Source organism: Xenopus laevis, chromosome 3S (assembly GCF_017654675.1).
Source record: "Xenopus laevis strain J_2021 chromosome 3S, Xenopus_laevis_v10.1, whole genome shotgun sequence".
In the NCBI taxonomy this organism is placed as follows: domain Eukaryota; kingdom Metazoa; phylum Chordata; class Amphibia; order Anura; family Pipidae; genus Xenopus; species Xenopus laevis.
In genome coordinates, this window is record NC_054376.1 from 101,304,503 (window position 1) to 101,376,591 (window position 72,089).

General features: G+C 39.0%; 1 protein-coding gene across 2 annotated transcripts; it reads right to left on the minus strand.

Moving 5' to 3' along the window:
• Positions 1-8,211: 8,211 nt before the first annotated feature.
• grk6.S (G protein-coupled receptor kinase 6 S homeolog) lies at positions 8,212-45,612 on the minus strand. Of its 2 annotated transcripts, NM_001094044.1 has the most exon segments (16): positions 8,212-9,537; positions 14,375-14,509; positions 14,603-14,740; positions 14,918-15,055; positions 17,474-17,682; positions 17,769-17,858; positions 18,793-18,830; positions 19,349-19,539; positions 25,075-25,215; positions 30,745-30,808; positions 30,889-30,981; positions 32,090-32,190; positions 39,664-39,741; positions 39,854-39,966; positions 41,715-41,810; positions 45,495-45,612. In NM_001094044.1, coding segments are annotated over 16 exon segments (1,728 nt in total). In that variant the 5' UTR covers positions 45,547-45,612; the 3' UTR covers positions 8,212-9,486.
• Positions 45,613-72,089: the final 26,477 nt, after the last annotated feature.

Consider the following 72,089-nt stretch of genomic DNA (forward strand, 5'->3'; position numbering starts at 1 on the left):
TTAAAAATTAAATATAAAAAAATCTGTTAAAAAATGAATTTCAGTGCAGAATTCTGCTGCAGCAGCACTATTAACTGATGTGTTTTGAAAAAAAAAACATTTTTTCCCATGACAGTATCCCTTTAAATGTGCCAGGGACACCAGGTGCTTCAGGCCTATGCACGGAGGAATTATTCTCCATTCCCTTGCCTTACACACTAAAGTAAATGATGCATTGAATAATTCTGTTATAACTGTACTATCTGTATTTATGCAGGGGTCACATGCAGTGTTCTGAGCTCCTCTCTGGGAGACCCATTACCGAGTGTTTCCCCCCAGCAGTGCCAGTTTCTGCACTATACATTGCATTTCCCATTCATATAGGAGGCAGCTGCCGGCTTCAAGGTCTGACAGCTGCTCTCTGCCAGTATTCTCCCAGAAAGGGCTAAAGCTGTGAAAATGCTGTCACAGATACCAGTGTACCAATCTGTTTGGCTAAACGTATAATCAAAGGCATCAACTAAATGTCTGTCCTTCTGGGCAAAAAGTTCAATTTTGTTTAGTGTAAAATGGAAAAAATGTTTAAATCCAAGAAGCGTAGCAGCGCATATGCACATATATAATATACCCCCCAATGATTCTCTAGATTTGATGGTTTCTGTAAGTCTCTTTCAGTATCAGATGCTCAGGGACACACATACCAGATGGCACATATAGGCACAAATATTACCCTGCAAAATATTTAATAAGCATGAAGTGTCCATAACATCACAGCTTGACACTGAGGTGCTATTCAACTCCAGCTAATAAAGTGAAAGGGTGAAGGTCCGCGCTTGCTGAATAACCAAGGATTCAAGCTGCACCAATCAAAAACGTCCACGTGTCCACGTATCCACATACAGGTAAAACAAGGGTAGGTGTGCTATTCAGAATGTCAGAAATACCTAAAAAGGTAAAAACTCGATAGTGTATTATCCTTTGTGTAAAGGGTAATGTGCTTATGTGTGAACTACTCACAGGTAATTAGTAGATTGTCTCGCACTCCTTAATAATGTTGGCATCCACGTCCTGTTGTAGTAGGTCTCGTTGGTGGTATACCTAATGGGAAGAATCTCAAATAGTGCAGAATTGTGCTTACCGGACAGTAATTAGGGATGTAGCGAACTGTTCTGCGGCGAACTTGTTCGCGCGAACATCGGCTGTTCGCGTCCGCGCAAATTCGCGAACGTCGCGCGACGTTCGCCAATAGGCGTTCGCGTCAAAATCGTTCGACCATTCGATCGCTAAAATCGAACGATTTTCGTTCGATTCGAACGAAAATCGTTCGATCGAACGATTAAAAATCCTACGATCGTTCGAATCGAACGATTTTCGGATGTTCGAAGTTCGCGAACAGTTCGCGAACTGTTCGCATTTTTTGCCGGTGTTCGCGAACGGCGTTCGCGAACACATACTCGGCGGTTCGCTACATCCCTAACAGTAATGTTAGAGTGCGCCTTGAAGCACAGTGCTTGTGGTCCGGTGGTGCAGTCCTCCTGGAGTAATATGCCGAACGGGTCGGCGATAATTCCCCGATCTTGACAGTTGTTTTAGAGAGGGGGAGTACAGTTGCGGGCGCCTGTTCTGATGGTTGCTTTCGGCGTAATACTTCCGGAAGTCGGCTCTCTCCTCGTGTCGGACGCTAGTAGTTGTAGCGTTTACTTCTGCTATTGAATTCTTAGGCAATTGTCATTCAGATACAATAGTTTAGTGAATAGATTTAAATACGGACTGATTGAGCCCAACGCGTTTCGTATCTAAGAATACTTCCTCAGGGGCAATTACCCACACAACCTTTCGACACAATTTATCCAATTTACATAATTGGTGTAATTAAAAAGACAACTGACATAAAATACTTTTACAAAAAAGGTTGGTCACATAAAAACGAATAAGAAATAGATCAATTAATATATAAGAACAGAATCGGTCATTTATAAGACAAATTCGTCATTTAAAAAACATTTAAGATCAATTTCTATGTTCAGTCCTCTTGGTGTCAGAGTTTTCAATTTGTGGATCCAGAAAGTTTCTTCCTTGGATATTAAATTAATTATATCGCTACCACGCCAGTGGGCCTTTTTTTGGGTTATTCCTACAAAAGTTAACAAGGAAGGGTCTGAGTTGTGATTTGAAATGATACACTGTGTGTTAGAACTCCTTTTTTGATACTATAAATGTGTTCCCTTATTCTTGTTTTAAGTTTTCTGCCAGTCCTTCCTATATACTGTAATTTGCATGGGCACTCAAGTAGATAAATCACATTCATACTGTTACAATTAATGAAGCAAATGTTTCATTCGTTACATTTGATCTAAATTTGAAAATCTTTTTCTCATTATTTTTACAAGTTTTACAAGCTTTGCAATCTTTGCAAGTGAAGAATCCGTTGGTTTCTTGTGGAAGAAATGTTTTGATATATTTTTGTTGTTTGACTGGTATGCAACTTGGTGCTAAAATTTGTTTGAGAGTTTGGGTTTTTTTTGTATATTATTCGTGGATTATCTGATAAGTGTTCAAATAAATCTTTGTCTTTTCTTAGTATATGCCAATGTACTCAAATTATTTCTTACTCAGAATTCCTGTTTTATTAGCATCTTCTAGTAACTTATTAAGCTGTCCTTTGTATTCATTGGTAGGATTAGTTCTTAATTTTTTATATGTGGTGTCATCTGATAATTGTCCTTTGATTTCTTGAATATAATACTCCTTGGTCATAATTACAATGCCTCCACCCTTATCAGCTGGTTTGATCATGATCGTGTTGTCATTTTTTAATTGTTTAAGTGCATGACGTTCCCCCGCCGTACGGTTTGGTTTATTGGGTTTGTTAGGTTTCATGGTATCGAGTTCATCCACTACAAGATCTCTGAAAGTGTTAATGAAATGACTATTGGAATGAGTGGGATTAAATGTGGATTTGGGTTTGAGTGAGGTGTGTGAAAATATCTGAGTGGAATCAATTGGTGTCTCTTGTTTTTAGACTGAGTTTTCTAATGTACTTATGGATGTCAATATATGTCTGGAACTTATCGAAATTGTTGGTGGGAGCAAATTTTAATCCTTTTGCAGTACTTTAATTAGATACAGTTCTAAAATTTTACTGGTGAGGTTGTAGATCCCTAAAAGGGGATCCCCTTTTTAATTCTGTCTATTGATTCTCTATTTGTTCGATCTCTTTCCGCCTCTATTTCCTCGTTTTCTAAACGTTTTCCTTTTCTTGTGTGGTGTACAGATTATTAATGGTCCCCCTATACGATGGTATGGTCTTTTCTCTTAGTCTCTGTTTCGTTTCTCCTGAAAATCCCATTCATAATGATGTGTTTCTTTATGGTATTTTGAACAGGGAGATTTATAGGGTTGATTAGGTGTTTTTCGGTCGTACATATTTTTAGGAAAATGCTTATTAGGATATGTTGAAAATTCGTTAAGGTTGGAATAACATTAGATGACATTATAGACAAATAGCAGGGGACCTTTTTACCCATAAAGTGGATCACCGTACCAGAGGCCACCCCTTTAGACTAGAAGAAAAGAACTTTCATTTGAAGTAACGTAGGGGGTTCTTCACAGTCAGGGAGAGGTGTGTGTATGGATGCTGCGTTTTCATTTGGAGGGGTTGGACTTCATGGACTTTGTCTTTTTTCAACCCGATTTAACTATGTAGCTATGTAAGTTGAATAGCAAGGGACCTAGTACAGAGCCCTGCGGTACTCCACTAACAACACTGGTCCAATTAAAAAATATTCCATTTACCACCACTCTTTGTAGTCTATCTTTTAGCCAGTTCTCTATCCAGGTACAAATACTATGTTCCAGGCCAACATTCCTTAATTTAACCAGTAACCTTTTGTGTGGCACTGTATCAAATGCTTTAGCAAAGTCTAAGTAAATCACATCCACTGCCATCCCAGAATCAAAGTCTGGCAAGATCTATTACACATAAAACCATGCTGGCACAAACTCATAGTATTATGATTTGCAATGCAGTTCAGTATCTTATCCTTTATTAACCCTTCGAAAAGCTTTCCTACCACTGATGTCAGACTAACTTGCCTATAGTTTTGATGCTGAGAACATAGTAAAGCAATTTATCCTAAAAGGAAAAAACACAAAGCACAACATACAGTATGCTAGGTAGCTAAAAGTATCATGACACCCTTCTAAAATCCATTATAGTGGTTATTCAGTGCTTTGTGTTACTTTGTGCAAACAGTTTGGGAAAAGGCTTTTCCTGTGGCACTACAATAATGCCCCCCACTCCAACACAGAGAGATTGTGAAAAGTAAGAAAACATCACTCCTGCATCTTGTGGCCCCTGGTGCTGCATAGCTTGTGTTTTAATTCCATGTAAGCAAGGGAGCATTTGGGGGGATGGCCCATCGCCTCTTTGCAGGATAGTATATTCAGGGCAAGGTACAACTGTATGAGCACAAAGAGCTGAGCAACAAGGAACAAATATGGGGCAAATGGCAAGTACTGTAAATGCTTCTCAGAATTTTTTAGGGATTCTGTAAGAATCTCTTAAAATAAGCTATTTTGTAATATTTGTATTATTATGCTAAAATGCATTTCACAGTCTCACCTTTGTTCCTCCTGAAATTAGTAGGGGTGCACCAATATTTTAGAATTTGGCTGAATCCTGAATGCTTCACAAAAGGTTTGGACCAATACCGAACACAATCTAAATCTTAATTTGCATATACAAATTAGGCAACAGACAAGCAAAAGAAAACCACATACACAGCGGGCAGTTAAAAAAATTTTTCCTTCCTTGCTGTGACGAAAATCACATGATTTTTTAGCATTCCGTTCGACCAGGCACTTGGATTCTGCTGAAAAGGCAGAATCCAGAACCGCATCTTGGTTTCGGTGCATCCCTAGAAATTAGCGTGGCCAGCAGGTATACACCTGAGCCCCCCTGTAGTAGTGCTGTAGTTACGCCCCTGTATGTAGTGTTGCCTACATGTCACTTGCAAACAAACATTATACTACTGAATTCATGCACTTACTGTACAATAAGTTCCAGTGGGGGAGCCCAGTAAGTGGGGTAGTGGTGAAGGCAACCGCCTTTAATGCACAATGTCTTGAATTTTATTCCATCTAAGATGCTCGGGGTCTGTTCTAGTTCTTGAAAAGTGTGCCCTAAATAACAAAGCCTTGGTTTAGCCATTCTTGAACTGACAAATTTGGTGGTGGTTCATGAAGAATCCAAGTTCACTGTAATTAAAAGACAAATGTGGGAATAAGATGGAACTCTCAACCTCCCCAGCCAAACACTACACCACTAAGCTGCAAATGTGGTGCCTTCACCAATACCTTGTTGCTGGGCTCCCTTGTATTAGAGATTTATTGGATCTTTCAAGAGCAGTAATTCAATGATTTAGTGGCTAATTTAAGTGTTCAAATCCAGCTTTTCCCCACATCTGTCCTTTTGGGATTGTTTGGTTACAATAACCCTTGTGCTCAACAAAGGAGCCACCAAATTTTCCAATTCAAAACTGAAAGCAAAATAGAACATTTACTTCATGCATGAAGGGAATCTAACTACTGCATACAAATGGGGAAACAATGCTGTTACAAATACAGCATTCAACATGGCTACCATAGTTTACACTCCCATATATCAGGAATAAATATATTAATTATTCACATTGTAACCACTTTTTGATATCTGCGGGATTCTTAAAAAATTACAGATATAATGAACTAAAAGATAAGGGCACATTTATTTAATGCAAATACTAAGTGTTGGTTACAAAAAGACCACACATTTTTTACCCATATTGCAGAGTTCTTTCCAGAATCTCAGCCCCACAAATTAGCACCCATATTGGTAAATCTCATCCTAGCTTAAGCACCATTTCACATAATGTGTGTATATAGTGTTCGATTCATTAGGTGCAAACAGTTGTAAGTCACGAAGCAGGATGTGATTTTAATTTTAGACTTTGCCCTTTTTAGTGCAAGTAATAACAAATCACATATATATATATATATTTGCTAACTGCAACAATAGGCAAATTATATGTTCGGCACCAGCCCTGTTCATTGCACATGCACCTTTTGGGTGGCAGGTTACAGGACAGAAAGTTTCTCCATATATTTGTATCTCATGCAATCCATTTTTCTGAAGGTCTGAACAATTTATAGCACACACTGTATGTGGGGGTATAATGTGTGAGTATACATTTCATTAAAGTCTTGCACACTTTAAAATTTTACGATTTCTGCCCTTGCAGCTAGCAAAGACCATTCATCCATTGAGAGATGCCGAATTTGAAGTCTCAGGAGAGAGCTATGCCTACACCATTGGTACAGTGCCCTCTCCTGGCAACTTTTGTTATAGTTAGAAGCTACCAGGGAATTTAATTTTAAATGTTTCAGAGACAGTTAAGGGTTCCAATAACCCTTTAGAAGGACTAAGCATAAGCGCTAGATACTACTTCTATGTATAAGGAGTCCACTCAGGCCTCTGCATTGGCAGACAGGCCTAAAACTAGTTACACACGTTCAGATCCATAAACAGATTGTTTTGGAAGTGGATTGTGTAGCCCCAGCAAATTTCATATCTGTATGTGCATATGGATTCAAAAAACAACTGCAATAACTGTATATCAGTCAGAACATACAATGGGTCATTTACTGGTGCTGCATATTCAAGTACGAAGAACAGAGGGGATGAAAAAAAAAAACTTTGTGACATTCGACGCATGCGCAGTAGATCCGTACCGGTAACTGTTCCTACTGCGCATGCGCCAGAAGACGCCGGTCAAAGCAGGAAGAAGACGCGCGTTGGAGAAGATGGCGACTGTGAACTCCGTGGACAGGACCTGCGCAGAGGGGTGAGTAACAAGTTAGGGGCATTTGCCCAGGGGGACATGTAGGCCAGGGGGGGGCAACACAGGGGAGGGGTTTTGCGCCCAGGGAGTTTCCTTCTCCTTTAAAGGAACAGTTGAGTGTAAAAATAAAAACTGGGTAAATAGATAGGCTGTGCAAAATAAAAAATGTTTTGAATATAACTACTAGCAAAAATGGAATGTATAGAGGCTGGAGAGACTGGATGTCTAACAGAATAGCCAGAACACTACTTCCTGCTTTGCAGCTCTCTAACTCTGCGTTAGTCAGTGACTTGAAGGGGGGCCACATGGTAAATAACCGTTTAGTGAGTTTGCAATTGATCCTCAGCATTCAGCTCAGATTCAAAAGCAACAGGTATGGCCCATGTGCCCCCCCTCAAGTCACCGATTGGTTACTGCCTGGTAACCAATCAGTGGAAAACAAGATAGCTGCAAAGCAGGAATTAGTGTTCTGGCTATTATGTTAGACATCAGGGTTGCCACCTTTCCCGCACCCCCCCAGTAAAGACCAGTAGGGGTGGGGCTGTGATGTATAGGGGGGTGGCCGTGATGCGGAGGGCCGGGCCATGATGCGGCGATCGATGTGTCAATTATGGGGAATCCTGCCTGGTTTTCCTTATTTGGAAAACCGGGCAGGAGGTTTTGACCTGGGCAACCCTATTTTGCACAGCCTATTTACCCAGTTTTTATTTTTACACTGAACAAATTCCTTTAAAACCCTGCCCCAATCCATCCAAACCCTGCCCTCTCGCAATCCCTTCAAGACCCACATACCACACTTTTACATTTCTTGGGTCCCCCATCAGCCATTGGGCCCCTGACCACAGTAAATCATAATGGCAGCACTGGGAGACAACAATGTCCTGACTACCTCCTGCCCATTGACATTCAGCGCTAACAAGTACTGAATACACCAAAGCAGCATTTGGGTGCAATATAAAAAGAGGCAAAAGATGGACATTCTTTTGGCCTGTTTTTCCCCCACTTTGCTCCATAATCATAAGAGCTTCAAACGGAGTAGGGACAGCATTTATGAGTGACTTCAAGGCTCATGATCAGGTTTTGCCTAGTTTAATCCTGATGTGGAGTTTCCCAAACAAGATACCAATAAAACAATCACATTGCACAGGATTAAAACCAACATATATGTTTTTACAGAGCAGAAGACAATTATGTGTTGTCATACCAATAGCAAAACCCTTTGCACTGAAATATAAATGTAACACACTCGCTTACATTCAAAATTAAATAACCAGCAGTAGAGGAAAAATGTAGAATTGCATTGAAACCATAAATGTGAAGATTACTGGCACTCAGGAAAGTTAAAAAAAAGTGGTATTTTCAACATTTATTAGCAAGTATGATTTTGATGAAGCACATAGTAGGATGAACACATTTAGCATACATGTCATTGAGTTAGATATGTCTTTATATGTGACTCCTCTACAGATGGGGCTTTTAAGACCAATGATTAAAAAAAATTAAAATTAAAACACACGGTTTTACTTTATACACGAAATCCAATTGTTTTGTTAAAGGGGTGGTTTACCCTTACGTTGTCTTTTAATATGATGCACAGAGTAATAATCTTCAATTGGTCATTTTTATTATTTGAATGATTTAGCTTTATGATATGCAGCTCTCCAGGGTGGAATGTCAGCAGCTATCTGGTTGCTAGGGTCCAATTTACTGTAGCAACTGGGCAGTGCTGTGAATGAGAGACTAATGAGATGAATAGAAGAAAGCCTGCGTAGATAGGAAAGTGATAAAAATATAAATGCTGTGAAATTCTAGCACCTTGGCTGCCAGGGACCCTCATTTTGAAAGAGGCAGAAGAGGAACTATATATATAAAACATACTGAAAAGTTGCTAGGAATAGGGCTGTAAGTGAACGTAAAGGCTAACCACCCCTTTCAGATCTAACCAACTCATTCCTATAGTTTAGACTGGGGCCTTATGCCAAGATGCACTGCTGCAATAAATTAAAATGCATGAAATGTTGGCATGTTGAAATGCAAAAGCACAAACTGTCTGTCCCTGGAAATAAATTACTAGTTCTCTGGAGCATTTCACATAGGATTTTTGAAATTTAAAAACATATTCATTTAACTTTATATATTATTGCAATAAAAAAAAAAAATACACAATAAACAGGTGCCTGAAATGAACATAAAAAGGAGGTGGTTCTGTAAGGGAGGAGGGTCCTTAAGCTACATATTTTATATATAAAAACAAAATTTGTTTCATAAACAAAATAAAAACATCTCTTAGTTTATAGGTAAAAAGAAAGAAATAAACATTCTCCCTAGGGATTTCCACAGACGTGTCCTTCCTGAGAGGCCAATGAAGTCCTTTGACCTGTGGCAGCGAGGGAAGGCCATACTTTACCTGTGGGACAAGGCACTGGAAATATATATTCCTACATTGAAAAACGTGACTTTATACATTACTACTGAATCCTTAACTCCTCTGCTGGGAGAAATTCCAGTGACCCGTTGCTGTGAGCAGCAGCCCCCTATGAGCAGGGAAGATATATGGCTGTAAATGTGCAAAACATGTAAACGGATCCATCTTAGTTCGCAGTTCAATTCTGAGGCCCCACTGGGGCTATAAGCGCGTCGGCTCCTCTTCAATATCGCTGCAATTGCCACAGCAGTCCTGGATGAAAGAAAAGGCGGAAAGTGATAATGAGTAAGAAAGAAGGGGAAACGGATCACACGGGTTACCATAACTGATAATCAACAACAATTAGAGCTGGGAACATTAGAAACCATGAGCGAGCAGTGACAGGTCTATTCACAGTAAAGGTCAGTGAGAGGGGATGTGCTGGTGCCTCCACTAGATGCCCCCACACAAGTCTCTAGCTCATTCTGCTCAGGACCCAAGCAACACTTTATTATAATTATCATGGAGAAAAGTTTCGCAGGAACAGCTTTCCTGTGGCAAAAAGCATCTCTATTCCACGTGGGAGAAGCAAAGTCTGCTGCAGGGAACGGCAAGGTGACTGATGGTGTTTGTGTAGGACATGTCAGTAAACCCTAAAGTAAAAAAAACTCTACCCCCCTACCCTACATAGACCTCCATCCCACCTCTCCCCCAGCCTAGCTGCTACCCCGGGCAAATGCCCCAAAGTCTTTACTTAATCCTCGGTGCAGATGGTGTCCAGCGGAGTTCACAGCAGCGATCTTCTTCACTTCGGTCTCCTTCAGGAAGTAAGTTCCGTATCGGCGCATGTGCATGTGCGGCGCATGTTCAGTTGAAGCAATCTTTCGCTTTGTGACAACTGCGAATGCGTCGAAAGTCATGTCAATTGCCAAAGTGAAGAAAGAAGTCCCGAAGATTACTGATGCGCCAAAGATGGCGCCTGTGAACTCCGCTGGACAGAATCTGCACCAAGGGGTAAGTAAAGACTTAGGGGCATGTACCCGGGGTAGCAGCTAGGCTGGGGGGGAGGAGGGTAGTTTTTTTTTCACTTTAAGGTTTACTTCTTCTTTAAAGGGATACTGTCATGGGAAAACATGTTATTTTCAAAGCGCATCAGTTAATAGTGCTGCTCCAGCAGAATTCTGCACTGAAATCCATTTCTCAAAAGAATAAAACTGATTTTTTTATATTCAATTTTGAAATCTAACATGGGGCTAGACATATTGTCAGTTTCCCAGCTGCCCCCACTCATGTGACTTGTGGTCTGATAAACTTCAGTCACTCTTTACTGCTGTACTGCAAGTTGGAGCCATATCATCCACCATCCCTCCCCCTCCCCCCAGCAGCCTAACAAAAGAACAATGGGAAGGTAACCAGATAACAGCTCCCGAACACAAGATAACAGCTGCCTGGTAGATCTAAGAACAGCACTCAATAGTAAAATCCAGGTCCCACTGCGACACATTCAGTTACATTGAGTAGGAGAAACAACAGCTTGCCAGAAAGCAGTTCCATCCTAAAGTGATGGCTCTTTCTGAAAGAACATGACCAGGCAAAATGACCTGAGATGGCGCCTACACACCAATATTACAACTAAAAAAAATACACTTGCTGGTTCAGGAATGAAATTTTATGTTGTAGAGTGAATTATTTGCAGTGTAAACAGTGTAATTTAGAAATAAAAAACGAAATCATAAATATCATGACAGAATCCCTTTAACGTTCTAGTTATCAGAACATAATTGTGTTCTTATGAAAGCCATTATAGCATGGTGAGATAGAAAAAGACACAAAAATACAGGCCATAGTAAGTAAGCTTTCACCCTCGCATCTCCCCCTGACTGCCCTTCAGGCTAAGTATTCCCATCCAATGTTTTGGGTCCCCTTAGAGACCACAGTTTTATTCCTACTGATTATTTTTTCCATATACTATTTGGAACTACTTTTAGCTATGCTTTTTTAAAGCAAGTGTTAAAATATTAATAGCTTCTATCTTTTCTCGGTGGATCACTCACTAAGAGCAGCAGAGAAAACTCTCCAGTGATTTGAAAACAGCATTGCAGCAAAGGCTCCAGACATCAATGCAAGTAGCCTCTAGTCTGGGCTCAGCCTCTCAACATCAGTCTTGCTTCATATCACCTCTACAGGCCAATCGGCGTTTCATATGAAAGTTGACTATTATATCCTGGGTTACCCATTGTTTTCCCTCCGATTTAAACATAGCAGATCAATAAACAGCCTTAAGGGCATGTATTTGAAATCTTGTTGATTTTTGAGCATTCGATCGCAATGCAGGAGTTAACTGATCCAAGCCTCCATTATGGGCCCATACACTGAATGCATAGGGTAGAATGAAATTAAATACAATACACTGAATGCATAGGGTAGAATGGAATTAAATAACCTGTGTGTGTGTGTGTGTGTGTAAGAGCCCTTAAGTGTTTGTATGCTTTAAAGACCTTATAAAACCAAAATATTTTAATCTGTTCCCAGTCAAATACATTAAAAAGGCCCCCTGACATTCAAAATGCAGCTTCTATTGAACAAGCTGCATTGGCTCTGCTCCCATGCCTTTCTTAATCTTTCCAGTTCCATACTGTTCTTTTTAAATAACCAAAAGGAAAATGCTACATACACTGAAAAGGCTTTGTAGAAAAAAAATCTGATATTATGTAAGAGCAAAAAAGCAGAGAGACACATTTTAATTTACTAATATGATGAAAATCTGCAGTTATCACTGCACCTGCACATAAGGGTTCCTCTCACGATGATGCCAGCCCCACCCAGGAGGAAGCCGAACATACACAAAGCCAAACTCAGTCATTAAGATGCCAAATTTAGGCAGATGTAGAGAAATATGAAGCATTATTCTTTCACACTCTTAAAACGGATTGGTCCCCAAAATTACCCTTTCAAAAAGCAAAGAAATGCGTCAAATTCCTAGGTATCAAAATTCCTAAGCAGCACAGGGAACTATACAAACTAAATAGGAGACATAAAATAGATTCATTGCAAAGGGAATGTCAGACCTGGGAAAAACTTCAACTAAACATTCTTTGGTTGAATACATCTTTTAAAAATGGTTTTCTTTCCCAAACTGCTGTATGTTTTACAAATGTTGCCATATTTGATCAGGCCCAAAGATTTCAAATTATTAAATCATACATAACGGACCTTCATTTGGAATAAAAGACATCCTAAAATTAGTGCACTCAAACTACAACACCACAAATTGGAGGGAGGCCTTAATCTACCTAATATTAAAGAATACAACAAAACAAATTTACTGGCCCCCTCATTCAGTCTATCTACCTCGTTAGATAACGCCACTTCTCCTAGTGGCCTACAAAACCCTATTTTGTATTCCTGGCAGATTCAAGGCCATAGCAACATTAGGAACCTACTAGGAACTGACATTTCTTTCCTCCCTCAAGCTACTCTAGCCTCCAAATTCCCATTTGTCACACAAAACTTATTTATTCTCCTCCAAATTCATCACTTTGGAATTCACATACTTAGGGACCTTTTGGAGACGGACAAAACAAACCCCGTTAACCTTCTGTGGAAAGACAACACCTAAGTGAAATCTACCTCCCAATTATCCCATCTACTTAGGATCTCAAGCTTTAAGGAGAGTGATGACAAAACTTTAGCTAAATGGACAAGTTTGCCTTCACACATAACAACATGACATACTCCAGCTCCACCGTCACTCTATGCAACTCCTCAACTCAAGCAAATACCAAGAAATGGTGCTCCAGATTTTACCCAACTCATACTTAACCCCAGTGAAACAGAAGAAATTGGGTAACCTTCCTATTAGCAACTACTTACGCTGCCACACTCCAGATGCTTAACTTAGAGCACTGTCTTTGGACTTGCAACATTTCTGGATATAAATTAGCTCCCTCTGGATCCACTTAACTGGGAAACCGCTACAACCATCCTTTAAATGGGCCCTCTTTAGTAAACTACTTTATCCCAATCCACTCACTAAATCAGAAAGAGCACTAGCAGAACTCTTAGGAAACAATCCGCTTATTATGGAAACAAAGACAAACATGCTAACTCTCCTGCAAGATGAAACCCACCACAGACTGAACCCTCCAGTAGTCACCAAGTCACTAGAATGAACCCTCCAGTAGTTGTCAAGTCACTAGAATGAACCCTCCAGTAGTTGTCAAGTCACTAGAATGAACCCTCCAGTAGTTGTCAAGTCACTAGAATGAACCCTCCAGTAGTTGTCAAGTCACTAGAATGAACCCTCCAGTAGTCGTCAAGTCACTCGATTTTCAAGTCCCTAGGATGCTGTCAACGTAATATCTCCTGATCACAGAAATGGGTTGAGTCCAATATGAGTCACTCTTTGATTCATTTATTTTAAAGGTTTTCTCTGGTTACTTTCTTATATTTACTGGTAGGGTTCCTTGTCTTTCTTAGCACTACCCAGTTTTTATTTTTACACTGAACTGTTCCTTTAAGATGGGACTACAGAAAACAAATCTTTGCAAACCCAGCGTTCCAGTAATACAAAAATCTATGCATTTAAAGTGGCAAAAAATAGACCACCGCCATCCGCTGCTTTGTATCATTGGAAATTTGGATTTGCACAAACCTAATGCAGTAAATTACTAGGCTAAACAGTTCAAACTATTTCCCAGGCATCCCCTTCCTGAGGTTGACATTCACAGCCACATTTATTAAAACACCAGCAAAAAATTGATGTGAAAAGATGTAATTATCAAGTGCCCTTGCTCCCAACAGCACTATACTCTTTAGCTTGCACCTATTTTATGGTGTAGAGCTTAGTCTGCACCATCCTTTTCCACAGGTGTACCTAGGAGCCTTAAAGGGCATGTAAAGGCAAAAAGATAAAATCCCATTTTTACTTTCTTTAATGAAAAAGAAACCTATCTCCAATATACTTGTATGTGATCTCTGTATTTACTGTATACATCAATTTATTGTACAACGCTGCTGAATATTTTGCCATTTTATGAATACATGTAAATAATTATGGGCCTTGACTGGCCCAGGGATTCTTTTAGATGAACCACTATGTTTTTGTTACCTGTCTGCTGAAGAAACATTGAAGTAGTCCCTTTTTGGGTTGTGGGGATGGCAATCCCCTCCAATCCAGGTCAGGTGGTACACTTCCATCTGTAGGTAGTGCGCTTAGATCCCAAAAGCAGTCTGTCTCCACAATCTAAATAAGTCATATATATACACAGATGTATATTCACTGTATACTGACCAAGCAATGATTTTCCCCCCCCTCCCATCAATGTATCTTACACACCTCATTCTGCCAAGGGATGCAGATGTTGCCTGTGGCACATTTGTGATAGAAGTCATTGTCTGTCTGCTCCAGATCAATCCCCTTTACTGTAGAGAACTGCTCTATATCCAAGACATCCTTACAGTAAATAGCTTGAGGCTGAAAATATATTACAAATATATTACAAATATGACTTTCAGCTGTCCACTCTATATAACAGTTGACTACACAAATATGAATGAGTTTGCCTATACCCTCCTTGTGAAATAAAATCTGTGCAAACATTAGACTTGCAGTGTTATTTGTACTGAGAGACGTGGTAAGCAATTATCTTACATCAGGCTTAAAGGGTGGCTCCAGTATACCAGCTTCAAGCCGCTTGAAGTTTATTTGCTTAAACAGGGGATGCTCCTTCACCTCCTGGGCACCTCTTCCTTGGCACCCTAAGCGTTCTTTGGGGTCTTTCAAAAGTAACTATAGAAAGAAGCAAAAACAAACTCATTTAACTACATTAAATGGAAAAAAAAAGCTACTGTTTGCATATAGCCTTGAACTCTGCTGCAATCAAAAATTGGAAAAATTGCAAGCTTGGCTAAGAAGAAGGGCCACACTTTTGTATTACTTTTATTTAGAGTACGTATTGTAACAGCCCCAACCCTTAGATTGTAAGCTCTCAGTTCAGCCTTCCGAACTCATGCTTAGATTTATACTTGGTCCATCTATGTGAGCTTTATAAATTAAAAACTCTGTGATTGATAGTCCCTGAGACATATGGCCATTAGAGGAGCAATTGCTGGCTGTTCACTTGGGGGATCCCCCATTAATAACGTGACAGATTTTATTAATGGAATGTGTTGTGCCGTATATATAGAATCATATGTACTCCTTTGGAGACTCCCTGAATATAAAAGTAAGTACAGTAGAACCCCCATTTTACATTTTTCCAGGAACCTGAAAAAAAATGGTGTAAAATCCAGGAAAATTTAAAATCAGGTAAACTTATGATGCATAATATATAGGTCGAACCACAAAAGAACAATGTAAAATGAGGGAAAACTTAAAATCTACTGTAGTGATGCGTGGGTTGGGATTTCCCTGACCCGCACCCAACGATAACCCACCCTCCCTTGGCCCGTGCCCGACCACATCAGACTTTTGGGTGGCTTTATAGACCCGCACCGCAGATAACATCACAAAAGGGGCAGGGCGAGCAAGCACAGCATCTATAAAAGACGAAGCCGGAAGCCGACATTTGATGGTGGCGGGCAGGGAGAGCAGGAGAAGAGCTCAATGCACACCCGTGAGGAAGAGTGCGAGGTCGGGCCGAACTCGCCCAATCTGCAGGTATCAGGCCGGCCCGCACATCACTATTGTACTGTATTGCTTATTTAATCATATAATAAAATCAATCATCTTTTTAGTCCAGACAGTTTTTATGTTTGGATAACTTCTAAATATAGAAGTAACGTGGAAGCAGCTTTATGATCAGGGGGGACAATGGCATCAACAGAGCCTGGGCATCCTGATAAAACACAAAGAAAAATGGATGGTGCAAAATACAGATAAAATGTTGCAAAAGAACCAGTTTCAGTCTGCTACAAAAGAGATAAAAAAAAATCTTGGGAGACAGTTGTCAGCAGAACAATATTATAAAACATGAGGGCAAAGTTACACTGGCGTTATACAAGAAATGAAAGGTTAATGTCCTGCAAAGGGCTAATCATTGGCCATTAAAGAAAATCTTGAAATTCCATCCACACAAAAACATTTAAACCAGAACGTGTCATGAGAGAATATTTTGTCTTATGACAAACCCCGTAGCAGGAAATTACAGACCTCCAGTTTTCTCCTGTCTAAACTTCTATTCATTTGCTCTCAGTGCTCATCTGACAATACAATACTCTCTATTTATTGCCATTGTGTATCGGAGATGGAACACATTCATGCCAACAAAAACTTGCAGATAAAAAGAAAACAGCAATTACTGACACAAAGTATTTAGGTAGCAGGTAACTCTCCATTAAAATGCCATGAAATATACCGAGGAGATCAAAAGCGTCATCTGATTATGATCATTTTGTCTATAACTGTTACACTGTATATGAACTGAAGCCGTAAACCGACAGCTAGAAACTGCCAACTAGACTACTCAAGGATGATGAACAGGGATGAGTGAGTACAGTACATGCTCTCTGCTTTGCCTGTGCCTCACTGCTTCTTTTTTTTTCAAAACCACAGGAAATCTCAATGCTGGCAGTTACGGAGATGGACAATGTTCTGTGATGCTTACTATGAGGAGCATGTGTAGGTGTCTAGGTACACACATGAAGAGGGGAAAGGTTTGTTTGAGGGTTTTTGCATAGAGGGTCTGTCTGTCACCAGTCTGTGTGTGTCAAACAGGGCACTTTTCATTCAATAAATAACATGGTAATGGATGATCAGGGCTATGCTATTCTGCTGCCTGGCAGCTACAAACAAAATCACTCTGCATTCTATTGGTCTTACTCCAAAACTGCAGATGGGTAGCTTCCTTGGATCCATTACATTTTTTGCTGTGGAACAGCACAAGTGCTTAAAGGAGAATTCAACCTGTGGGGAAAAAACCCTGTACCCCCCCACCCCAGGTAGACCCCCCTCTCTCCAGACTAACCCCCCCCCCCGGGGAGATGCCCCATACTCCATACTTACCCTTCGGAGTATCCTGGTAAAAAATCCCAGACATAAATGTGGCATTTTTAGCATAATTCTTTGTTCAGTTCTTTACCATACCAGCCAAACTTTCTGACAACACTTTCATTTCACTTTTATGTTTTCCTGAACTTACAAATACTCCTATTTTCTATAACAATAGTTTTATTTTAGATTTCAGTAAACACCAAATAATATACCCACCATTTTGCATAAAGATTGGGCATCAGGAGAAAACTTGGCAGAATACTCTTCTTGACCTTCCTTTACAAGCCTCTCCACCTCTTCACGTTTAATCTTTCTTTTTCTTTGCTGGAATGGAGATTGGCCCGCAATCATCTCGTATAGCAGACAACCAAGAGCCCACCAATCTGGGCTGAAAGTGTATCTCTCATTTCTCACCACTTCTGGAGCTGGACAAGGAAAAGGAATATATATATATATATATTAGTGGTCACTCTCATTATTATTATTTTGGTCCATATTTAGGAACACTCACCCATATAGCCAACAGTCCCTACTCTTCCCTTAATAGTTTGATCTTCTGGAATATGTACTGCAAGTCCAAGATCTGAGATCCTTATATGCCCTGTTGGATATGCCAAGAGAATTTTAATATCAGTTTACGTGACAAAATGGACCAATAACCTGTTTAAGAAAATGGTGTACAGTGTCTCACACACACACATACAAAAGAGTACTCCATACAGTTATTCTCTCTCTAACCCCTAATAAACAGTTATGAGCATGATGTAAGGTCTTCTATGGAATGCCACAACCCACTGTACTACACTGCCCCTGCATTGCTAAAGGATAATTTATTTGCAAACCTTAATGTATGTAAAATTAATTATTATTATTTATAATTTTTTTCAGTTTCAGAGCTATGCAAGTTTTTACTAATAGCCAATATAATGCTTTAACTACCAATATAATGAATTTCATAACAGCACCACCTGCTGGTCATTTCCTGTACAATCTGATATACCGTCAGATATATATATATAAAAATAAATTAACCTGATTCACCATTGCCCAGAGGGGACCTCTGTACAGGGAAAGTCTAAAAGCATGAGTACACTATTTTTATAAGACTTTGTTACACAAAATTTCTGCCAATTCAAAAGTGCACCCATGCTTTCAGGCTACTGCCATCTATATTAAACAGAGTAGGGAAGATTTTGAATATTTTGTCTCCTTACCCGGAGAGCAACATAACACCTGTGCAACAAAATGCTTGGCATTGCCCTGTGTACCACTGCTCTAATGATCTAAGGAAGGTTGTATCAATGAGGCTGAGCCATTGGAATGCTTAAACCTGCCAGCTGAGCCTTATTACCTTCACAAACTCTTGGGGGGCGGGTAAGCACAAGAAAATACATGATAGATTAACTTCTTACCATTTCCAGTGTGCAAATAAAAAGGAAAGATAAAAAATAAGAATATAGTGGTTTAAAAAAAACAAACAAACAAACCTAATAATTCTTAAGAAGTGTTACTTATGCACAGATGTGAATACATACCATCATCATCGAGCAAAATGTTTTCTGGTTTGAGATCTCTGTTAATAAAGGAAATAAAAAGAAAAAAAAAACTTATTATATACTCCAAGGAACCAAATCCCTTCAAACAATTTGGTCCCCTGGGAGGCCTCCCTCACTCCTCATGATGCAGTGGACTAATGAACCCCAATAACACCCTGCTCCCCTCTACCTCATAATGAAAGGCAGATAAGCTCAGCAGGATTAGGGTCGCTATTTCAGCCTGCTTGACTTTCTTGTCCTGGTTTTCTGGCAAAGGACCATGCACAGTTAAAGTCAAGGGTAGATCAGCTTCAACTGTGCAGAGACATGGCAGGTACCAAACATGCTATGCTACTCTGCGCTTTATCATAAATATTTGGAGGAGTCTGGCCTTATTTAGATGTGTGACTGGTGCAGTTTAAGAGGTGAAAGGCAGGTCTTTATAGCTAGGCAAGATTATATAAAGAGGTTTCTCCTCTTTTATGGCATAGTGCTCAATCGGGAAAGCCCCAAGTCTCCGGAGAGAAACCAATGTTTATTGATGATCACTACAAACCTGTAAACTATCCTTTCTTGATGAAGGTGCTCCAGACCGCAACAGATTTCTGCTGCATAGAATATAGCTCTCCCCTCTTCGAATCCAGCATCTCCCATGTGGTAAATGTGGAATTTCAGATCTCCTCCATTCATCAGGGTTAGTACCAGACAGAGAGCATCTTTAGTTTCATAGGCATATGCCAAACTAACCTGCCATGGTGAAAAGAAAGCAAAAGTCTTCTAGCTGCACAAACCTTCTTATGAATAGCTTCCTGAAAACTAAGCGCTTGCAGTGCTCATCGGTGAGCATTAAACTCACACAAGTGACCTTTGTATGAGATAATACAGGCCAACTAACCCTTCAGCATAGCATCAAGCTCTTCATTCAGTACTGAGACCAATAAATCACTTTACTTCCAGACAAAGCAAACGGTTATTGCCATATTCCCAACATTCCTGAACTATGCTGCAGCTTCAAGTTAAAGTTAAAGTAGAAGGAAAGGCTAAAATTAAGTAAGCTTTATTAGAAAGGTCTATACAAATACATCAGTAAACCCTCAAAGTAGTGCTGCTCTGAGTCCTCTGTCAAAAGAAACACAGCATTTCTTTCCTTCTATTGTGTGTACAAATGGGCTTCTGTATCATACTTCCTGTTTTCATCTTAAACCTCCAGGGCAGGGCTTGAACATGCTCAGTTTTCTCCTCCCCCTCCCCTCCCTGCTGTAATCTGAGCCCAGAGCTTTGACTGAGCAGGGGAACTCAGGCCGGATGTGATGTCACACCAAGTGAATATGGCAGCTGCTATTCTAAACAGAGAGCTTCTACAGCGGTTTATTCAGGTATGGTAAAGCATTCTACTGAATAAGGGTTAGTTCACACGAGGAGATTCGTGGGAGATTTTGTCGCCTGGCGACTAATCACCTCATCTTCTGAGCGGCAATCTCCCCGAACTGCCTCAGCGTGTTTTCCCATAGGCTATAATGTAAAGTCGCCTGCGCTAATGCACACGCGGCCAAGCGTTTTCCATAGTCGCCCGAAGTCAGGCAACAGGAAATATGTCAAATAGTTTATGTTATATTGGATATTGCTTAGCAAAAACCTAAAATGGATGTCGTGTGTGTTTACATAAATACATACATATATACATGGACAAACACAAGAAGTCCTCTGCACATTATCAATATATGAGACATTTTGTGCCTTAAGCTTAAACAAAACATAGATTGTTTGTCCATATATTGCAAAATATTTAAACTAGCCAACTATGTCAAAGTCATCCCAGGTCTGTCCAAATATACAGTATATATATGTGGCTAGGTGACTGTATGAAAGAGCTTTCTGCTAGGTACACAAACTGGAATACTATTTAGTTGTTCACAAAACTGATTAAGGATATAGCAGATCCACCAGCTACTCCTACTCGCCCAGCCTCTCAAATCTTTAGTTTCATGTGCCTGCTGATACCAATTTACACTCCAGTGTAAAGGTTAATTTTTACGAGAAGGGGGAAAAAAAACAACAAAGAAATGGACAATACTTTGGCCATCTAGGAAATCATGATATGTTGCTTATTATAAACCCACTGCCATGCAAAACATGGCATACTGAATATGTGTAGAAGCTGAGAGTAAAACATTTCGTAGAGAGTGGTTTCTCTAGTGAAGGCATATAGCTAGTAAAATTGTGTAATATGTGCAGGTCCTTACATAACTAACTGACAGTTCTTTTTTTACTTTATGTAAGTTTATAAGACTTGCCCCTTTTCTTCCCATACACTACAATGGACAGAAAATTCTCCAAGCCCACTGAAACGTATAATTTTGGGCCAAGATAGATTACACACTTTTATAAATACTACACCCAGATCATTTTAACACCATGTTACCCAAATTGTATAGCTTTATAAATATGCCCCTTATAGCACTGCCGTATTTATTGTTCTGAAATGTGTATTTCGCAATATTTTATCAATAATCACCTAGTTAAGAATTTTGACCATATCAGGAGATAAAGGGAGACTATGGGCCAGGACCCTAACATGGGTTATTAAAATAAGGTACATAATTAGTTCTAACCTGTTTCTAAAATTGTATTTTCTTTTTATGTTGGAAACCACATTTTACACGTTAACTAATATGGAAAAGGAAATGCGAGTGAAGGGGTATTTTCTGCATGTAAGATATTTAAGACAGGATATTTCATATCCTGTTCTTAAAATCCAAGTCTAATTATGAAAAAGTTACATATGTGAAAACATTGTACAAGAACAGAGTTTTGGTTATTTGGAATTTTATTAATCTAAATAGAAGAAAAAAAATAGAGATCCTGAGGGGAAAAAACCCCCTTCAAATCCCAGAATTCGCATACAGACAAAGGATGCTGTAGTTCTGTAGCTGGAGGCAAACCCTCTGTATAATGATTTTCTACATTTATCTAAACTGTGGTAAAAGAATACCTGAACCTCTCTCCAGTCTAAAGCTACATGATCAACCCTTAAAGGGATACTGTCATCGGAAAAAAAAAAATGTCAAAATGAATCAGTTAATAGTGCTGCTCCAGCAGAATTCTGCACTGAAATCCATTTCTCAATTATTTTATATTCAATAGCAGATAGATAGCAGCTCCCAAACACAAGATAACAGCTGCCTGGTAGATCTAAGAACAACACTCAATAGTAAAAACCCATGTCCCACTGAGACACATTCAGTTACATTGAGAAGGAAAAACAGCAGCCTGCCAAAAAGCAGAATTCTGCACTGAAATCCATTTCTCAAAAGAGCAAACAGATTTTTTTATATTCAATTTTGAAATCTGACATGGGGCTAGATATATTGTCAATTTCCCAGCTGCCCCAAGTCATGTGACTTGTGCTCTGATAAACTTCAATCACTCTTTACTGCTGTATTGCAAGTTGGATTGATATCACCCCTCTCTCCCTTTCCCCCCCAGCAGCCAAACAAAAGAACAATGAGAAGGTAACCAGATAACAGCTCCCTAACACAAGATAAAAGCTGCCTGGTAGATCTAAGAACAACACTCAATAGTAAAAACCCATGTCCCACTGAGACACATTCAGTTACATTGAGAAGGAAAAACAGCAGCCTGTCAGAAAGCATTTCTCTCCTAAAGTGCAGACACAAATCACATGACATGGGGCAGCTGGGAAACTGACAAAATGTCTAGCCCCATGTCAGATTTCAAAATTGAATATAAAAAAAAATCTGTTTGCTCTTTTGAGAAATGGATTTCAGTGCAGAATTATGCTGGAGCAGCACTATTAAGCTATTCATTTTGAAAAAAATTTTCATCCCATGACAGTTTCCCTTTAAGGTGCCACCAACGACAGAACCGAGGGTGCTTATGTTTCATGTTTCCAGGTTCCGTTTTAATCTGCACCTGGCTGCATGTTTGCTGACACACAGAGGCTTAATTCTTAAAAGCTGGATTTTAGTGGTTTTAAAGGTTTTTGAAACCACAATTAAAACTCACAAAAATGATCATTGAATTTATTAAAAATTCTGATTAGAGTTTTTCAGACATTTTGTAGCGAAAAAGTTTGACAAGCACTCCATTCACCTGTTGAATTAAAAGAAGTAAATATTTATTTTTAACATATTAAGAGCATCCTTTCCCTGACGTGTAGATACAAAACGCGTCAGGGAATGGATGCTTTTAATATGTTGAAAATAAATATTTACTTCTTTTAATCCAACGGGTAGAATGGAGAGCTCGTCAAACATTTTACGGGCTTGGGGAGATGCACCCAGGCCACCCGTTTGATCTGGTGAGTTCCTTCTGATAAATTACCCTCGATACTGTTTTAGGTATTTGTGAACCCAGGAGCGGGACACGGGGTTTTCAAACCCGGGTTACCACCTTTTTCGGGTGAGCTGTCTTAATGTGAATGCTGTAATTGGCCGCTAGAGATGCAATAGGCACCACACAGCAAAGCTTTTTGTATAATATTTTTTAGTGCCCTAATTAGCGGCGTTCACTTTTTGTTAATTTTAAGTGAACGGAACCGAATTTAGCACTATCATTTTTGTATTTAAAACCATTTTGTAGCGAAAAAAAAATCTGAAAACATCTAAAATTCTGATTTATATATCGGTTTATAAAGAGTCCTATAGGATCAGTGCTCCTCCCATTGACTTCTACAGCACCTTGACAGCTTTTACTTGGCCAAGTTTGGCATGAAAGGGTTTCGTTTTTTTTCCACATATTAAATCTCAATTTTTTAGAGCTTTTTAGAAATACAGGAAAAACCACAATTTTTTGGATTCCTAGAATAGAAATCACAATTCGATTGCTAGTAAATGGGCCCCATGGTGTTGCATGACTGAAAGGGTTAAATGAATAACCCTAAACTCTGGTAATAAGCAAGGCTTAAGTCCGGAGAAGTGCAGCTGCTGAGGTTTAACATTACTATTCAAACAAAGATTGTGCAAAGTAGTCTAATAGTGTGTCTGCCGAGACTAAATACAACTTCACCAGTGGAACTGAAATTATTCAGCATTCATTCTCATTCTGCTATACCAGTAATATGAATCAAAGGATTTATAGCCAAAAAACTGCACACAGCCTCTAGTGTGTGGGATGTGCCTAGCAAGGACTGGCTGACTATGTGGAGTACTACATAGAAGCCTTTGGTCAGGCTTCTTTTTTTGCAAAAGCGCTAGATTTTGTAGGATGCTGCAAAATCTGATTGTCCATAATGTAAAAATCAGATTAAACAATGTTGGGTGGTTTCTTGTTTTCACACATTTGGCACGTTTGAATCTCCTTTGGGTGATTTGGTTTCCTCCAGCAGCTTAAAGGGAAAACACGTTTTTTTCAAAATGCAACAGTTAATAATGCTTCTCCAGCAGAATTCTGCACTGAAATCCATTTTTCAAAAGAGCAAACAGATTTTGTTATATTCAATTTTGAAATCTGACACGGAGCTAGACATATTGTCAATTTCCCAGCTGCCCCAGTCATGTGACTTGTGCTCTGATAAACTTCAATCACTCTTTACTGCTGTACAGCAAGTTGGAGTGATATCACCCCCTCCCTCCCCCCCACTCCCAACAGCCAAACAAAAGAACAATGGGAAGGTAACGAGATAGCAGCTCCCTAACACAAGATAACAGCTCCCTGGAAGATCTAAGAATAACACTCAATAGTAAAAGCCAAGTCCCACTGAGACTGATTCAGTTTCATTAAGTAAAAATAACAGCCTGACAGAAAGTAGTTCCATCCTAAAGTGCAGGCACAAGTCACATGACTGGGTCAGCTGGGAAACTGATAATATGTCTAGCCCCGTGTCAGATTTCAAAATTGAATATAAAAAAAAAATCTGTTTGCTCTTTTGAGAAATGGATTTTAGTGAAGAAGTCTGCTGGAGCAGAACTATTAATGGTTGCGTTTTGGAAAAAACATGTTTTCCCATGACAGTATTTAATAACATTCTGGTAGGTTACTTTGACTTAGGCAATATTGACCCTATTCTGTGGTAGGCAGAATGGATTCAAAGTTCCAATTGGGAATAGGTCAGTTTGAAATACCGAACCCTGTCTGTCATGTCAGAATAATATAATTACCGTAAGATGTAATTATCATGGAGTGAAGATATGTGCAACATTACTTTCAGTGGTTCCCTTCACATGCTGCTCGACTACATCTTCGGCATTAATATACGATGCCCCCCAATCACCCACATATGGAATATTTATCCATTTATCCTGCAGGTGGAGCTGTACTTACTACAAACCTGCTGTTGACTCTCTCTAAGATCTGCTTCTCATTTAGAGCCATCGATTCCCCTTTCCTTTTCTTGATGCGCTTCTTCTCCAGTTTCTTGCAAGCATACATCTTCCCTGTGGCTCTCACTTGGCAAGCGCATACCTGAAATTACAGCAATTCTTTGTTGGAATAAAAACTAAAATTATTTGCCCAGTGTACACAGAGTTTAGTGTGCCCAACAAATCAAAATAATGATAATATGCTCTTTCCCAAACGCCAAAGATTCATGACTGTTAAAGGGGAAGTCCACTATTAAATTATCTATCAGTGTGTTTTATTGGGACTCCTTCTAAGCAACTTTTTAAAATGATATATCTAATAGAAGTAATTCAAAAAATTACTATTATCTATTACTATTAAAAATTATTATATTTTAAAATGATCTTCGTCTTTAATTGTTATTAGTCTTTCTATTCCAACTATTTCCCACCTGTCAATGACTATGGCAACTAAATTACAGTTAGACTGCATGACTTATGTTTTATTATTCTTATTTGTACTGCTTATCCTTATGTTGAATCCTTACTCCTAGCTGCTGCCTGGTTGTGGGGGTTACACGTCCCTATAATGCATTAAAGATACCCTGTCATGGGAAAACATGCTGCTCCACCAGAATTCTGCACTGAAATCCATATTTCAAAAGAGCAAACAGATTTTGTTATATTCAATTTTGAAATCTGACATGGGGCTAGACATATTGTCAATTTCCCAGCTGCCCCAGTCATGTGACTTGTGCTCTGATGAATTTCAATCACTCTTTACTGCTGTACTGCAAGTTGGAGTGATATCACCCCCTCCCTTTTCCCCCCCAGCAACCTAACAACAGAACAATGGGAAGGTAACGAGATAGCAGCTCCCTAACACAAGATAACAGCTGCCTGGTAGATCTAAGAACATAGTAAAAGCTCAGTCCCACTGAGACTGATTCAGTTACATTAAGTAGGAGAAATAACAGCCTGCCAGAAAGTAATTCCATCCTAAAGTGCAGGCACAAGTCACATAACTGGGGCAGCTGGGAAACTGACAAAATGTCTAGCCCCATGTCAGATTTCAAAATTGAATATAAAAAAAAATCTGTTTACTCTTTTGAGAAATCGATTTCAGTGCAAATTCTGCTGGAGCAGCACTATTAAGTGATGTGTTTTGGAAAAAACATGTTTTTCCATGACAGTATCCCTTTAAGCAGAGATGTAGGGACACCTATTTTTCTGCAGATTTTAGGTTGATAAAGCGACTGCTTGCAATCTGCACATTCACATTCACCTTTTTTCCCTCAGCAAGACACGCTAGTGAACACGCAATAACGAAATCTATGTGCTGGTTGTGTCACCCTGCTAGGGCTGCTTTTAGAAATACACAATCATCCAGGAAAGTTAAACAATAATATGCCGCAGTTCAGCTTTATTTTGCTTTTCCATTCACGGGGCTTGAGATTTTAATATAGAAAAGCCTCTGAAATAAATCAGACGAGTTTTCAGCTTCTACATTTTTGGCCTATGTTTACAGATCACTGACCATAAAAGGAAGAATGCAATTAGGCTCTTAAAAGATCAGGCAGAAAAGGTCAGTGAAATCTCTAAGGAGCAGAGTACAATCCAGAACTGTGGATGCCTACGAGGGTTCAAGCAAAGGACATTAAAGTAAAGACAAAATATACTAAATGGAAAGTAAATTCAGTTTTATGGTAGTGCCACACAAGTCTGTGAGTGCAGGCACAGAAATGTGCAGAGGCCAACGGCAGCAGAATCATTGCTGGAGGCAAGATTGGAATTTTCAAAGTATCAAGGATATTGTGGTTTGAGAGTACCCACCTTGACCAGACAGTTCACATTAATTAGGGGAGAATCCCTATCACACTCCCCCCCCACTTGGGTTAATGAAGGTGTGAGCACAGTGTTTCAGCTTTGGATAATGTGGTTATCAGAACACTTTTTTAATCTAACAAAGACGCAGAAGGTGTTTTTATTGAAAAAAAAATACTACACTATATTTAATTCTGTCTGCCTTTTCCTATGCTATAAGCGCTGGCTTCCATTATACCTTGACGAAGAATACAGGAAGCCAAGCCAAGGGAAAGTGATGGGGGTCGTGCTCCTTGCAACTGATGCTTTCAAAGCATACCTACCTGTCATTTTTACAGTAATGGAAAAAGTATCATCAAAGGGTCAATAATACAGACATTCGTACATTTTTAACCCGTAACTCAGAATTTGGTGCTATGGTGTGCAAATAACAACACTGGTCCTGGCAGTTAAATAAAAAGAGAATAACAATTTTACCAGCATGGATACACGGATCATGTAGTAATGACATAGTACCCATCTTTAGTCAAGTAATAAAAGAAGCTATGTTTGCTAAACTTCTAATCAGCCTATGCTTAAAGGGGCTGTTCACCTTCCAAACACTTTTTTTTCAGTTCAGTTGTTTTCAGATTGTTCCCCAGAAATAATGACTTTTTTTCAATTATTTTGCATTATTTATTTTTTACAGTTTTTTCCAAATTCTAAGTTTAAAGTTGAATGTTTGTGTCTCTGGTGTTTGAGTCGGACAGCTCAGTAATTCAGGTGCAGAATAAAAACGGATACAATTTTGCAATATTTAGTTGATACATTTCTCAGCAGCATCTGTGCAATATTAGCAACTATTGTATCAATTCTAACAGTCGCCTGTAATGAAACTCAACAGTAGAGTCCTGCAGCAGGTCGGGTACCTGCGGGTTACCCGCAAAAACCTGCGGGTTGTGGGTAGAAGTTCCGGGTGCGGGTATAGACGCGGGTCGGTGGTTCTGTGGGTTTGCGGGCCGCGACGCGGGTCTTCTCAATAGCGATTTTTCCTCCTTTTTTCTGATCACGCCTACTTCCAATGATGTCACTTCTGGTTTACAATGACAGCACTTCCTGATTCTTAATGGTCAGCGGTTTGCGGGTCCGGGTTGCAGATAATGTACTTGCAGGTCGGGTAGCTGGTCCAATCGGGTAAGAAAACAGGTAGCAGGTCCGGGTTATAGGTACGACTGGGTTCCAAAAAATGGACCCGTGCAGGACTTTAACTCAGAGATTCTGCTCAGCAGGGATAAAGATAAGTTTACAGGGTCAGCGACCCCCCCCTCCCTGAGCTGCTTTAGAAGGTGAAAAATGACACTTTACACTAGATTAGAAAAACGGTGACACAGAAAATAGTTGGGAAAAGTCCTTATTTCTGTTGATCTATCTGAAAACAACTACCGTAGTTGTTTTGAGGTGAATAACCCCTTTAAGTGACAGATGTCTTCCAAATGCTTATGGCTGTTTCTATATGCTATCACGGTAAACTTCTAATCACTTATATCAATCTACTACCAGGTTGCACTCAGTCATTTTCTGAAAAGTCAAGACATTAATACCTGATAAATAATGGAAAGAAATTAGGATTTTATCCTGCACCCAAGAATTGTGGAAAGCCATCTGCAAATATCCCCCCCCCCCTTTATTTTTTACTTTGGGGCTGATAAGCTGTATGTCAATATCAATGTAAACCCTGGGAAACTAGCAAGCTAACATTCCAGTAAGCAAGGAAGATAAAGATATAAATAGCTCAGTGTGTGTATATATGTAATCGGATATTGGCATTAATATGGAACAACAGGTTTGCCTGGACACTAATTTCAGTTGTACTAACACACCTGGGGGTAAAACATTAGCAGTAATGCGAGTTATGTATATTATATCTTATATAGCACTTTCCTATGCAAAGCACAATTGTAGTCTTGTGGGGCTTTGCGTAACAAATGGAAAAGTAAGCTGAAGATAAATAATAAATAAAATTTGATAATGCTCTGGTGACGTCTGTGAAGAATGCCTTGCTGTAGACAAAAAAAGAGATATCTAATTGTAAAGTGCTGTTAAAGTGATACTGACACTATAAACTACCCTTCAATACATTCCGGTAAATTAAATTTAGGTTATATTGATTCCCCTTTAAGCAGCCCTCCAAAACATTTGAAATGGACTAATTACATTAGCATTCCCTGTGAATTCGGAGGCCTCAAGCTTTAACAGACAAAATTATTTCAAAATCACAGCAGCAGAGATCTGTTTTTGACCCCCTAATCAGTCACTAGGAAAATATGTAAAGCTCATGTTGCCGAAGGTGCTTTGGCCGCTGCTATTTTCCACCTGATGGAAGCGGTAGTCTAAATATCTGATGTGACATTAGATTTAGGGATTTCCCGTATGACTGATCAGGGGCCCCAAAACTGATCCCTGAAGCTGTGATTCTGAATGTGAGCCGATGCCAGTGGCAGCCGAAACTCTTCTTGTGATTTTAGCCTAAGGCTGTATTTCTGCATTTAAGGAGAAGGAAAGCTAGCAAGGCAGTGTATTGCCAATAGATTAGCCACAATAGTGTAAGCTATAACACTATATTTATTCTGCAGAATGTTTTCCATACCCAAGTTCTCTGGAAGCTCTCTGTTTGTTTAGGATAGCAGCTTCCATATTTGCTTGTTGTGACATCACTTCCTGCCTGAGTCACTTACTGCTCACTCATAGCTCTGGGCTCAGATTACAAGAGCAGCATTGCTTTGAGGCTTTCTGATAAGGCTTAATTACTTAATCCTTTCCTTCTCCTTTAAGCTTTTATCAATAAAAAGGGGGGTTGACGAACAGCAGTTTTTTATGGTGCTAGACCCACATAGGTGTGTTAGAGCAGTAAACCGAAAAACTCTGGACAGGGTTGGATAAAATGATACAAAATGTGAACAAACAACAGTGTTGCAAAGTAATTGAAGGATACTACCATCAGCTGCCCTTATCTCTGTGCACTAGTCACTAAAACTGGCCATAGACCTGCATATATTGGCCTCTTATAGTACCAATGATCGTACTGCCCTATCTCCGACTGCAACTAACCATTTAGATTAAATTCAGCAGTAAAAGAACAAATCAGGTGATGCTCTGGCCATGACAGCAATCGTACGAAAATTATGTCCAAACAAATACTAGCAACAGTCACCCATTGATATCGCAGATTGGCAATACATGCAGAGAAACTATTGATAGCCGACAGAAATCTTATAACCTTTACGATCGACTAAATGATCGCCATTGGTACCAAAAATGTCAGGACAATCCACATATGGTGTGAAATTATCTTGCATCTATGGTCATCTTACACCATATGACTACAGGTGTACCTGGTTCCTGAAGCTACTTGAATGCAGGAAAAAAGTTTTGAAAGTAATAGCTATATTCCCACTTACTAAAACGCATTCACATTATCAGTGAAGCTGTATTCTCATAAGGAATATGTATAGGGATATGCATATTTGCCTCCCAAACTGTAGGCACTACAACCAAAATCTGCAAGCAAGTATATGTGGAGGGAGGAATGCCTGGGGCATATAGTGCCATTGCAGCTTCTTTATGAAAGCTGCAGGTGGGGGTTGAGTGGAGGAATGATTTAGTTCAGGAAAAAATAACAGGCACTCATAACAAAGAGGGAAAGCAAGATTAGGTGTGTACAGTAGAGCTTCTACATAAACAGGTCAGTGAGAAGCAGACAATAGAGGCCTACTCAGGAAATTAGAGGAGGCTGGACTGGATTATTCAGAAAGAAATATACCAATTCTGGGCAAAAGACTTGTTTTCTCACCTCTCCAAAGCCCCCCTTGCCCAAAACTCTGTACTGTCGGAAAGTGTTCTTTGTAACCGGTTGCCTGGGAATAAGACACACACATGGTCACCCGTGGGTACACAAAGCTGGGGCAATCACATGTAGACCATCCTCCCCTCTCACCTCTCCAGCCATTTCCATTGCAGAAAGCGGTTAAAATAAAAACTGTCCAAGTAATCCGAAAACGGAGCCATGCTCAGGAAGTCATGAACAAGCCTAGAGGGGAGAGATCAGGTTACTACTGTAAAGAAAGTACAGAGTAAATTATATATATATATATATATATATATATATATATATATATATATATATATATATATATATATATATATATATATATATATATATATATATATATATATATATACATACACACACACAAAAAGTAACACATTTAACATACAATTGGGGGAATGTAATAAAAGTTGCAAAGAGCAAAACAATTTGTACAAGTAAGAATAAAAACTCACATTGCGCATAATCTTCTAGAGCAAACTTTTTTAAGTAAGACATTTTATTACATTTTACTGTAAACTACAAAATTCTTCCACTGTCGGAAGAGGGTGCTATTTTAACTTTGCGCAAAGGAAAATTTGTTTGTGCAAACGCATAACTTTTCACATTGCAAATATTGAAAAATGTGTGTTTTTTTAGTATAAAATCGGAATTTCAAAAAACAAAAAAAAAAAACCACAATTTTTTCTGAATTTATTATAACCTGAGGAAGCAAAAAGTCAGAATCTGAAAATCCGGCATCTCAGATCTGAGGTTGCATATAAGTCAATAGGAGAAGTTCCAAAGATTTTTTTTATCTGCGCTGGATTTCGTGCAATAATCCGAAGTTTTCGTGTGGAAATTCCGTAAAATTTGTAATTTTCATGATTTTTTCTCACAAACAAAATTTTCAGGAAAGTGTATTAATAATGGGGATGCACCAAACCCACTATTTTGGATTCAGCCAAACCCCTAATCCTTCGCAAAAGATTCGGCCGAATACCAAACTGAATCCTAATTTGCATAGGGGTGAGAAGGGGAAAACATTTTACTTCCTTGTTTTGTGACAAAAAGTCACGCAATTTCCCTCCCGCACCTAATTTGCATATGCAAATTAGGATTTGGTTCAGCCGGGCAGAAGGATTCGGCCGAATCAGAATCCTACTGAAAAAGGCCGAATCCTGAACTGAATCCTGGATTCGGTGCATCCCTAATTTAATAAATAGGCCTGAAAAAACCTGTGTGGATTTGGTCTGAGTTTTTTTCAGAAAATATTGAGATAAATTCGGACTTTGATAAATAACCCCCCATATATATATATATATTTTACTTAGAAGGCTCTTTAAAAAGTTCTTTGCATGGGTTTATTTCTAGGCTTTCAGTGCAACTGACGACCATGTGCTCAGGGACTTCTGTGATGTAATCTTCACTCTACAAAAAAAAGATATATATATTAATATAGGACCTTGTTCTTAAATGCAAAAATATGGCTGAGGCATCAAACACAACACAAGGGCAGTTCAAGATAAGTAGTTGCTAAACATCTTTGAATGAATTTGTTTGTTTTTTGATATAACAGCCCAATATGTGCAATAATAGATGATCAGACTACTTGTCAAAATTGGAAGGCATACAGAAAATAATTCAAATTATATAGAGGCTGTTGCTGCACACAATTTTTAAGTGTTACCAAATTTGGGACATATCACACATGTACCCTGGGTTAGTAGAATGTTATTCTAAATATTTTTTCAGTCCATTTAATACATTCTCTGGCACGTTCACAGAAAGTTCATCTTATTAATGGCCCTGGGCTCATGGATGTTTGCATTCCAAGGAAAACCAAGGAAATAATTAAAAGATTTCAATCATTATATAATTTAATCCCCTGCTTTTTATATAAACAGTCTTATTTATCTTTTGTTACAAAATGCCTAAATTAGTGCTGAGCCTGTTTCATTTATGTAAGAAATCCATTCATTTTTTTTTTAATCAAGTTACTTATTTTAACTAATGTTATTTGGCCTGCACTACTATTTGTTTTTTTCTAAGGGTAATGGCTTACAGGCCATTGTCTGGATTTTTATATCTTTAATTTCACTTTTAAATACACCAGTTATTGCCTGTACAACAAATCTGTGAATCACAACGTGGTGTCATAACAACAGAGAATGTCACTCAATATACTAAGGGGCTTATTTACGATGTCCCCTTCTGCAACCCATCCACCCTTCATGAATACAGTTTTGATTTAGATTTTTATTCAGCAGCTCTCCAGTTTGCAGTTTCAGCAGTCTGTTTGCTAGAGTCCAAATTACCCTAGCAACCGTGCATTGATTTGAATAAGAGACTGGAATATGAATAGGAGAGGCCTGAATAGAAAATGAGTAGTTAAAAGTAGCAATAACTATACATTTGTAGCCTTACAGAGCATTTGTTTGTAGATGGGGGTCAGTGACCCCCATTTGAAAGCTGGAAAGAATCAGAAGATGAAGGCAAATCATTAAAAAAATATCAAAAATAAATAATGAAGACCAATTCAAAAAAAGTTGATTAGTATTGGCTATTCAGTAACATACTTAGGTAAACCACCCCACTGGAATATGAATAGGAGAGGAAATGAATAGAAAGATGAGTAATAAAAAGTAGTAATAAAAAATGTATAGCCTTAAAGCACTAGTTTTTAGATGGGGTCAGTGACCCTCATTAAAAAAGCTGGAAAGAGTCAGAAGAAGGCAAATAATTAAAAAAATATAGAAAAAAAAGAGAGAAAATGAAGGCCAATTAAAATGTTGCTTAGAATTTGCCATTCTACACATACTAAAAGTTAATTTAAATATACACCACCCCTTTAATGTCTCCCCAAACTACATGATTGTTTGACATCCCCGAACTTAAGGACTTTAAGGAATGAGAGCCTGTGCTGCCTTTGCTTTAGGAGGCTGGTCTATTAAATTAATGGGGAAAAGTATTGCAAGACATTATTGGTCCAAGGACTCTTTTTGTCTTGTAGAAGTACATCAATGAGGCATGTGAAAATGCTGTTCCGCGTAACGTTACATAAATTGAACACGTTTCTGGCTTTACTCAGTATTAAAGGTATGTTACCCCAAAGGTATCATTTAATTTTCTCACATACTGTACATTAATTACAAATTAAGTTATGTTTTAAAGTTATGTCACTGTTGAAAGTAGTCTATTCTATGCCCTGTTGGTTCAAATTTGTGAAGCAATGTAGCAAAAGCTGGTTGTTTAACAGACCCCTGAAGAAACATGAGGGCTGACTCATGCTACATTGTTAAAATAAACAGAACCAGCAATGCAGAAAAGGAACAGACAGATGCTGCTTTTGATAGCAACCGCATTTATAACTACCTTAAAACCACTGAAAAATTGTCATGATTGTGCACGGGCAAGTTGCTTTCCATCAATTTTTCTTTTATTAGGTTATGTTTGGGTTAACCATGAAACATATCAAGAGATACAGTGGGCATGTGTGATGACCTTATTAGTGATTTAAAGGAGAATTCAACCCTTAATTAAATAATCCCCTACCCACCTTCCCTATATAGACACCCCTCCCTCCTCACCCTCTGCCTAGCTACTAACCCGGGGAAATGTCCCTAAAGTTTTACTTACCCCTCGGCAGAGATTCAGGGATCTCAGTTCGCGGCAGCCATCTTCCAGGTCTTCGGTAATCTGAGACCAGTGAAGCAGCACATGTGCCGAAATAGATGGAAATAGAAGAATTGCGCATGCGCCGAAATAGATGGAAATAGAAGAATTACGCATGCGCCGAAATAGATGGAAATTGCTGAAGCGCTGAAAGAAGACACGATGACTCGGAAGATGGTTGCGGTGAACTGTGACCCCTGAATCTGCACCGAGGGGTAAGTAAAAAAGTTAGGGGCATTTCCCTGGGCTAGCAGCTAGGCTTGGGGGGGGGAGGGTTTTTAGTTAAGGGTTGAATTCTTCTTTAACACTTAGCAGTTTAAACATTGCTTTTGAAGGCAGAATATGATCAATTAATACTGCGAGCAGGTTGTACTTTCACAAAAACACATGTGCATACCTTATTAAGAAAAGAAAGCCTGAAGCTGGCCATACACCTACCTACCGGCAAATGAATGTTAGTTGGGCAGGAACAAAAAGGAAGTCAGTTAGTTTGAGGATCAAACCAGAACACATTGCAGACAGATAAGGAAGTGAAAAGAGTTCTGTTTGTACCGTTGGGACCAATGAAAGGAAGAACATTAAAGGAGAAGGAAACCCCCTGGGCGCAAAAATCCCTCCCCCCTCCCGGCCTACCTGTCCCCCCGGGCAAATGCCCCTAACTTGTTACTCACCTCTCTGCGCAGGTCCTGTCCACAGAGCTCACAGACGCCATCTTCTCCCAAGCGGTCTTCTTCCTGGATAAATCAGCATCTTCTGGCGCATACGCAGTAGGAGCATTTACCGGTACGGATCTACTGCGCATGCGCCGAATGTCACGAAGTGAAATCAGAAAACTTTGTGACTTTTGACGCATGCGCAGTAGATCCGTACCAGTAAACGCTCCTACTGCACATGCGCCAAAAACGCCGGTCAAAGCAGGAAGAAGACCGCTTGGGAGAAGATGGCGCCTGTGAAATCCGTGGACAGGACCTGCGCAGAGGGGTGAGTAACAAGTTAGGGGCATTTGCCCGGCGGGACAGGTAGGCCAGGGGGGAGGAGGGGCAACACAGGGGAGGGTTTTTGCGCCCAGGGAATTTCCTTCTCCTTTAAGGTGGCCCCATGGGCAATTGGTTGGATCCATACAGGACTTGCTAGTGTATGACCACCTTAACTGAGCTTGTTTTATAACTTACAGTAGTAGAGTGTTAGGAATCACAGACCAAGGCAGAATAACTGCTGTTTAGATTTTTATGTTGTGTCTACATGTTTCATGCAACAATGCATTTCTCGAGTAGCCTCTGAGCTTGTTTTATGCACAGGACCCCTTAGCCACATTTCTATAGAGTTTAAGATATTTATGCTGCTCTATTCTAAAGGTTTTTACAATCTCACAACGGGGCAAATTCACTAACCTCCGGAAATTCGCCAGCGATGGCTTCGCTCACATCAGCAGGCGAAAATTCAGCGCTAATTCACTAAAATGCGAAGCTGCGTCCAGGGCACCAAAGATGGCAAAGTTTCGCTAGTGTTAATTTGGCAAACAAAGCGAAGTTGCGCTAGCGTTGGCTAATTTGCATATGGGGGAAAGTTTAATTTCAATGGAAGTATATGTTGCAGCAAATACATTACATTAAACAAGCCCAGGGAACCTTAATAAAATAATATAGAGTTGTTATATTGCCCTACACATGAGCCCAGTGTATAGTTTATGTGCCATATGTTAGGAAATGTAGGGGGGAAGCCAGGTACCATAAAAAAAAATTTTACGATCTTTTGCAGCTTATCACCCTGAAAAATGAAAAGTCGCCAGCTTTTTTTGGGACTTAGAAAAATGTTACATTTTTTTGGAGGAACTCCTATCTACTCTATTGCACTTCACCTGGTCTGAGATGGTGAAGACTGGCGCAAGAGGTAACGTTCATTAAAATCCTCATCTTAGTGAATTTGCGTAGTTACGTCTATTCGCCAGAGTGAAAATTCGCCTGGCGTTAAGAGTGCGAAGTAGCGCTACAGTCTATCTCCATCGCTAGCAAATTTATGCCAGCGGCCGTTAGTAAATCGGCTAATTTTCGCCAGCGTTAGTCACTTAGCCCTTTAGTAAATTTGCCCCAATGTGTTTTAGTTGTGCAGTATATTGCATATAACTCATGTAGTATTGATAGCAGCCTTTCAAATGTGTCTCCTTGTTAAAAAGAAGTAGCTTTTTACAGGCAACTGCTTTGGAACACTCGAAAATAGAAGTGGTTAGCTCTGCTGACAACAGTGGAGTCCTTAGTTTGTTTTGATCTGGGCAATATCTGTAAAAGCTTCTCCTACACTATGAAAACAGGTTACCTAGCTCCTGATATAACTGACCTCGGCATGAGTGTGTTGTGTGAATGTGATAGAGAAGGCCACTGGGGCACGGACTGATGTGAATAATGAAAAATCTCTATAAAACATTGCACAGCTTCTCAGTGTTATAAATAAAATATATTAATAAACAGAACCGTTTAATTTCTTTGTTTTGGCAAGGAGCTGCTGCAAAGGGTGTGTGTGATGCATTTATGCATTGCTTGTTTTCTTCCAACTCACTGGTATAAACAAAGAAAATCCATGCACTGTATGCCTTACAGCCTTGGGGGGGGGGGGGCGGGGGTTACATGGCTCAGAGAGAGGGGCTATGACCTACTTGTCTTGATCCAAACTCTGGCACAAAACCGGCCTGTCCAGTTCAGGATGTTATGCAGAAAAGGATTTATGTTAGATTTGCAAACATCTGGAAGTAATTAGGCTTAAACTTCTTTCTTACATTTGATAAGATACGCACATGTAATTCTGCTTGGAGCACAAACACTGTTAAAGGAAAATCCCCCATCTGGTCAACAACAATAACTATAAAAATGTCCATACTTGTGCATGGTCAGGTATTGTAACCACGAAGAGTCAACAGTCTGGGCCAAATATATAGCATTTACCAAACATATTAGAAAAGTTTTTTTTTTCAAAGGAGAAAATGTTTTTAATTGCTTACATGATACCCCAGGCCAGTGCTTCTTTTCGCTAAAAACAGCACTGGCCCAGGGTATTTCTGTAGAAGTTCATTGTCGCCATCTTCTTTGGCTTCCTCCTTCTCTTTGTTCCAGTCTGGGAAGGCGCATTAGAGTAAAAGCCAAACTTAAGTGTAAAAAACATAGTCTTTTCAGTCAACTGTGCATGCGCCTGCCCAGTCTCGGAGAAACGAAGACAGAAGATGATGATTATGGAGAATAAACTTCTACAAAAATACCCAAGGCTGATGCAGTTTTCAGCTAACAGGAGTACTGGGCTGATGAATCAGGTAAGTGATTATAATCACTGGGGGATTCCAAATATTTTAACACCCCCTGCCCACAGTGATTATACCTATTGTTCGCCTTTAACGAAAAACTATACCCCTAATATGAATACTTATAAGAATATATTTTTATAGAGACTTACATTGTTTGTGGGTATAGTTTTCCTTTAAGCAGTGATTCGGAGAGGGTCGACTTTCGAATGCATGCAAGTTTTTTTTAACTCTAATAATTTCAAATATACTCGAAATTCGATTGGGAGGTTATTTAAAAAACAACAACGAATATCTAAAACTCAAACAAATATTACCGACCCAAAAACTCGAATCAAATTCGACTAAACTTTAATCGAGTTTTTTCTCAATGACAAAAAAAACTTCAATGACAAAAAGGCTAATAACATCTTCAAATAGGTCACTGGACCTCTCCAATTGACTTATACATTAACTCAGCAGGTTTAAGGTGGCGAATAGCCAAATTCTAATTATTCCCACGGTATAGGTTTGATAAATCTCGACATTCTAAGTAAAATTCGAATTGAGTTTGGATAATTCACAATTAAAATTTGAGAGTTTTGACCCAAAAAATGTTTTTGATTAAATGTATTAAATCTGAAGCGTGTGGTTGATAAAATGCACAATATCCAGAAGAACTCAGTACAACTTGATATCAGTTTAGAAAAAAAAAAAAAATCCCCTCAATGTGCATGCTTTAAACTGAAGCAAAATGGCTAGTGTGAATGACCCCAAAGTAACTAGGCATGATCCTTGTTTGAGTGTAAATCAACTATGTACAATAGTATCTATCCTTTAGGGCAGGGGTCCCTAACCTTTTTTGCCCTCGAGCCACATTCAAATGTAGAAAGAGTTGGATCACTGCTTTAGGGCAGAAATTCTAAAATCACTGGTGGTGGTGGCTGCTACAGGGAGATGTTAGGTACCCCTCCTACACCATGTCAGCACTCTAATTTACCAGCCCAGGTACATTATGTTAAAATGTAAAAACTATATAGAGGGCAAAACAAAGCAAATTGTGCAAGCACATGTACAAATAATCAGTGTATTTACTAAAAACAGGACTGCTTCTAGCAGCAGAGGATGACTAGAGGGAAGCATTATCCAGGAGGTTGTAATTGCAGTTAACTGAGCCAGGATGGGTGGCTGGTTAAGAAAAATCAGTAAGAAACCATTTAAATAGTAGGGTTTAGAGTATAACAGAGATCCCAAATAAGCTTGAGGCACACAGACAATTTCCACCACACTCTGTAAGTAGAAAATAGAATCAGAATGGCTTAGGCGTATCGTGAGATTTTTTTTGTAGACACAGTGACAACTACAAAACTAGTTTTTCTGCTTAAGAGCAAAGTACTGGGAATGTCGATCCCTTTAATGGACACACAGTAGGCTTCTCCAGGACTTTGTAGTCAGTAAAGGTTTTACATCACCAAAATATACATTTAATTTATAAAAAGTGCTCCTTACAGGAGGTGTGTGTTGCTTTCACCATTTATAACATGCAACACACTTATTCAAAATTAACAAGTGATCCAGGTCTAGTAGCTCATAGCAACAACTCAGCACTTAGCATGTACTGGCCAGTTAAAGAAGAAAAATATAACAAATGTCTGGTTGCTATGGTAGCTAGGCCTGGAATAAACTTTTCACTTGTTACTACATTCCCACGTGGTAGTAAAGTGTGTAGTCAGCCCAAAGTCCCTGGAACACAAGAGATTATAAGCATCAGCAGCTTAGTATCCATGGGAGACCCCACAGCCTTACTACAAACACAACAGGTTTTATACTTTGGCCGCTTTCTTTCAATAGTATAAAACAATACCCAACAGTAAGTGAAGAAAACATTCACAGCACTTAACTGTGGACCATTGCTTTCTGCTGTGTATTGATCACAGCCACATTATATAAAATAAATGCTTTACCATAGCAGTGAGATATTTTTCTACCAGTTGCTGTCCACATTCTTTACGCTTTTCATCCGGCGATACCTCATATTCAACCTTCAAACAAAGGAGAAAAGGTGAGGGCTCAGGATAGCAGAGGTATTTCCCAAGTATCGTATTGCTTCTTGCAGCAGAGTGTCACCCTCCCCTCTGTTAACTCAATACTTACAACAGCATCAAGAAAGTGTACGCATCGCAGTAACTCCGGTCGCGTCTCACAAAACTGGCGAAAGAGAAGGCGTCCTATTGGCTGACGGTCACAGAGACTATGGTAGTCTCGATCTAGGAAGGCATTAAAGATGAGCAGGCTTGAGAATCAGTTAAAGGAGAAGGAAAGGTAACATCACTTGGGGGGGAGGGGTGCCAAAAGTTTTGCACCAGTGCAGTACCTCATAGCAACTGATCAATAATTAGCACTGATTACTAATAATTAATAGTGAAAGCAAACCTCTAAGCCTTATGGCACATGATTGTGCAGGGAGTGTTTTTACCAGTGAGCTCCCTATCTGCACTGCTGATTCTGGCCAAACAAGGCTATACTGAATATACATTGCACAAAGATACTCTGTGGCATTACAAATTACTGTAAAACACACTAGAGCAGTTTAGGCAGAACTGCAGGATCTATGAAGCAATTCAATGCAGCTTTTCAAAAAGAGAAATATCATGACAGCTTTGTGGTTCTTTAAAAGGCAAGATGAGTCTTGATGCAAGAGATTGGACACTTCAGAACTTGTCGTTCTCTACTAAAGGGGTGACTCACCTTTAAGCTAACTTTTAGTATGTGATAGAATGGCTAATTTTAAGCAACTTTTCTATTGGCCTTCATTGTTTCTTTAGTTTTATAATTATTTGCCTTTTTCTTCTGACTTTTTGCAGCTTTCAAATTGGCGTCGCTGACCCATACTAAACAGCAAATGCTCTGTAAGGCTACAAATAATTTTTTATCACTATTTTTTATTACTTATCTTTCTTTTCAGGCCTCTCCTATTCATATTCCAGTCCCTTATTCAAATCATTGCAGGGTTGCTAGGGTCATTGGGACCATAGCTACCGGACTGCTTAAAATGCAAATTGAAGACCTACTAAGGGGACCAGTCACCCAAACAAATTATTCGAAATCCTTATTCACATTAGTCAAGCAAAATAAACTTTAATTACACAATATAAATTATTTGAATGCTGTTTCCTACAGTCATAATTATAGCAAGCAGGCAGGAGCCATTTTGTGGACACTGTTATTAAGGCAAGCCTTGCATCGTCTCAGGATCTTGTTTACAACAGCTATAAATGCTTTAATAAAAAACAGAGATTGGATTTCATGTTTAATTTGAAAAGGACTTTTATTATACAGATTTTTGTGTCTGGATGACAGGTCCACTTTAAATAATAAGAAATGAAAACCAATTGCAAATTGTCTCAGAATATCACGCTCTACATCATATTAAAAGTAAACTCAAAGGTGAAAAACCCCCTTTAAATATAGGTGCTATGTAAAGCCGTTAGATAACTGTGCTATAAGAACTTGCTTTACATAGCTCGCAGCAATCCGACGTTTACTTTCACCCTGCTAATTGCCAATTGGTTGCTATGCACCAGAACAAAACCGTTTCCCCGTAACTACGAAAACTCAAAATGTATTTTTGGGGTAGGAAGAACAAGCTCAACCAGAAACTTTTGCCATTTAAATGCAAATATAGCAGGAAAAGCAAGTTCCCTTGGAGCCGGAATGCAATCTCATGTGAAGCCAGGAGGTGCCAAGCTGAGGTGACAGAAATAAATATATGGAGGTGACAGGTTATGAAGCAATGAAATAACTCTAATACAGTGCCACGGGCCTAATATCTTTGTGCAATATGAGCAGATAAAAGTGTGCGCCTTCACACAGAAATACAGGAAGTGGTGAAAGCACCCAGGACAGAGGAAACGATGCAACGTTCTTAGCCAACAGTTGTGTGGGGCAGGATGTTTCTCAGCAAACAGAAATGCCAACCAATACAAGTCTTCATCATGAACGGCTTCATACTCACCCAGACTGCGCCTCAGTTCCTCGCATTCGCTGATATGAGGAAACTGCAGCATCTGCCGCCATTTCTTACTTTTGCCCTTTCGGTTGCCCCCGCCACCTGCAAACAAATCATTCACTTGGGTCTGTTTGGGCTGGGAAAGGCACAGAAAGCAAACATGTTGTGCTTATATGTGTGTAGGGAAATATCAGTGTACCAGACACATGATGGGGGAACTTGATTTACATCGCAGGCAAATACACGACAAATGATTTATTTTAACGGAGAAGGAAAGGCATTTTTACTTGGGGGTTCCAAAAGTTAGGCACCCCCAATCGATTGTATATACTGGATACCCAGGGCAGGTGCTCCTATCAGGAGAAAACTGCACCGGCCCGGGGTTATTCCAGTGAGCACCACAGAGTGATCGTCTTCCTGGTTCTTCTTTCTCCAAATTTCCCGGGACAGACGCATGCGCAGTAGAACGAAATAGCTTTTTCATTAAAGTTTCGCTCTACTGTGCATATGCACCCCTGAGAAGAAAGACGGAGCAGGAAGAGGATCGCTTTGTGGTGCTCACTGGAAATGGTTTCAGGTGAGTAAATACAATCACTTGGGGTGGCTTACTTTTGGCACCCCCAAGTATAACATGCCTTTTCTTCTCCTTTAAAGGAGAACTAATCCCCCTTTCTGAAAAAATCCCCTACCATCCATAGACTCTCCTCCCTGCTCACCCCGCACAGGATTTAACACAAGTAAATACCCCTAAGCCAGTAATTACCCCTTGTTGCAGAGTCAGTGCAGAAGAGCTCGCGGAGGTCATCTTTAGCTGCTTCGGTAATCTAAGTAAGGAAGCTCCATATCGGTGCATGCACAATAGGAGCATTTTTCCTGTTCGCTACAACTGCGCATGTGTCAAAAATTACAGAAGCGCCGGAAGAAGACCTGAACATTACCGAAGCGGCTAAAGATGGCCCCCATGAGCTCCGCTATGCTGACTCTGCAACAAGGGGTAATTACCGGCTTAGGGGTATTTAGGTTTTTTAACTCCTGTGCGGGGGGAGCAGAGAGGGGGGTCTATGGAGGGTAGGGGTTTTTATTAGAAAGGGGGTTTAGTTCTCCTTTAAGATATAGTTGTAGTCCTGCTAAATCGACTGCTCCAAATGTTGCTGAGCAATAAATCACAGCAACTTATTTGGCTGCCAGAAGGATGCTGGGAATCCAAACCTTAACCAAAACTGCTCCCAAAGTGTTCCAGGTCCTGCAAATACTGAACTAAGCTCTGAGGACCCTCTGATCCTATTTATATTTTATAAAGACCCACAAAACTAGTACAGTTAGGGTGTACTTATTGATGATCATATATACATCAATGCATTTGCACTTATTGCTGAGGATCAGTGTGCTTTGGTGCAGAGAATGATCCACAGCACTAACATTCATTGATCCTGATTATCAACTGATGCACATTTAAGGCCTACGAGTGGATTCCTGCTGGGTACAACTCAATATACAGCCACGTACACTATTTTTTACAGGTCATAGAACTCCGAGGTGACTTCTAGTATTGTACACCAGGGAGTTCATTATTTTTAATACACAAGTCATATGGTACAAGTCATTTCATTAAAAGAAAATGAAAGGCAAATTCATTAGTCACAGTACATTGGACATCCCCCCAGTAAATTCTGTTATTAGACTGGTGCTCCTTTTAAGGAAAAACTGCTCTGGTCTGGGAAAAAAAACAGCTCACAGTCTTACTTACCTTTCGCAGGTGTCCTTGGCACAAACTCAAATTTGTACATGCACAGAATAACTTTTTGTGTTCTGAAATCTGCACAAGGCCTGGAAAAGGCAATTAAGAATATTTCCCCACTGGACTTTTTTTTCACGAAAAAGAAGCCCCGGCCCTGGGAAAAAAGCTTCCATGTCCTTTACGCACCAATTACAACCAATACATCCCTAACTACCATTTATAACGGTATATTTAACAGGTTACTCATTATTCTTGTGTATTACATATATAGTGAATAAAGTACCACTTATTGTAAAATATATAGTGAATAAAGTACCCCCTCTTGTAAATGATAAGGATATTATAAGTTTCCGAGGAGTTTCATGACCATATAAAAGTACGAGGCCGAAGTCCGAGTGTTTTTAAACAGGTCATGGAACTCCGAGGTAACTTCTAATATCCTCATATTTTGCAACAGGGGGTACTTTATTTATTATAATACACATTTTGTGTATTATAAGGATATATTAAGTCACTGAGGAGTTCCATGAACATATACAGGTAGTGGAACTCCAAGGTTACTTCTAATATCCTCATGTTTTCCAAAAATGAGTATGTTATTTATTATACTACAGAAGTTTTAGTGAATCATGTGTCAAAAATGATACCACTATCATTTTACAGTTTATAACTGATGACATCACTAGTCACCGCTTCTAAAGATATAATTTACGAGATATTCATGATTTTTGTGCATTATAAACATATAAAGGCAACCAAGCTGCTCCTTTAAAGGAGAACTTATAGCACCAGCCTAAAGTTTCAGCTTGTCAATAGCAGCAATGATCCAGGACTTCAAATTTGTCACAGGGGGTCACCATCTTGGAAAGTGTCTGTGACACACACATATGCTCAGTGGGCTCTGAACAGCTGTTGAGAAGCTAAGCTTAGGGGTCGTCACTAATTATCAAGCAGAAAATGAGTTTTGTCTGTAATATAAGATGATGCTACAGGGCTGATTATTAAATTCTGATGCTAGTTGCACTGGTTTCTGTGCTGCCGTGTAGTAATCAGTCTTATATTGTGACATTTCTATTCTATGTGTACTGTATATTGTGAGTGGGTCCCTAAGCTCAGTAACTGACAGCAGCACAGTGCAGTGAATCAGCAGAAAAAAAGATGGGGAGCTACTGGGGCATCTTTGGAGACACAGATCTTCCATGCTAAAGGGCTGTGGTTGCCTTGGGCACAAAACATAATTTACAACATTTCTAGCTACTTAGTTTAGTTAGGCTTTAGTTCTCCTTTAATGCTTGACATTTATTGCAGCCTGGCAGAATAAATGTTTTATGGGTACCCACGAGGCAGAAGCCCAGCGGGTTTGTATTTCTTACAAATAGCTCAATGCACACACCGGCCACCTGAACTTCTTTCTTTTTTACAGAAATAAGAATTAATAGAGGATGTTATTGACACAGCCCAGAGCGAGACAGGGGCAAATGACTGAAATAAGCGATGTCAAGCTAAAAGGCAGAATGCAGAAGTGCAACCATCATTGTTCTAATTACCTCCCTAATGATATTTCGCCAGTCTCCGCCGTAGCTACTGTACAAATATGGCAGCAGGGATGGGCATCCCATTATGCATTTACCTGCCTACTGCAAGTGGCTGTTCTTAATTAAAAGAATCTGGCAGTTTGGAGATAATGGAGAATAAAGCTGCACAGCACTCAGTGAGCCATACTTGCTATTAATGTAACAAGAGCAATAACAATAGGTGTCCCACGATGCAATGCAGTATATACAAGTTCAACTACTACTCCTACAACTCACCAATGTATATACAGATGTACTATGCCCCTACACACACACACACACACAGCAATGCGCAGGACTACAGCTCCCAGCATCCTACGGAAGCCTCGCCAGTCGTAGGGTTTCTGGGAAATGTAGTTTGCAACATTGGCCGCAGGTTAAAGATCCCTGACGTCTATACGTTGTACTCGTATAACAACAGCCGGCCCCCATAATAATAGAAATGTAACTTTCCAGTCCCCGACTCGTACATACCCTCTCTCGCTTTCAGCAGCACGGTGTTAGCTACTATATTCTCGAGCTCCATAGATCGGCCTGGCCCTGGCTCCTGAGCCTCGGGCGGCCCCTTCACTTTCTCCCAGACTCCAAGCACCAGACTGCCACTGACAGAACCCCACCCACACCGACCAATCAAAAGGCCGACGCTCCTCCGAGGTGATAGTCCATTGGCGGTTTGATTTTCCCCTCTGTACCTTACTGCACCTCTAGCGTTTGAGGGCGTGGACTTGCGAGTTGATGGAAGGCGGAGTCGGTAGGCAGGGCCTGTTGCAGGATCAGGAAACGATTGGATAGTTGGCGTGTCATTTTTAATCTATCGCTTGGACGTCTATAAAGATGGGTTTAGTTGTAGTGATGTGACTGCTATGGAGATGAAGAGCGGGTGCGGCTGAGGCTTTCACAGAGGGCGCAGTCTGTTCCACACTCTTCACTATTGCTAAACACATGTATTTGGAATATTGTACATAAAACTTTACACATAGCTTAAAGGGATACTGTCATGGGAAAATGTTTTTTTTCAAAACGCATCAGTTAATAGTGCTGCTCCAGCAGAATTCTGCCCTGAAATCCGTTTCTCAAAGGAGTAAACAGATTTTTTTATCAATTTAATTTTGAAATCTGACATGGGGCTAGACATATTGTCAGTTTCCCAGCTGCCCCCAGTCATGTGACTTATGCTCTGATAAACTTCAGTCACTCTTTACTGCTGTACTGCAGCCTAACAACAGAACAATGAGAAGGTAACCAGATAACAGCTCCCTAAAGGTGGCCATAGATGAAAAGATCCGCTCGTTTGGTGACATCGCTAAACAAGCCGATATTTCCCCGATATGCCACTAACGGGCATGGCTATATCAGGGGTAATCTGAACGTTCGGCCCTATGGTCGAACGATCAGATTATGATGAGAGCGCAATGGGCTCTGGCTGGCGGGATCGGTCGGGACAAAATCAAATCTGTCCAATCGACCAAACGACCGTTCTCCGCCGGATGAAAAATGACGGGACTCTCCCCACACAGTCCGAAAATCGCACGAATCCGCTTCAGTCTCTAAAGAGGTCTGATTCAATCAGTGCAATTAATAAATGAAGAAAAAAGAAAAGAAAAACCCCTCTTCTGACTAATAATTCGTACAGTCCTGCACCAATCACCAGACCCGGATTTGTGGTAAGGCCACCAAGCCTGGGCCTAGGGCGGCAGGACTTTAGGGGGTGGCATGCTGCCAATCCACACCCACATAGGTTCAGAAACACTGGGGATGCACAGGAGATTCAATCGATATTTAAATTTCCTGTGCGCAAATCCCCATTGCTCAGGTCCCGATGAGGAAAAATTGCGTGAATAAAAGGGAAAGGACAGGGACGATGAACAACAGCAGGCCTCTATGTAAATCCTCTATGTAAATCCGGCCCTGCCAAATCACTTATTGCTTTATGTTGTGTATGTGACTTGCACATGCCCCCCATAGTGTAACATTAATGCTGCAATGTGTCACTGACACAGAAAATATTGTATCAAAAAGTAAAACAGACTTATGTGCTAATATTCTCAAATATTCTCAGTCTCAAAAATAAATTAAAATGGACTCTTTTAAAAATAATATAAACAGAGTTTGCATTCATAATATCCTATATTTCATAGTTAAATCGATTTCACAGCTAGTAGAGGTCTATTCTCAGGTCTGTGTGGCTGGCGTCATTGTCACCAGCCTGAGCATGTTAATGTGTTTTGATAGGAACATTCTCGTTGCAGGAGCCATCTCCCATAGCTCGTTTAGACCATACAGAACTGAATCTGTGTGAGTGGAATATCAGAGCAAGAATAAGCAATTTCAAGGTTATGCTCCATTAAACTACGGATTTGTCTCTAAATGTTAACTTTTTAATTAAATTTTAACTTGCCGCATTTCTGCTCAGAATATAAAACTAGTATGGAGGTAGAGCATTCCAAAGAAGAGGTTCAAAAATGTAGAACTTTTTTTGGGGTGGGGAGGGGAGGGGTACTTCTGTGATTTCTACAATATTGCTTTAATATCATAGCATACATCTCTGTTTTAAAGGAACAGTAACGTCAAAAAATAAAAGTGTTTTAAAATAATGAAAATATAATGCAGTGTTGCCCTGCACTGGTAAAACTGTTGTGTTTGCTTAAGAAACACTACTATTGCTTATATAAATAAGCTGCTGTGTAGCAATGGGGGCAGCCATTCAAAGGAGAAAAGGCTCAGGTTACACAGCAGATAAGATTTGTCTGTCTGATGATGTTATCTGTTATCCATTAGTTAACCTGTGCTATATAGCCGTTTTTCAATTTCCGCCATTGCTCAACAGCAGCTTGTTTACATGAACTATAGTAGTGTTTCTGAAGCAAACAGATCAGTTTTACCAGTGCAGGACAACAGTACATGATATTTTCATTACTTTAAAACACTTACATTTTTTTGGTGTTACTGTTCCTATAAAAATATGAACTCATGGAAAGCATGAAAACTATTTCCATTCCGTATATAATAGTGATTTTCAGCTTTTTTTGTTGCCTAAAATATGCATTTCTCACTGACAAAAAGCATGTTCAGTACACTGAGCTCATGTTGAACATGTGGGCAGAGCTGAAATGGGGGGGCAGTAGAAGCTGCTACCCAGAGCGCAACCATTTTGAAAAGGGGCGGAGCACAGTGCAAGAAAACACGTTTGTTGCAGTATACACAAAGCACATCATGTGTGACAACTCTAAGGAATACTCTCCGGCAAGATGGCGGTTCCAGGACTCCCTCGTGGCACGTTCTGACGCACGCAACGTATTGGCGCCAGCGCATCAGAATGGACGCAGAGACGTCAAGGTGTGCAACGTCAGCTCGCAGCGCTATGACGCCAGCACGTCCATTTTGGCACTAAAACTGCCCTATTTAAGATGCCAGAACTTTACAGACCTTGCCCAAATATAGGTTCATCTTTGGGAGTTCCTGGGTGTGCTATATTATTTGATGCTTGTTACTCACCTCTGCCTGTTTATTGGATTAAGAACCTTGCTGCCTGGATTGACCCCTTTGCCTGGACTTTGTTTACTCTTTTGCCTAACCCTTCTGATTCCGCGAACTGTACTGAACTTTAAGCTTCTTCCTTGGTCCTCAAAACTCCAAAAAAACCTTCGGGCCTTGACAACAACAGGCTCATTATTAGACATCACATTGCCTATTTCAGCTGTCAGATGGTCAGTGTCTGCCATCTTTTGCTGACAGGGGGTAAGCATATCGTTGGACCATTGATGGGAAGCAGATTTCCACACCTTGCCGTGGGTTCCAAAGCCTGTTGGCACACCTCTTGGGGAAATCACATTTTGGGCCACAGGGACATGTGGTTTATGTTGCCTTGAATTGTTCTTCCTCTATCTATTCTGCAGGGAGAATACAACTTATAATAAGCAAGAGTTTAGTGTTTGTTTTGTATAAATCATTCACTTGAAGGCTCCCTGTACAGATCCCCAGTGCTAAGTAAACTGCTGGTGTAAGAAACAGGGAGTCATTGGTATCAATGGTTTATACAAGTTAAACCCTTACTTAACTTCTTGGATGTTATGTACTATGAAGAAAAGAAAGGAAGAAAATTGATAGATCATAAATCACACATCCTTGTATTTTGAGGTTTAGATTACCAGTGTTGGACTGGGCCCACCAGAGAACTTCATCCAAGGTGGGCAGGGGCCTTTGCCTAGGGCAGTATCAGACATACATCCAGTAGCCTCAAAAAAATTCTACCTATACAGTGGTACATGTTTTAGGTGCTAAAAGCTATATGAAATGGTCGATGAGAATTGCACTAAGTTGGGGCCAATTAGCTCCTGGACCCACTACCAGATCCTCTTGCCCTTTGGTAGGCTGGTTACTGTACATAAAGATTTACCATTATTCTTTGCCGGAAAATAACCCTTCCTATATTTCGTGTTTGTTTCTTCTCTGAATGTGGAGTAAGAGGAAGCAACTACGTTAATGATAAAACATATTTGTTCCAGTTAAAAATGAAACCAAAGAAATAAGAAATCTTTACCAACTGTATGTTGTAAAAAGAAACATTATATGGTAAATGTGGTATTCTGCCCTTGAAGTCTGAGTGAAGTGCTCTGGTATTCTGTGTCACCAAGTTCACAATCTGTGCACATAGAAGCATTAAGAGCTAACTACTTTACCCATAGAGTAGAGAGGGTTTTTTTGTGTACAGAAAGATATACCATTATTCTTTGCGGAAAATAACCCATATTATAATGAGTGTTTGTTTCTCCTCTGAAGATGGAGTAAGAGGTAGCAACTACGTTAATAATAAACTATATTTGTTCCAGCTCTTGAAACTGGAAAAAAAGACAATAGTCACATGAGTGTTAAAAATGAAACCAACGAAATAAGAAATCTTTACCACCTGTATGTTGTAAAAAGGAAGCTTTATATGGTAAATGTGGTATTCTGCCTTTGAAGTCTGAATGAACTGCTCTGGTATTCTGTCTCATAAAGTTCACAATCTGTGCACATAGAAGCATTAAGAATGAACTACTTTACCCATAGAGGAGGGAGAGAGCTTTCACATATGCTTGTCAATGGTATTAACAAGTTCAGTTATTTTGCCATGTAGTGGGTAAATATCCCTTATTGTCCTTGTTAAGTGGCTACATTATAATAACATTAAATAGCATATTTATTAACACATCTGCAAGTGCAGCCGCATCTGAATAACCAGTGGAGATTAGGGATACCAAGCAGTACCAATGTGGCACAACATTTCTTTGCTGAAACACTCCTTCAATCGGTGTGGGCCTGTCATTTCTAAGTTGCATTTTTATGCTTGTCACTGTCATGAGTGGTGAAAGACAGTTGTTTCCATTTATCTAAAAGGAGAAGTGTCTAGCATTTCTACTCTGGTTGAATTACTTGTGCCATTGGTTTGCGGCAGCTGATGGTGATCCCCTCTCCCATATTTAAATAGGAGTTTGCAGGAGGTCCAGATTCATCATTTTTATTTCATACTTAAAGGGACTTGTATTGAGGTTAGTGGGAATCAAACAATCGTGCATCTAAAGATTTTTCATCCAACGTCAGTCAGAAAATTGATCGCCCAGGTTAGAAATTTGTTTGCAGGGCCAAGCAGGCAGCTGCCCTCAGTTTTCCTGGCTTCAACTAGACAACATCGCTTGAAATGGTCTTTTTAGTTGATGGACAAATCGTACATTTAAACGATCGTTTCAAGGTAAGCTTGATCTAACGATAACGAAAAGATCTTTTAAAAATCTTTACATCTATGGCCGGCTTTACTTAGGTGGAAATTTTATCAGTTTTGGTAAAGACAAAAGTTACTGCTCAAAAAGGCCAAACAAGTACTATTTAATTTTCTGTAAGCTTCTCACTAGAAACAGTTTTACTGGAATATATCAAATATAATTTCATTAACGTTTGTAAGAAAAAGCAGTATGGCATTTCTTGTAGTCTAGATAAATCAAGCTACATGTGCCATGCCTTAAAAATATAGTTAAACATTACAATTCCAGTTTTTACTTTAATATTTGTGGACCTGTCTGTAGTTTAGGGCTCAAGGCAAATGCCCACTCAAAACCAACCCTGTTGATAGATTGGCATGTGTGGATCATTGATTAAGAATTTGCTTTGCTGAAAGGGATTCTTTTTATTTTGGTATGTGTCACACTGTCACTAATAACAAGCTAGCTTTAGCAGTAGATAATGAAGCAAATCACTATTTTGTCCTATTTTTTTGTATGGATCTCACAGCTGGGTTCTTTATTATTGTTAAGATCAAAGGAAATGCCATCTGATTAAATTTGAGTTTTGTGATGCCAAGTACTGTTAGTTATTAGACATCACAGGGCTTCTAATTAATGCTCTCTAGCCAAGAGCAAGAGTACAAGGGATGCATTCACAATACAACTATAGATACATGGTGGAAACCAGATTAGTGGGTCACTGAGCAGGGTAACTCATTTGTATAGAAATAAAGTACAGTTATTAACGTGGGTGGCATAATTGCAACGAGAACGACCTCCTACATGACAAGCAAACTGTATTAATGTTAAGGAAGGATTTTTATAATAATGAAGACCAAGTAGTTCTGCTCAAGATGCCACCATAGAAACACAAAATAAAGTGGGGTTTAACACCATTGTATGGCCAACATGAGTGTAATGCCCAGCTAAAATGATTCTGAAGTACTTTAAGGGGTCTCATGAAATTGCTTAGGGTCTCATGAGCAGTGCTTCTCAAACTTAAGGGCAAATTGCACATGGTGGAACTCACAGTTCTAGATGGTTCTGAGTTTTGGCAGCATTACATTGGGACCAGTTAATTAATGCTTGATATTCTTTGGTGGTGACAATGGATGAGCAATTTTGATTTAAAGGGGTAGTTTGCATTAAATTATAATTTTAGTATGTTACCGTTTTCAAATAATTTGCCTTCTTCTTCAACATCTTTCCACTTTCAAATGGATGTCATTGACCCCAGCAGTCAAAAAACAATTGCTCTGTGAGCTTACAATTTTATAATTATTGCTACTTTTTATTACTTAGCTTCCTATTCAGTCCATCATATCCCAGTTTCTAATTTAAACCACTACCTGGTTCCTAAGTTAAAGAAGACACTAGTAAACAGATAGATGCTGAAATCCCAAACTGCCGATCTCCTGAACAAAACACTAAATAACTAACAGAAAACACAAAAAATAAAAAATTGTAAAGTGTCTCAGAATATTAATAAATACATGATAATAACATTTAGGGGCAGATCCATCAAAGGTCAAGGTGAATTTTCGAATTCAAAAAATGTGAATTTCAAGCTATTTTTTGTGTACTTCGACTAGAGAATAGTGAACTTCAACTAGGGAATAGAATTTGAAAAAAATTTTAAAAAATTCGAATATTGAAATTTATCATGTACTGTCTGTTTAAAAATTCGACTCTGACCATTCAACATCTAAAAGCTGCCGAATTGCTGTTTTAGCCTACAGGGGACCTCCTAGAACCTATTTGGACTCAATTGGGGGACTTTATTCGATCGAAAACAGACCTTTTTGGCATAAAAGACATCAACTTAATTTCAGTTGGTCTTTTTGAATTTCAAAGTTTTTCAAATTCGAAATTCGATCCTTGATAAATACGCCCCATAATGAAAAGGTGAACAACCCCTTTAATAATGTGGATTCCGCTATAATAACTCCTTTGAGAACAGGAAATAATTTTCTGAATTGTTGATCCTTGCTTGCAATTTGTATAGGAGAGAAAAGATTTGGTGGAATGTTAGACATCAGCACTACTGCTGAACTTAAACACCCCATAGAATAGTATTGTGTCTCCGTATTGATGATTTTCCTGACAGGCAGGCAAGTGTTTTGTAAAGGTACAACATTTCAAACTACTGGGGAACTTTTTTCCCTATTAGGATGTAATAATTAGGCCCCTATCAGGACATCCTAAGCTTCTAAGTGCATTTTTCATGATTCCTCTTCTATGGAAGATATATTACTTGTTTAAAACTGAAAGGGTAAAGGCCTTAACCTGAAAAAAAAAAAAATATTTTGTACCAGATTCAAATAAACGAGAACATTTTATTTTAGGGTTTATTATGGGAAAACTTATGGGTGAGAATTCAATTTGAGGATAAAAAACTTTTATCTCAATTTAGTTGCAGCATTTCCCATAGATTTCAATAGAGTTTTTATGCGATAAACAGTGATATAAGTTTTTCTCATTCAATTGCATCTGACTCTTTGGGAAAATCTGAAACTGAATTATGAGATTTCTGATTTAATTGAACCAAAACTGAATCGGGTCCTATGCCATTCTATTAGAAAAAATTTACAGTTACATTTCTGAATATTGACCTAAACTTTTCTTGTGCATTCTAGATTAAAATGATAAAACGTAATAAATATGAATATGGAATTCATAACTTTTGGATTTTGCCGAATGCCAAACCAAATTTTAACTTTTTGTTGCTAATATAGCTAATGATAGGAATGAAGGAATCAGTTTGACTCTCATACGAAATTAATTGATAGAAGACTAATTTTTCGAATAGCAATCTAGCCTTTCTCAAAGTGACAATGCAAACAATCAAGTGTCAAATAAACCTCCCTGTGATGGGAAAAAACGTGTGACGTCATCAAGCAACATAGGAAAGGGACTTCCTTTATACAACACGAGTTGAAAGTAACTCACAGAAATGTCCTAATAAACATACCAAAAGACTTCAAAATTCTAAATCACATATGGTGGCACCTAACTATTTACCTTCAGTCATATAGTGTTCAAGGGCTGGCAGTGCACCTCCCTGCATGGTAGCATTTCATGGAATAGTGTCTCCTGACATAGGCATTGCTTTCAGTCAAAGGACTTAGTACTCTTCCACCTTTTAGAAGAAAGAGATTGCCAAGAACACAACATTGGTTCTACAGGCTTAAAGGAGAAGGAAAGGTTAAAACTAAGTAAGCCTTATCAGAAAGGTCCATCTAAATATACCAGTAAACCCTCAAAGTAATGTTGCTCTGAGTCCCCTGTCAAAAGAAACACAGCATTTCTTTCCTTCTATTGTGTACACATGGGCTTCTGTATCAGACTTCCTGCCTTCAGCTTAAACCTCATTGCCCTGGGCAAGAGCATGCTCAGTTTGCTCCTCCCCCCTCCCTTCTCTACTGTAATCTGAGCCCAGAGCAGGGAGAGACTCAGGCAGGAAGTGATGTCACACCACGTTAATACTGCAGCTCCTATTCTAAACAAACAGAGTTTCTAGAGCTTTTTACTCAGGTATGGTAAAACATTCTACAGAATAAATATAGCATTCTAGCTTGCACTATTGCAGCTAATCTATTGGCAATAAAATGCCTCTGTAGCTTTCCTTCTCCTTCTTAATCCTTCCCCGATTGCAGCTTTTAAGAGAACCTGCCCGGGCCACGGGACCACCATTTAAAGGGTGGGTTTGGGGGTGTTACAACCACATGGAAGCTTGGCCTGCAGCATAGCTGCTAAACTTCCTTCAGAATAACTCTGCTTCAATACAAAAATGCAAAAAAAGTGGGTTGTTGGAGCACTCCAAGGCTAAGTAAAAATGTATAAATACAATGGAAGTTTCGGGATTGGGGAAGATGGGAGTTGATCAATGCACATTCCCTGGTCCCCTGTCTGATAAGTAATTTTTTACTTTTTTATGTCTCAAAACACTGATGTTGAAAGATATGAAACTGTCTGTCTGTGTTTTAGTCTGAAAAAAAGATCATGTAATGCTCCATATTGTACCATGGAAAGATTTTACATTCTCCACCATGCTGCTTCAAGTTTTTATTTGAATAGCTAAGGCCATGACACTTGTCAGGCTTCAATGCGATCTACTACTTTGCTCCCTTGCCTTGCTTAGTGCAATGACTTTCTATGACTCACAACTCACAAGCATAGTAAATCTTTTTATACTGTTGCTTTTCCTCTTGTGCCATTACCATGTTTTTCAATGGCATCCCTGTGTTTCATACTACAAAGGGCAGGTATTACTAAAAATGGGTGAGCTAACATAAGGATTTGATCAGGGCTTGAATGGAACAGAGAATGTTTTGTGGGGATTGTAAGTGAACCCATTAGGCTCAAATATTCAAAAGGAAATGATGGCAGATTCATGCAATGAACTGCTGTCCTTGTAAATGATGTTGAGATAAACATCTTTGATCAGAGCAAACCCCCACCCTCTATGTTTAGGTAAGAGCAGCTGAGGTGAAGGTGGCATCACGAACGCAGCCTCAGGCTGCTTTTACACTAGAATCGCCCCTGTCCACGGAACAGTGCTGTCAACATACAATATGACTGGAAAACATGTGCATACCCAACAGAAAATTAGAGATTTATGTCTGAAAAAGTTCTACTCACTTTTTTTTATCACGTTTATATTTCTGTTTCCTTTCTGGTAAAAAAAACCAACAGTCCTGCCTTGCTTTATATAAGGAAATTAAGATATAAAGTCAACATCAGAACCCTTGTAAAACATTTTCAAAAAAAAAAAAAAGAACCCTTGTTTCATAAGACAAAGAGCATGATGAAATAGAGCTATAAAAACTGAAGAGGTTAGAGTTTTAACTTAGAAAGAACTAACATAGCCACTGAATCTTTAAAATGCACACATTAACTATCCAGCGTGAAAATAATAAATAAAGGGAGTGTAAATATTGTTTGTTCAATGGACCTTTTACTAGAATTTTGCTAGGCTAATCCCAGCATCCACCAACATTTCTTTCATGCTTTAAACATCAAAAAGTAAAACAAACTTAAAGAAATTATATTTGACTGTCAATTCCTTTATTTATATCATGTCAACATGTTATGTAGCACTACAAATAGTTTTCATCATTCACCTCAGTCCCTGATCCAGGTAAGCTCTAGTTATAATATCCATATAATACACAAAAGACATGAATATCTTGTAAATTATATCCTTATAAACGGTGAGTTCTGATGTCATCAGTTATAAACGGTGAGTTCTGATGTCATTTCTGTCACATGACTCACTGAACTTTGTATATTATAATAAATAAAGTACCCCCAGTTGCAAAATATGAGGATATTAGAAGTTACCTCGGAGTTCTATGACCTGTATAAAAACACTCTGCCTTCAGCCTCGTGTTTTTATATGGTCATGAAACTCCTCGGTAACTTATAATATCCTTATATTTTACAAGAGGGGGTACTTTATTCACTATATTACATACACTAGTATGAGTTTTTATCAGGAGCCAGTTAATCAATCTGTTTTAGAGTGTGGGAGGCAGAGTGTACAAACTGCTTGGAGATAGTTCCTCAGTTGGAATATAATGCTAACCAAGGCAACTTGTGTTAAAGCGCAAGCACAAATGCATCCATTTTATGTGTGCATTTTGGGTAAAAAAATGTTTACATTTGCATTCAAAATTACACTTTGCATGTTGCACTTGCTTTCATAAATGACTCTATCATATTTTTTTCCTATTTGTTGAAAACAATGGATGCCATATGAGTCTTGTTTAACAGCAATCAGCTAGTAAAATCATAGTTAAACTGTTATTTGCAATGCAAAATAGGACCTAGAACCTTGCAGTGTTCACTACTATAAAACACACACACACACATATATATATAATACTCAAAAGCCATGAATATCTTGTAAATTATATCCTTATAAACAGGTGAGTACTGATGTCATCAGTTATAAACGGTGAGTTGTGATGTCATTTCTGTCTCATGTTTTACTGAAATGTGTGCATTATAATAAATAAAGTACCCCTTGTTGGAAAATATGAGGATATTAGAAGTAATCCTGCAGGAGTATGCAATAAACCTGTATTCCTTTTGATCGGAGTGCCGTCGAATTCTTTGGTGTTGAAGTGGATCTTAGCAGACAGAGCACCCGATAGGAAACATATGGAACAGATACAGGGAAGGTGAGCTTTGAGAGGTCCTTTTGTTTTTGAGTGATATTAGAAGTAACCTTCTTCGGCCTTGTGCTTTTATATGGGCATGGAACTCCCTGGTGATATAATATCCTTATATTTTACAATAGGGGGTACTTTATTCAATATATATATATATATATATATATATATATATATATATATATATATATATAAAAAACACACAAGGGAAAGTTGTGCTCACCACTATTTTTTAAAACCATTAGGCGGGGTTGCAATGAGGGTGTGACCACAAAATACATATAGTCAACTACAAGAGGTCCTCTGCACTCAACCCATTATCAATATATTTAAGACAGAGACATTTTGTGCATACTGCTACTAAAAATGCCTTACCCTTTAAACAACACAGGGATTGTTTGTCCATATATTGCAATATATTTAAGCTGGCCAACTACGTCAAAGTCATCCCATATCTGGCCAGTCCTATGCTTAATTTTCATCTGATTCATTAAGAATTCAATTGCTTAATTATACATTTTACAAAGGGACCAAGTTTTACCTGCAACTTACTAGCTGCTTTCAAAGTAAAACTCCCAAACTTGGCTGCCCTTTTATTAGACACCAGTGGGATCACCTGACTATAGCTGGGAGGGGTGGGAGCTACAACATGGAGCTGGTCACTGCTCCTGTATAACTATAACAAACAAGGGAAAGTTGTGCTCACCACTATTTTTTAAAACCATTAGGCGGGGGTGCAATGAGGGTGTGACCACAAAATACATATAGTCAACTACAAGAGGTCCTCTGCACTCAACCCATTATCAATATATTTAAGACAGAGACATTTTGTGCATACTGCTACTAAAAAATGCCTTACCCTTTAAACAACACAGGGATTGTTTGTCCATATATTGCAATATATTTAAGCTGGCCAAAAATGTATAATTAAGCAATTGAATTCTTAATGAATCAGATGAAAATTAAGCGTAGGACTGGCCAGATATGGGATGACTTTGACGTAGTTGGCCAGCTTAAATATATTGCAATATATGGACAAACAATCCCTGTGTTGTTTAAAGGGTAAGGCATTTTTTAGTAGCAGTATGCACAAAATGTCTCTGTCTTAAATATATTGATAATGGGTTGAGTGCAGAGGACCTCTTGTAGTTGACTATATATATATATATATATATATATATATATATATATATATATATATATATATATATATATATATATATATATATAAATAAAAGAAATTGGAAGTAGCACGCACTACAAATTAATTTACTATCTATTATATAAAGGCATTGACGTTTCGGTTCTCTGTCTAGAACCTTTGTCAAGATGCAAAACCAGAATAAAACATTTGTTACAAAATTACAAAATTTAAAACCACCTATACTCCACCTTCTGTGTGACATCATTTCCACTCACCTCGCTCAGCTTCACAGAGGTTAAAGGGAAACTCTGCCACTTCATAATATCACAAAAAATGCAAAGTTGTGTGCACAAATATATCAAATTACAACAAAATAAACTATTTCAAAAAAATCCTTCATAGAAAAATACAAAAAATGCAAAAAAAATATACCAGAAAAACAAAAACATTTTTAGAAAAATTTTTTTGATATTTTTTTTTCTTTTCAAAAGAAGTAAAGGAATACAGAAAAATTATTTTTAGTGGTAATAATTAGCGTCTCTCCAGAAAACATTTAAACGAACAATATTCATTAAGACCCCCCGTTGTTAATGTTCCCAGTTTTTTTATCCAAAATGTCTCTCGTTGTAATAAGAGACGTGACTGGTCTCCTCCTCGTTTGGGCACAGGTATATGATCTATTGCTGTATATTTAAAGGTAGGCAACCGATGTCCCAATTCCAAAAAATTCTTGGCTACAAGTTTATTTAAGTTTTTTGTTCTCTATATGCCACATTAATAGCAGATCTGTGCACATCCACCCGAAGCCTAAGCATTCAGTCTGTCTTGCCGACATATGATAAACCACAAGGGCACGTAATCAAATAAATCACATGTGTAGTAGTACACGTGATGTGATGGCGAATATTGTATCTATGTCCTGTATGTGGATGAATAAATGTTGTGCTGGGTATCATATGTCGGCAAGACAGACATGAAGGACACATGAAGCATCCCATCTTTTTTGATCGGTAACCAAGTTGGGGCCCAATTGGATTGTGAATAACTCTTAATCGGATCACTACGGACCAACAAATCTCTAAGGCGTTGGCCTCTACGATAGCCTATAACTGGTGGTTCTGAACAAATAGTTTAGCTTGAATAATATTCCAATTATTATGTATGACCTGACTAAAAATAATTTTTCTGTATAACTTAAATTCTTTTGAAAAGAAAAAAAAAGAAAAAAAAATTCAAAAACATTTTTTATACTGGTTCACAATGTAAGTATTTATTAGTGACAAAAGTTCTTTTGGAGTGAGCTAATTATTGAATAATTTAAGAAACACAGCTTAGTGTGTGACTTACCATGACTGTAATCATTATATGTAAATTATATGTAAATTCAGCAGCTATAAAACCCCTGTCTATGGACCCACCCCCCCATGTAAAAGAATACATTTGAATGAGACAATGCAAAACCCATCGCCATGAGTTCTACATATACAGTAAATCTCACTGATACCCAGTCACCTTTATCAGTGTAAAATAGTCTTTCCCACCCATCTTATAAAGCCAGCATCTAATGAGCAGTTACACACCTTCCTTCTGGCCTGCAATAAACACAGTGTTTAAAAGTCAATAAAAAATAAACAGGCAAATGTAAAAATTTATAAAAATATCACACCCCTGGCAAGAGAACATTTCTCTGTGAGCACAGTTGCAGCAGTAACTTTCTGTGCCACCAGTACTTGTCAATAATGATTTCTTTTAACAGGACTAATGCTAAAGGCCCAAGGCAAGGGCTGTACAGTTGGACATTATGTAAATCTTTATTTTTTCCAGAAATTTTGATTCCAAATAGTGCTCAGTGTTTCATTCTTTTTCATATTACAAATGAAAATCAAGGAGGAAAACAAATACCACTGGTCCCTTTGGGCATGTGCATGGATTTGTATGTGGACTGTAGATTGAAAAACTATGATAATGAATGGCAATTGGCAAATGTAACCAAACATCAACATCAATATGACGATTTTTTTCATTTTTATTACTTTTGATAACTTTTGAAAACTTTAGGATATGATGTCACTGCCATAAGATTGATTGAAAGCCATCCCAGTACTCCACCCAGGATTGACGGGGTCCACAAGGACCAGGGCCCACCAAATATTTTCCTTGTGTCTTCCCAGCCCAGTCCGACCCTGCTTGGGTGACTTGTTTAATTTTCCATAGGTTTTTATTATAGCTGTTGATGGCCACACTGTATAGGTTTTTAGCCAATTCTTATGGCCACTTAATTGATTGGCACCTAAGGCCCAATTTACTAGCAGTGCGGTTTCCTCCAGGAGGCAGGGTGAGACCCTAATTGCCTTTTTATCACCCCTGGTAAATTTGAGAGCTTATTTTTTTAAAATGAAATTCTGCTCTTAATTGTAGAAGGCACAGTTACACTCTTTAATCCCATCCTGCAATGCTAAATAGTAGAGAATTTAGGTGTATGCTGCTGGTTGTGCTGGTTTCAGTTCCAGGTTACACTAAAAGGGTAGTCTCTTTTTCCCTACAGCTCTTTTATAAGCTACACAGGACTGCAGAGACTTTCTTCCTCTTGTCATTTAAAATTTCAAACTTAAGGTCCCCATAGACGCAAAGATTTCTCTTGCCAAACGACCGATTTTAGTGAAGTCCGACCAATCCGTCGAAATTATCGTGCGGTTAGTGAGATTCGTGTGATCGAACATCTTACGATTTTTCTGCCGACATCTGTCAGGAATTTGATCGGCCAGGTGCACATTTGTCGGTCCCAGTGCAATCTATCTATGTTTGCAGGGCCAAGCAGGCAGCTACCCTTTGTTTTCCTGGCAAATTGGTCTTTTTAGTTGATGGACAATTCGTACGATCGTACGATCGCTCCGAGATAATCGTGGTCTCACGATGATGATCGGATCTTTTAAAAATCTCAACATCTATGGCCAGCTTTAGTCGTTGATGTAATTTTACAGTATATTTATATATGTTAATATTTATTTACTGATACTGTTGTTCACCTTTTCTGCAGATCCAGATTTCAAGATTCCTGCAGCCCTAGGCCCCCACTGCTCACACCTGACCCCTCCTCGCTTGCTCCTCCCCTTTTTACCAAACCCTCCCCTTGCTGCTTACAATTCTTGTACTGACCTGCTTATCCCGTCAGCTCTATGGGGCAAATTTACTTACCTCCAAAGTTGCGCCAGCGTTGGCTTCGCCACACTTCGCCTCACTTCGCTAGACGTTGATTCGCCAGTAATGCACAAATTGACGAAGATCCGAAGTTGCGCACAAGTTACCGATCGGTTGCGAAGTTGTGATGTTACGATCAGCGGTTCGAATTTACGCTAGCGATGCCTAATTTGCATACGGCACCAAGTTTAAAGTAGAATGGACGTATATGTAGCAGAAAATACATTACACTACACAAGCCTGGGAACCTTCATACAATAGAGTTGTTATTTTGCCCTATACATGTGCCTACTGTATAGTTTAGGTGCCATATGTTAGGAAATGTAGGGGGGAAGGAGGGTACCCCCAAAAAAATTTATGATCTTTTTCAGTCTATCACCCTATAAAAAGTAAAAGATGCCAATGTTTTTCTGGGACTTAGAAAAAATTTCAACTTTTTTTGGACCATCCATATCTACTCTATTGCACTTCGCCTGGTGTGAGGTGGCGAGGTAAAGTCTGGCACAAGAGGTAACGTTTACGAAAATCCGGAACTTAGTGAATTAGCATAGTTACGTTCCTTCGCCAGAGCGCAACTTCGCCTGGCATAAAGGTACGAAGTAGCGCTAGAGTAGGCCCACTAGCGAATTTAGGCCAGCACCCGTTAGTAAATCGGTGAAGTGGCAAAATGACGTCAAGCTGGCGAATTTTCGCTAGCATTAGCCACTTCGCCCTTTAGTAAATTTGCCCCTATTTGCGATCTCTTGATACGGCCAGCAGGTGGCATGCTGCCCCCCCAACTATAGGCCCAGGCCTTTGTGGCTTGCCCATAAATCCAAGTCTGCTATTCTGTGCCACTAATGTATTATAAAAATGTGCAGTACTGCACACACAAGCAGTGAACATAAATAATTCCTTAATTTCTGATTTATTCTAATTAAAATAGCACCCTACAAAGTCCAGAACTCTATCATTCTTCCAATGAACTAATTTTTCATGCTTTATTATGTATAGATTTCTTTAGCGGGTAACAATGTCAAAAATGCTGCCAGGTGAGGATTTATTTTAAGATATAGGGCACCAATGTAAAGCTAACAAAAGAGATGAACAAGAAGGCTTTTTAAGTAAATAATTTCCTGAAACTGTACTTGATCGTTGATGTAATGCCTATTGCTTTCCTTGTTTCACATTCTCATCTGTCAGTAATTGCCGATTGTAAATGTGTTCTAAATGGATGTTTTTAAATGCACAATGAAAAGAAAAAACACAAGTCTGGTTATGGTATGTCATAACTTAAAAGTGTTCATATGACTAGAGCAGGGGCCCCCAACCTTTTTTTTTTTTTTACCTGTGAGCCACATTAAAATGTGAAAACAGTTGGGGAGCAACACAAGCATGACAAATGTTGCTGGGGTACCAAATAAGGGCTGTGATTGGCTATTTGCTAGCCCCTATGTGGACTGGCAGCCTACAGGAGGCTCTGTTTGGCAGTACACCTGGTTTTTCTAAAACCAAAACTTGCCTCCCAGCCTGGAAAATAAGCACCTGCTTTGAGGCCACTGGGAGCAACAACCAAAGTGTTGGTGAGCAACATGTTGAGGACCACTGGACTAGAGGATTGTTTTCGTGGTTGCCAAGGAGAGAGCTTACTCTATGAGGAAAAGCTCAAGAACCTCAGATGAGTCACGTGCAGCCTGACCCCTGAGGTGCACTTGTAGTCATAGTCCAGCCAGGCCCGGATTTGTGGCGAGGCCATAAAAGCCCGGGCCGCCCAGCCGATTACCGGGGAGCACAGCTTCCCAGCGCTCTAGTGCAGGTATTCGTGTGCGCTCGGGGGTTATGCGGGCGGCACTTGGACTGCACTGCGCGGCATCAGGACTGTGCGGCCTTGGGGCTTCCACCCACTAAATACCGTGCTGAGTCCAGCAATGACTGGTTGGATTACCCTACTTTAAAAAATGGGATCTCACAAACACTGGGTAGGGCCCTAAACCCAAAAGGTAGCTCTGATGAATGTTTACATTTTAGGGGCTGCTTCCCTATTTGGGATTATTACTAGCAAAGTACAAAGCTTATTGCTGATTGTGGGCAGCTGTGTCATTTCCTATTTCAATATGGCAGGATGTTATACAACTCCTGCATCAAAATAGGCAATCATGGGCCAAGAAAATGGTAAGGAACCATGTCTGTGTACTGTGTTTTGAACTGTAATGGGTACCACAGGGAACACATTAGAAGAAATAATTGTAGAATGCTTTAAAAGTCATGTTAAGTTAATACTTAGAGCAGCTGCAGAGAAACAGGAAATCAATTTTATAAATTACAATCATTCCCTTAGAATAGACTATATGGGAGATGGCATTCCCATAATTTCGAGCTTTCAAGTAAATGGATTTTATATAAACAGGTATGGGATCTGTTATCTGGAAACTTGTTATCCAGAAAACTCTGAATTACGGAATGGCCGTCTCCCATTGACTCAATTTTATCAAAATAATGCAATTTTTTAAATACAATTTCCTTTTTCTGTGTAATAATAAAACAGTACCTTGTAAATGACCCTAACTAAGATTTTATTAATCCTTATTGGAGGCATAACAAGCCTATTTGGGTTTATTTAATGTTTACATGGGGAAAGACCCAGATCCCGAGCATTCGGGATAACAGGTCCCATACCTGTGTGTGTGTGTGTGTGTGTATATATATATATATATATATATACGTCACGCTCTTTGGAAGAAGCCAGACGGCAAAACATGTCATCGGTGAAATAGGAGCGTTGAAGCAGCCATGTGAGGACCTGCTTGAGTTAAGGAAGGTGCCTGTGTGTAGCTGGGAAGGAGAGTGACTCCCTGCTGACCTGTGTTCGAGAGAGAGCTCTAAAGAACTGGAGAGGAAAAGAGAAACCCCTTCCAGGAGACAAGTGTGTCTTGAGTGTGCCCAGAGAGGATTGTGGGATTTGCGGTCCATCCAAAAACCAGTGAGGGCTAAGGAAACCGTGAGTTAAAGTTAACACCAGTGAGGGTGTACATTTGGACTGTTAATGCTTATGTGAAGCCTGTGGGCTGAAGATTTGTGTTTGTGCCAAATAAAAGTCAGCAAAGCTGCATTTAAACTTAAAGGCGGTGTCGGTCTCCATTCTCTGTGCTGAAAACTGTGCCGGGGCCTTAGGGTTTGGCTACCTGAAGCTCACAGTGGACATTTTACTCATTAAAAAAGTACTACACTATTATTTGTCTGTTTTTTTTCCCCCCTCAATGGTTTTTACCTTTGAGGTATACAGCAATCTTGAAAACATTTCTTCTCTGCATTTTGCAATTAAACATACAAGAAGAAACACATTGCTTGCTTGGCTAAACCATTTTCCATTTACTTTAATAACAATGTTGGTTTGAAAACCGAATGTGAGTGTTTTGTTGTTGTGAATTAAGAAGCTAAGACAAGCATTATGACTTATAGTTAATATTTAATATCAATACCACTGCTTACTTCTCTCGGTTTTCCCATGTGCTACCATTTTCCAGCATTCAGGATGTTTTTTCCTACCATGCTATAGGTGAGGAAGTAGCATAGAGCAAGAACTGTTTCCTGGTCTCATAAATTGTTTGGAAGTAGTCAAGCCAGAGGGTGCTTTGTGCCTTTAGTCAATTCCCGTGCTTGTATTTGCACCAAGGATTTAAAAAATGATCACAGAACAAGAAAGTGCCCTGGTCATAAATATCCAATTTTTTTTTTATCCTCCACTTAAATTCTTCTTTTCTCTACTATTTACCTACCTATTTTACTTATGTTCACTTTTCATTTACTATTCATTTCTCATCAAATCTCTCTCTAATGGTAACTTCTCCCAATTATGTTTCATTCTATCTTGCATTTCAAATGGTTCAGATAACTTATTTGTTCTGTCTCTTGAGTTTTTTTTTTTTTATATATATATATATATATATATATCCTTCTTCCTTAGTCAGTAAAGCCTAGGGGTAGATTTACTAAAGAGCGAAGTGGCTAACGCTAGCGACTTTTTGCCAATGTTGCCATCCGCAGGGACATCGCCAATTTACTACCAGGCAGAGGCACAAATTTGCTATTGAATGGGACTGTCGCTAGCAGTCATTCGCACTCTTATCGCCAGGTGACTTTTCGATCTGGCGAACGGACGTTGCTCCGGAAATTCACTAAAATGCGGATTTTACTGAACGTTATCGCTTTCACCAGAGTTGCCTTCACCACCTCAGACCAGGCTAAGTGCTATAAAGCCGCTAGATCTTTCTCAATCTTCTGTCACATCGTATCCTGTGTGCCGAAAATGCATCAAAGTTAAAAAAAAACGCTGGCGACTTTTCCTTTTTTAAAGCGGAATTGCCTGCAAAAGTCCTGACTTAAACTTTTTTTGGGTAAACGGTTTTCTACAGACATTTTATAACATATGGAACATTCAACTTCGCATTTTAGTGAATTGGCATATTTGTAGCGCATTTGCGCCTGGCGAAGTGGTGTGATGTGTGTGAATTCGCCCTGTAGTAAATCTAGTAAATCTGTCCCTTAGTCCTGAGCATCTAAACCTCAAGCTGCAGTGATAAATATATTACTAGGATGACTAATGCAAACAAGCACTTATGAGAAAAACAAAACCTACACTACTTCTTTTCACTATGAATACAATTAAATATAGTTAACCGTATCTGAGGAAGGGTATCCCCCCCCCAAATGTTGTGCTGTTATTTGTGACTTATGATATTTTGACTAAAATACATCTTCCCAAGTTACCACCCTTAAGTTATTTATTTCACACTCCTTTTATAGTTTCCTCTGCCTCCTACACATGCCATTATTTTTCCTTTTTGGGCTATGCAGGCTATTATAAAACAATACTCATGGCAGGTTGTGTCACATTGTGGCAAGTGCAGCAAGACACCCTGCTTGGACAATTATTCTTGAGAACACAAGCATAAACCATATTATTGAGCAATAACAAGGGTTGTATTGCCTTTAGATTTCTCACTTTGGTTAACCTATTTTATTCTCTTATTGCCTAACTTCCTTTCCTTAGACTTACACCCTAGTTCATACCCACTCAACTACAGGGGTATAATTAGAGACGAATTGGCCCTAGGGGTATTGTTTTCAGGGCTCAATGATTAACATTCCCAAGCACCTGTCCCCAATTACAACCAGTTGGTAAATTACTCCTTTTTTCCTATTTGGTCTATGTGTGAAGACTGGCAGTTGGGTGTGTATAGAACACAATTGTTACTACAGTCTTTGGTTTTCATTACAGGTAAATACAGGCCTGAAACACAGTAATTTTGATGCTACTTAATATTAGAGGCAGCATAGGATTCCTGACATTACAATTATCCCTGGGCTGTACTGCTGTTTAGCCCAACACTAACCTATTATTTTTATCGGTATCTCAGGTGTACAGTATTTCGGCATTTCTCTGGTGGTCTGTAGGCAGAAATATAATTATATCAATGACAAACAATAATAGTAAATAATAATATTTACAAAAAGAGTACAGATATCATTAATTTGGTTCAAATTTAACAGTTTTCAAAACCTAACGAATCAATAAAATCACCAAGTTCCACCAGTGTCGGACTGGCCCACCGGGCGACCAGGAAAACTCCCGGCGGGCCCTGGTGTCAGTGGGCCCTTTTGCTTCTAACCATTTAGTCTATTTCATGGTCATTCCCTATTTCTTCATGGGAACAAATAGGCTAAATGTTGAAAGACTAGAGTATAGTAAGGATATATAAAAAAAACTAGGAGAATAAAGAGGTTAAATGATGAGAGGAATAATAGTTTGAAAAGTGGGCCCCGGTCTATGGTTTTCGGTGGGCCCCTGGCATCCCAGTCTGACACAGAGTTCCACTGTATGAGGATGTCAGTTGCATTACAATCAGTAAACACAAATACACAGTAAATAATGTCAGTGCCATGGTGAACTAAATAAATTATTGCACATAACCCAAGGATAGTTAATGTGAAAAGTTACCTGTAATATGTCTTGATGAATGGTATAGATTACTTTTTTTTTTGTGCTTATTCAAAGAACATACATCAGCTCACATGTATTCAGGTATCCTTAGAGTGCCAGGGTTTCTTACATAATTTAAAACGCATGGCTGACTTTATTTTTGCCTCTCATTCATTTCACAAGCCAAACAAAGAAAATACATTCTTTAAATTTATACTCAGAGATGAAAACATTTCTGTACTAATTTTTATATTTGTTGCATTCATGGAGACCAAAAAGAGATTTTACACTGAAAATGGCATTGGCTATAGGGGAACCGGAAAAACAACTGTGTCAGGAACAACATGTTTGCTCCGGGACTATATCATTGAGTATGAAGTATACATGTACGGTGGCCATCGAGGAAAGTTTCATGGCATAGGCTCTCACCCATACTGCAGGTAACACGTGGGGCAAACATATTCCATATGTCTTTTACAACAAGACATATGGAATATAGCTAGGATGCATCCCAAGGCAGACTTTTTTATTCTACATAAGAATGCAGTCGTGCCTGTAGTATGCATACCCAAGCCTAAACAGAAGTAGATAATGACTGAGGCTGTTTAAGTAATTTTGTTTAAGTAATTTATTATGGGACTTTCCCACAGTGGAAATTTCCTTCCCAGGGATTCCAAGGTAACACCCAAGATGTGAACACAGGGTTACTGAGCAGCAGAATAAATCCTACTAAGAATGAAAAACCACTGCATGCCTAGCCGTTATGGGTCCTCTGTCCTAAGACTTTTCTGTAAATTGTAAACAAGACGTGAAGCTATGAGAAAGATTTAAACTCTATGGTAAAATGGACATCAATTCTACAGTATTGATATTAATGTGTGGTATTAATATGCATGGATTTCATTGTGTTTTCCTTTGTGGACACACAGCCGTGGTGCTTTGTTATGAAGGAGCAAATACTAAGCTGGGAGCATTGCCTCATTCCATGTTGCACCAAGCCGCCAGGTGTAAGATTTAATTTTTTACACTGGACCAGATTCAGTTTACTAAGAGACTATCTCATGGTTTATCATTTGAAAACTGAAGTATATTGGAATATCTGGAGTTTTTACTCCTTTAATTTAATTTAGGCCATTGTGACTAGATCAAAAACATTGGGGCAAATTTACTAAAGTGGCCATCTCTAGCGTAAATCGCCAAAACCACACTTAGCAGGGACAACACCAATTTACTAACAGGTGTAGAGAACAATTTGCTAGGGAAAGAGCTTAGCACGAACAAAGCTTTTCACCCTTTCGTCAGGCGAATATTTCGCTCAGGCGAAAGATCGTTACTCCGCAAATTAATTCAAGTGCGAATTTTCCAGCAAATTACCGCTTTCGCCAATGTCTGCCACGCCAGGTTATACCTGGCTAACTGATGAGATGAAGCTATATCCTCCACAATCTTATGTCAGTGACATCATATCTTATGTCAGTGACATCATATCCTGTATGCTGAAAAGTCGTAAAAAAGCTGGCGTTTTTGTCATACTTTAAAAGTGGGATTATGTTTAAAAATTGTTACTGTTAAATATGTTAATTTTTTTTTTAATCATTTGAAGCTCAAGCCACAAGCTCTGTAGTATACAATGGGATTATTCAGTACTTATCTCTTATCTACTGTGGATCCTGTGCTTGAATGGCTGCCCCCATGGCTACGCAGCTTGTTTTTGTAAACTATTGTTGTGTGTCTGTAGCAAACACACCAGTTTTACCAGTGCAGGGCAACAATATATTAGATTGCCATTCCTTTAAAACACTTTCATTTTTTGGTGTTACTGTTCCTTTAAATATCATTTTTTTTTTTACATATCTAGTGGTTCATGTAATTTATAAGATATTTATAGTCACCAATGTGAAATCACCGGGCCCAAGGTGAACTTTATAAACTTTAGCAGGTACATTAAAATCTACAGTTAAATGTATATTGGTTAGTCAAGAGCTTTGTCTCTGCTACAGAAAAATGGTTGCTACAAATGTGGCATACTTTATATTTTTTTTTAATAATTGCTTACGTTAGGCTTTTAGACAAGTGACAGGCCGTGTGCAAGGGGAGAAAGTTGTAGAAGAAATCACCATTAAGTTATTAAAAGTTGGCACGTTGTTGGAGCCAAAAAATTTGCGAATTTCTCGTGAAATTTGCAAAACGGCAAACAATTTGCAAAGCATTGAAGTCAATGGGCGTCCAAATAATTATGACGCGCATCAATTTTGATGCCCCCGACATTTATTTTATACACGTGCCTATTTTGTCCAAATGCACTAGTCAATGGGCATCCAAATAATTTTGACGGGTGACAATTTTTATGCACGCCTATTCTGATGCATGCCCAATTGTTTTTGACGCAGCATATTTTTCGCTGGTGAATTTTCTCTACAGTTTCACAAACTTTTTTCGCCACGAGTTCGCACCTGGTGAATTTATTCGCCCATAACTATTTATGAGGATATAATTAACAGTTTGGTCCCATAAAAAAAAAAATTACTAAACAGTAGATTATATAGTGAATAAAGTACCCCCTATTGTAAAATATAAGGATATTATAAGTCACTGAGGAGTTCCATGACCATATAAAAACACGAGGCCGAAGTGCTTTTATACACGTCATGGAACTCCGAGGTTACTTCTAATATCCTCATATTTTTCAACAAGGGGTACTTTATTTATTATAATACACAAGTTTTAGTGAGTCGTGACAAAAATTACATCATTACTCACCGTTTATAATGGATGACATCGCTACTCACTGTTTATAAGGATATCATTTGCAAGATATTCATGGCTTATGTGTATTTTATATATATATATATATATATATATATATATATATATATATATATATATACAGTAGATATATACAGGTATGGGACCTGTTATCCAGAATGCTTGGGACCTGGTGTGTTTCGAATAACGGATTTTTCCATATTTGGATGTTCATGCCCTGCACTGCCCTGATCTTCGTGCCCTGCGCTGGTATAACTGCTGTGCTTGCTTCAGAAACACTACTATTGTTTATATAAACAAGCTGCTGTGTAGCAATGGGGGCAGCCATTCAAAGGAGAAAAGGCTCAAGTTACACAGCAGATAAGCTCTGTAGAACATAATGTTATCTGTTATCCACTATTTAAAGGGGAAGGAAACCTCGTCGGCGCTAACCCCCCCCCCCCCTCCCGTGTATTGCCCCCCCTCCCTCCTCCCCCCGGCCTACCCCTCCCGCTGGGCAAATGCCCCTAACTTGTTACTTACCCTTCTGCGCAGGTCCAGTCCAGGGAGTTCAAAGGCGACATCTTCTTCCACGCGATCTTCTTCCTCCTTTGACCGGCGTTTTGGCGCATGCGCAGTAGGAGCATTTCGCCGGTACGGATCTACTGCGCATGCGCCAAAAGTCACGCGCATGCGCAGATCGTACCGGCGAAACGATCCTACTGCGCATGCGCCGGTCAAAGCAGGAAGAAGATCGCGTGGAAGAAGATGTCGCCTGTGAACTCCCTGGACTGGACCTGCGCAGAAGGGTAAGTAACAAGTTAGGGGCATTTGCCCAGCGGGAGGGGTAGGCCAGGGGGGAGGAGGGAGGGGGGGCAATACACGGGAGGGGGGGTGGGGGTTAGCGCCGAGGAGGTTTCCTTCCACTTTAACCTGTGCCATATAGCCTTTTTTCAGTTTCCTCCATTGCTATAGAGCAGCTTGTTTATATGAACTATAGTAGTGTTTCTGAAGCAAACACAGCAGTTTTACCAGTGTAGGGCAACACTACATGATATATTCATTAAAACACTTTTTATTTTTTGGTGTTACTGTTCCTTTAAGTCTACTAGAAAGTCATGTAAACATTAAATAAACCCAATAGGCTACTTTTTTCTTCCAATAAGGATTCATTATATATATATATATATATATATATATATATATATATATATATATATATATATAGATATATATAAATAATCCAGTATGTTCAGCACACCACTGCATGAATAGTCACAAACTCCTGACCCAGGTGCTACCATCAAAATGCTGCGTACATAAATCCAAAAAATGAGGTGCACACCGGGAACCTTTGTAAAGATAAAAAATCTAAATTTTATTTATTACATGTTTTTAAACATGCTTTTAAACATGTAATAAATAAAATTTTGATTTTTTTATCTTTACAAAGGTTCCCGGTGTGCACCTCATTTTTTGGATATATATATATATATATATATATATATTTATTTCATATTACATCAAATAACAGCACTCCAAGGAAGTGGATAACGGCAAAATAAACCTGAACTAATAAACCTGACATATTACTAATCTTTTTGGCGTTATCCACTTCCTTGGAGTGCTGTTATTTGATGTAATACGAATTTCTATACTCAACTGGCACCCAGGCCTCGACTTTCTCATGGAGTGCGTTCCAATATTGATTTGTGTATATATATAGCACCCCATACCCCCCCTTTAAACTAGTGGTGATCCTATGCTTTTATTTGTTTTGGAAATATCTCTCCTTTAAAAGCCTGATTGCTGGCTGGGGAGGATTTAGCCCTCAGTGAAAAAACAGCGTTCAATGGACATTGATTACAGGTAATGCTAAAATGCACATAAAACATAAATAAAACAAGTTAGGGACCGCCATTCGGGGTTTACCTTGACGTGGTATGGTGGCTTATCAATTTTATGATCATAACTTTGTAACAAAATAACCCCTGTTTTGGGTACATACTGTATGCAATAGCATTTATTATACTTTTATATATATATTATATATATATATATATATATATATATATATATATATATATATAT

Excerpts from the sequence above, each read along its gene's own strand:
- grk6.S (XM_041587656.1), bottom strand. Across the intron at positions 17,683-17,768 it reads AGGGACTGTTGGCTATATGG|CTCCAGAAGTGGTGAGAAAT; the intron begins GTGAGTGTTCCT and ends TTCCTTGTCCAG. Across the intron at positions 15,056-17,473 it reads CCCAATCTTTATGCAAAATG|TTACTTTTGAAAGACCCCAA; the intron begins GTGGGTATATTA and ends TTCTTTCTATAG.